At 37.3% G+C, this 72,089-nt stretch overlaps 2 protein-coding genes across 3 annotated transcripts; both read right to left on the bottom strand.

Annotated features, from left to right (window-relative positions):
• Positions 1 to 30,606: 30,606 nt before the first annotated feature.
• Positions 30,607 to 56,581, bottom strand: LOC149138631 (small ribosomal subunit protein eS7-like). 2 transcript variants are annotated; one of them, XM_089451438.1, is made up of 6 exons: positions 56,443 to 56,581; positions 31,988 to 32,078; positions 31,822 to 31,895; positions 31,582 to 31,705; positions 31,296 to 31,478; positions 30,607 to 31,101 (listed from the first exon to the last, which is right to left on the bottom strand). In XM_089451438.1, exons 2-6 carry the CDS (start codon positions 32,060 to 32,062, stop codon positions 30,979 to 30,981), a joined length of 579 nt encoding a protein of 192 aa, XP_089307564.1. In that variant the 5' UTR covers positions 32,063 to 32,078; positions 56,443 to 56,581; the 3' UTR covers positions 30,607 to 30,978. The 2 variants fall into 2 exon arrangements, with proteins under 2 accessions (XP_089307564.1, XP_089307563.1); XM_089451437.1 differs by lacking the exon at positions 56,443 to 56,581 and adding an exon at positions 44,005 to 44,160.
• A 679-nt stretch (positions 56,582 to 57,260) lies between these two features.
• LOC149138630 (uncharacterized) lies at positions 57,261 to 57,809 on the bottom strand. Its single transcript, XM_089450418.1, has one exon. It carries the CDS (start codon positions 57,807 to 57,809, stop codon positions 57,261 to 57,263), a length of 549 nt encoding a protein of 182 aa, XP_089306544.1.
• Positions 57,810 to 72,089: the final 14,280 nt, after the last annotated feature.

The following is a 72,089-nucleotide window of genomic DNA, read 5'->3' as shown; positions in this document are numbered from 1 at the left end:
GGAAAACTTGTAACAAGCATAACTTTCTCATTTTTTTGCCAAATGAGGTGCAAAAACAACCCAGATGGGGGTTTTTGACAGTTTTGGATCCATTAGAGATATTTATTTTTCATTTTGAGCATTGTAAAGCCATGAAAACTCAAATTTTAGCACTTAATGAAAGAGGCCCTACATTAGAAGCTAGACCAAGAGATGTAGCCTAGGCGAGGGGTGAAACCCTTTATCATGTTTGTTGTTATGTGTTTCTGATATGGTATTTTGTCTCTGTTTTGGATGTTAATTAAGTTTAAAAATCATTTGTTTGTGTTTTGTAACTTGATCGATTACCCAAAATACATTAAAAAAATTCATTTGCAATTTGTATATCAACTTCAAGTTTCATAAATAGATCAGGGAATGTCAGACACCTAACCCTCGGAGTTTGGGTAGAATATGTGAATATGTAAATAATAAAATAGGTTAATCTGAAGAGACCTTGGAATAAGAATCCCAAAGGTCACTCTCATGTATTTATATATTCACGTTTAGTTTAATAGAAATTAGATTGGCAGTCGAATATTTTTATTCATTGGCCTAATAATTAGGGCTAATGGAAAACCATAATCATCCCAAGAATTTTCCTCTTTGTGAAATCTTGAAATTTCATCGGGATTTCAGAAGACATGAGAGCATCTTATCTAATGATCAAACATTCATTTCTATAGCAACTTCAAGAATTCTCTCACATTATGAAGTTCACAATTATGATTTCGTAAGGATTTTGAAAATTGTGACTAGTAGAATTGTCAAATTGAGAACCTAGAGGCGAAATGAAAAATGTTATGTAAGATGGTAATAAGTTGGGCCAAAATTTCTCAAACAATAATTAATTTTCAGACTATCCATTGCTTGGTTGACTTTCAAATGAAGCCAAGGAAGAAGATTTAATGCAACAAGCTTTGGGAAAATGGATATGGAATGGATGAACTAGCAAGTCAAAACCCCTAGGGAGAATTAGGGTGAAGTTCACGATAGGTACTATTTTCCTTATTTCCAAGATTTATTATGCTTTGAAAAATCTTTTTTATATTAGGAACTTTTTATAGGGCATGTACTAGTCGAGTTTTTAGTATTCCTTAATAAAGGAAAGAACAATCTGTAAATTCAATAAAAAAAATTGTTATTTTTTGAATAATTGGATTTTGTTCAACTCTATTATTTGTATGACTGAGTTGTATAATAATAATACATCACCTCTTCAATAAAAATTATAATCTTTATAATGAAAGCAGAAAATTGGAACTTAAATCATTTTTTTCCAAGCCGGTTAGATCCACCCAAAGGGATCACTTCTCATTGGATTATTAGCAAAGCCTAACCCCAAGGGCACCGAGGAGAATTGACCCCATGACTTCCCATTATTGAGGTGCTTTTGGCAACGGGAACTCGACCAGTTGAGCTAACCCTCAAACATAGAACTTAAATCAATCTTATAATAAGTGTTTTAATTTTTTCTATTTCAATGCATCAACTTGTCACATTATAATTAAGATAACAATATTGTGACATAAAAAATGATTCCGTCCTCGAATTCAAAACCACAAAATGATATCCTGAACTATATTTATCAAAATCTCATGTATTATATAATCTTACAACATGCATTCTCGCTTATATATATAAACTTTGAAACAAGCAATATTAACATATGTTATATAAGGCAAACAACATTAACCTATATTGTAATGCATTTGCTATTTTTAAAAAGTGTTATATTGTAGAATGAATTTCGATACAATTTGTAAATGTTAATATAAAGCAACAAAAATGCATTCCAGAAATCAAACATAGCTCCAAAAAAAACATATCACCATTGAAATAGACACAAAATTGTACTATCATTGATAGTAATCATTGTTGACAATCTCTAGAAGAGAGGATTATAGGGGCCCAATAGACGTGTCCTGTGTGTTTTGGATAGGGAATTTGTTCAACATTTCTTCTTTGAATGCTCCTTTGCTCATGAACTATGAAGAGTGTCACTTCTTTCCTTAAAACTTCTCAGTTCCTTTTTTTACAGCGATCTTGAAGGTTGTTTATATTTGTGGGATTCTCATATGGGAGTCAACCATGGATTGCTAATTATACTGCGTGGGGGATATGGAAATCTAACAATTGTTTGATTTTCAAAGATAGTGATCTGAATTGGATCCATGAAGATTATCAAAGTTCCATGACTGTATTAAGATAGGATAGACTTTGAATTTATGAACACAGAGCGATCAGGAAGACCTTTGGATAGTGGCAGATTGCAGCCAGTAAGGAATGACGAGGACCTCGGTCAAAGCGCGCTAACCGAGGCCCATGGAGTCCACGCAGGAGGCAAAATTGGCACTTGGGAAGCCCAAATTGGGAAACAGAGGCCATTTTTGAAGCGTTAATCGCGCATTACTGGGCAAAACCCCTCAAGAAGGAAAGGCCCCGAGTGCTCAATCGCATGGGAAGCCGGGAAACCATGGGGAAAGTGCTAAGGCGAAAGGCAAGACCCGCGCTCCAAAACCGGCGGTATATCGGGGGCACCCTTGGGCGGTAAGCGAATTTGGCTAAAACCGAGCGATTCCATTCATCGCACGATGCATATCCGGCGGATGAGAGAGAAAACCGCTGCTCATCACATGCTAACGATCGAGCAAGTCAACCGCGCGAAATGAGCAAATATCGTAGGATCTAGGGGCTCCATATTTGATGGCGAAGTTTGCACCCAATGGAGGAACTGGATTTGACAGGGGAATTAAGTTGCGGCATAAAGAAGTTTGAAGTCCAATTTGACCGCTGAGTTGGAAAATGAGTCATTCCACACTGTAACTGAATTACCGAACCGTTGAGGAAGAGCTGGCGCAATTCGTGAGAGGACAAGTGACCACTTCCCTGTGGACGATGGCGATGACGCAGAGGCAGGGAACTCCAAACGAACAATAGTAGGCGAACCGAAGGGGCAGAAGAGGAATCGAACAGTCAAGGATAGGTTGACTTTACGCTATGAACAGACAGAGAACAGAACATGAAGAAGAAGAGAGAAGAAGAGAATGAAGACAAAAAGAGCGAGAGCAAAGAAGAGACAGTGAAGCAAAAAGTAGAAAACAGAGGGTCGAGCTGACCTAAGGCAACATCGAGCAGACAGAAAGCTTGAGTGGTTCAAGCAACCCCTGAGAGGATATGTCGAGAATTGAGCACCACATTGGACTTCTCCCATTAAAGACCAGAGAGGTCAAGATCTGGTAAGGAAAAGAGTCTGTGTACTCTAGTGGCTTGGGGGATCCAAGAACCACCCTACCAAATATTATCTATTTCAGGAGACTCAAATTGAGCTCCTCATTGTAAATCTCTGCTTTAAAGACACAATAAAAGAAGGCCACCACTGAAAGTTGGACCGGAGACGTAGCCCTGGAGGATAGGGTGAACTCCTTATTAATTTGTTGTGTTCTTGTACTTGCGTACTGTGTTTCTCTTACTATTTTCCATTCTTCCAGTGTCTGTGTATTTTTCAATTTGATCGATCCATTGCCTAAGATAACACAAACACACACCAGCACATGAGTCTGTAATACCTTCGTTTATTAATTAATTAACTGAGGTCACTCACAAGTGATTATTAGATCAAGTGGTATCAAAGATTTAGGCTATTAAGGTTAGACAAGCTTGTGTTGGTTTAGCTTTTGAATGCTAACTAGATCAAAGCTCAAATTAGGAGAAGGAGAGTTGGTTGAAACTAATCCTGAAATTGGGAGAGTCTATCCTGGGAAGACAATGTCAGAGGAAATTTATATGGGGCCTGACCCTCAATTCATAGATAGTTTGCTAGCCATAAAGTCCATGGTAGAAGAAATGTATAGGGACTTTGGAAAACACAAGGATGAAGATTCATCAGGCTCTAAGCAAGACAAAGGAGAAGATGAGTCACATTCCCATGACCACTCAAAAGGCAAAGGGAAAGAGGAAAGTTTTCTCACACCTCCTGATAGCCCTAAAAAGAAAACATCTTTCATCAACCTAGATGTTAAATTCAATTTATCTATATATGATGGAGAGTTGAATATAGAAAAACTAGACAATTGGATTAGACAAATTGATGTTTATTGCAGAGTGCAGAATATCGACTCAGACAAGAGCAAGATTCAGCTGGAAAGCCTATGCCTTGGAGGCACTGCCTTGGTTTGGTGGGAAGGTAGAACCCAAGCTAACATGAAAAGACATGGTAAGACCATCTCTGTCTGGAGTGAATTTGTTTCTGCAATCAAAAAGTAGTTCTATCCATTGGCCTACATGCAGCAAGCCATGATGAGTTGGCAAACTCTTCGACAATTGAAAGGGCAAAGTGTGCAAGGATACACTCAAGAATTTAGAAAGAGAGCATTGATTCTAGGAATCTCATTAGACTCACCTGAGACTCTGTTGAGGTACATTGGTGGTCTACACAGCTACATGAGGCACACCATCCTCATGTTTAATCCCACTAGTATAGATGAGGTATTTGTACAAGCTACTCATCTAGAAGCTAGAGGAAAGAATGGAATTCCAGAAGTTGGGGGATCATCCCAACCCACTGCAAGCAAGAATAAGGAGAAAAGAAAGCAGAAATGGAAAGCAAGGAAGGCTAACACTACACAGAAAATCAAATCTTCATGCACTCACTGTAAAAAGGATGGGCATGATGATGAGAATTGTTGGATCCTGCATGTAGAGCTGAGACCTAAGAATTTTGAGGGCAAGAAGAAGAAGACTGCTGCAGCTATTCACAAAGATTTGGGGTTAGACTCGGGAGATGAAACAACCATTGCAGCCACAGGTATAAGAGGTAAGAATTCTAAAGCATCTACTAGTAATTCTGTACAATCTACTATTAATGAAGAAAATGAGAGAAAAAGACATGAGCTTTTCCATATTCGAGTTATTTCCAAACATCAAAATATTGATACTTTGTTTGATAGTGGCTCACAAGTAAATTTGATTTCTGAAGCAATTATAAAGAAGTTGGAATTAGCAACTACACCTCACAAGAAACCATACCCATTAGGATGGTTGAATGATAAAGCACAACTCCAAGTGACTAGACAATGCAAACTCAAGTTTTCTTTTGGGTCAACATTTGTAGATGAGGTTGAGTTAGACATAATTCCTTTGGATATATGTGGAATTGTTTTAGGAAGTCCTTACCTGTATGATAGGAAATCTATTTTCTATAGAGCTGAGAACAAGTATCTACTTGTTAAAGATGGAATCGAATACTTTGTAAGAGCTCATAAGCTCAAGAATAATTATACTCTCATAAACTCAGGGCAGATGAAAAGAATGATAAGTTCATGCAAAAAATTATTACTGATGGTTGTAAAGGAAAAGAAAGTTGATAAAACCAATGTATTTGAGGGTTGTAGTGCTAAACAACAAGCTGATTTAGAAAAGGTTGTTTCAGAGTATGACATCTTGTTTCAAGAACCTAAAGGTCTGCCACCCAAAAAGGAAATAGTACATGATATTATTTGCAGCAAGATGCTCCCTTGCCTAACATTGGAATGTACAGGTTGTCCGGTTTAGAGAATGTTGAAATCAAGAAGCAGGTGCAGGAGTTTCTCGAGAAAGGGTTCATTAGACCTAGCACATCACCATGTGGGTCACCAATCATTTTGGTGAGAAAGAAAGATGGCTCATGGAGAATGTGCATCGATTACTGAGCACTGAATAAGATAACAATCAAAAATCATTATCCCCTTCCTCCCATAGATGATCTCTTAGATCAATTGAAGGAAGCTATTTATTTCTCCAAGCTAGACTTGCACAGTGCATACCATCAGGTCAGAGTTGCAGAACAAGATGCATGGAAGACTGCTTTCAAAACAAAGCAGGGATTGTATGAGTGGCTGGTTATGCCTTTTGGCTTAACTAATGCCCCTACTACTTTCACGAGATTAATGAATGATGTACTTAGACCTTTTCTTGATGATTTTGTTATTGTGTATCTGGATCACATTCTGATTTTTAGCAAAACATGGGAAGAACACTTAAAGCATGTTAAGCAGACACTAGATGTTTTGAAAAGAGAAAAACTTCATGTTGAACTCTTGAAATGTGAATTTGGCAAAACATCTCTGAATTATTTGGGTCATATAGTAGGGGGTGGTGAATTGAAGATAGATCCCTCTAAGGTGGCAGTCACTGTAAACTGGTCTAAACCAAAATCTGCTACAGAAGTTAGAAGCTTCTTAGGAGCAGCTCAATATTGGAGGAAGTTCATTTCTAACTTTTCCTTAATTGTAGCTCCCTTACATGCTTTAACAGGATTTAACAAGGTGTTTCAGTGGGGAGGCAAACAGCGGAAAGCCTTCGACACCTTGAAAGAATAGTTTAGTACAACACTTGTACTAGCACTTCTTATTTTCAAAGACCATTTTAGATCCAAACAAATGCTAGTGACTATGCCATGGGAGCAGTGTTAACATAGCATGGTAAACCCATATGCTATCATTCTGAGACTTTTAATCCTGCAGTAGTTAACTATCCTACATATGATAAATAATTGTATACATTAGTTCAGAGTGTGAAAAAGTGGAAACATTACTTAATGTGCAAAAAGACAGTAATACATATTGATCATCAAGCACTTCAATATCTACACTCCCAAACTAAGTTGCAGCAATCAAGGCACTATAGATGGATGGGTTTTCTACAACAGTTCCATTTAGTCATCAGATATAAAAAGGGCATACACAATAAAGTTGCAGACATGTTATCTAGACCTATTATAAATGCATCTATTATACTTAAGCATAATTCTGTGCTACATGAAAGCTACATTGAACAATATGCTCAAGATATAAACTTTAAAGATGTATATGCAACTTTAAGTCAAGGCAAACGAGTAGAAGAATTGGATTATCATATAAAGGACCGACTCTTATACCACTATGGGAAGTTATGAATTCCACAAACTGAGAGAGTAAAGATAATTAGAGAAGCACACACTTCTCTGATATCAGGTCACTTTGGGGTAAGTAAAACAGTTGCATAGCTGCAAAGATTTTGTTATTGGCCAAAAATGAACGAGACAATTTCTAGATATGTAAGAGGGTGTACTATGTGTGCTAAAAGCAAGCCCAACAATAGAAAACTAGGCTTGTACACTCCATTACCAGTTCATTCTCTCCCTTGGGATAGTGTTTCCATGGATTTTGTTGGAGGACTACCTAAATCTACGGAAGGTCATGATTATCTATATGTTGTTGTGGATAGGTTCAAAAAAATGTGTATTTTGATACCTTGTAATAAACAGATTACAGCTGAACAAACTGCAAAATTATTTTTTGAACATGTATGGGTTCATTTTGGATTACCCACTTCCATTGTATCTGATCGAGACACCTGATTTGTGGGGAAGTTTTGGTCAAGTTTGTGGTAACTGATGGACACCAAACTAAAGAAAAGCATAACTTTTCATCCACAAACTGATGGCCAGATAGAAGTAGTTAACATGACAGTGATCTAGTTACTCAGAGGATATTGCAGCAAACATCCTAAGCTTTGGGATGAACATTTGTGTTATGTGCAGCATGCTTACAACAAAGAAAAACATTCTTCTACACAGAGATCTCCTTTTGAGACATGTTTCGGTTTCACACCAAGGTCTCCTTTGGATTTTGTCTTTGGTAAAGATACCATAGTTGATGGACACAGTGATGTGGATAGGGCAACTAGGTTCATTGAATAGATCCAAGAGATCCACCAAGCAGTACAGGAACAGCCGGAAAAGAGCCAAGCCAAATACAAGGCAAGGCATGACAAGCATCGGATGAAGCATAGCTTCCAAGTTGGTGACCAAGTCTGGTTGTATATGAGCAAGGACAGGATGCAAGGTGAAGGTAAAAAGCTAAAGCCTATCAGGTATGGACCCTTCAAGATACTTGAGAAGATTGGTGAAAATGCTTTTCACCTTGATCTACCAGCTTACATGCACATCTACTCAGTTGTAAATGAAGATTACTTGAGATTGTTTGAATCCTCTCTAATTGAGGATCCCGAAGAGCAGAGTCAATTGCCTTCTATTGATGACCTGCTACCTGAATATCTTAATGAATTGCAGGAAGACACACTTCTGGACATGAAAGTGAGGACGACGCGCAGAGGATATGTTGAGTACCTCAGAGTAGGTTTCAAGGGTTCAAAGACGAGCAGTCAAAGTGGATAGAGATTGGACAAGTGAGACAATTGTACCCTCACTTAGTCGATGCTTGAAAACCAACTTTTGGTGGTCTAAAAGCTTTTTTAGTGGGACGGTCGTGATCCAAATTGGAACCATGAAGATTATCAAAGTGCCATGATTGTATTAAGATAGGACAGACTTCGAATTTATGAACACAAAGCGATCAGGAAAACCTCTAGACAGTGACAGATTGCAGCCAACAAGGAACTATGAGGACCTCGGTCAAAGCGCGTTGATCGAGGCCCATGGAGTCCGTGTAGGAGGCAAAAATGGCACTTGGGAAGCCCGGATCGGGAAACGAAGGCCATTTTTGAAGTGTGAATCGTGCATCACTGGGCAAAACCCCTCGAGAAGGAAAGGCCCTGAGTGCTCGGTCACATGGGAAGTCGGGAAAACGTGGGGAAAGCGCTAAGGTGAAAGGCAGGACCCGCGCTCCAAAACCGGCGGTATATCAGGAGCACCCTTGGGTGGTAAGCGGATTTGGCTGAAACCGAGCGATTCCATTCATCGCACGATGCGTGTCTGGTGGATGAGAGAGAAAACTGCCACTCATTGCACGCTAACGATCGAGCAAGTCAACTGTGCGAAATGAGCGAATATCGTAGGATCTGGGGGCTCCAGATCTGACGGTGGAGATTGCGCCCGATGGAGGAACTGAATTTGACAAGGGAATTAAGCTGTGGCATAAAGAATTTTGAAGTCTGATTTGATCGTTGAGTTGGCAGATGAGTCATTCCACACTGTAACTGAATTACCGAACCGTAAAGGAAGAGTTGGCGCAGTTCATGAGAGGACAAGTGGCCACTTCCCTGTGGAAAATGGCGATGACGCAGATGCAGGGAACTCCAAATGAACAATAGTAGGAGAATTGAAGGGGCGGAAGAGGAATCGAACAGTCAAGGATAGACCAGCTTTAAGCCATGAACAGACAAATAACAAAACACGAAGAAGAAAAGAGAAGAAGAGAACTAATCTGGATCTTGGGGGTAGGCCTCTAAGATCTAAGAGATTGAAATGGATCTTGGGGTAGAGAGACCCCCGAGATCTGAAAAATTGAAATGGATCTTGGGGGAAAGGCCCCAAGATCTGAAAACTTGAATTGCCAGAAGAAAAATAAGGAGAATGCCCAATAAACAAAACCACAAAGAAACTTTTATTTAAAATAGTAATGGAAATAAACTAGCTAGGGCGATGGTAGCTTATCTCTGAGAAGAGATGTGGTCGCTACATGCCTCTGAACTGTAAAGGCTACATTGCGGCGGACAATCTGTCCTTTTACAAAATGTGACCTGTTACTTATATTATTTTTCAGTTACAATACCACGGGTCAATTCCATGGGTGAATAAATACCATGGGTGGATTTTACAATACCACGGGCGGATGCCATTTACAATACCATGGGTAAATTCCATGGGTCGATGAATAATATGGGTGGATGAGTACCATGGGTTGATGCCATTTTCCATTTGGATCATTCCTCCCTCCTTAAGAAGCAATGGTCCCCATTGTGTAAAGTTCCCTCCCGCGAAGCCTTTGTGGAATATGAAGAGCCATTGAACATAAGGGTTTTATGTTGTTAACCCAAAACCCTAATAAACGAAGATCTGAGGATAGAGATACCTTGTAATGCTTGTGATCAACTGTGATTCTGACAGTGTGAGGCCTAGAAAATGGACTTCGATGACAAGGATTTTATGCGGTTGATCCATAACCATGATGTTGGTTATTGATGAAGTAGCAGGTGCCTACATAGCCTGGGGTGGGAGGGCACGTCTCCAAATAACCCAAGTCGAATGTTGCGATGTTGAAACTGATGAATGTGAAGCAGGTGCCTACTAAAGTGGGGTGGGAGGGCACGTCTCCAATGGGAACCCACTCCGAATGTTGCTCCAGAATTAAAATGGGCATAACTCAGTCAATATAACACAAAATATTTATTATAACCTGTTTTTGGAAGCAGAAGGATCATTTTTCATCTTCCCATGAGTTGGAAATTCTTATCTGGACACTCTAAGATCTTAGATTCACGCTACAACAGTTCTGCTGTCACAAAAATAATGATAAAATAGTTGATTTTAAATTAGCGATATCTCCCACATCCGAACTCCGATTCGACCAATTTGTTTTTTGAAATTGGGTGATTTTTCGAGAGGAATCTAGATCTGGTATTTGTTTTTGTAAATTTTGTACCAAATGTTTTAGATCTGATCTGAAAAGTCGCCACCAAAAAAAAATTCCTGCAAAAAAATGAGAAAAGAAAAATTCTTCCTGCTTGACCCAAGAAAGTGCTCTATGGAGGTTGTAGCTCATGCCAGAAGTTTGTTGAATATTGTTGCAAAATTTGAAACTGAAATATGCATCAAACCCTCATTCCCATGGAATCATAACCTTCTCTCATACCACTGATCCAGATCTTGGGGTAAAGAGACCCTCGAGATCTGAAAAATTGAAATGGATCTTGGGGGAAAGGCCCCAAGATATGAAAACTTGAATTGCTAGAAGAAAAATAAGGAGAATTCCCAATAAACAAAACCAAAAAGAAACTTTTATTTAAAATAGTAATGGAAATAAACTAGCTAGGGCGATGGTAGCTTATCTCTGAGAAGAGATGTGGTCGCTACATGCCTCTGAACTATAAAGGCTACATTGTGGCGGACAATCTGTCCTTTTACAAAATGTGACTTGTTACTTATAGTATTTTTCAGTTACAATACCACGGGTCAATTCCATGGGTGAATGAATACCATGGGTGGATTTTACAATACCACGAGCAGATGCCATTTACAATACCATGGGTAAATTCCATAGGTCGACGAATAATATGGGTGGATGAGTACCATGGGTAAATTCCATGGGTCGATGAATAATATGGGTGGATGAGTACCATGGGTGGATTTTACAATACCACGGGCGGATGCCATTTACAATACCATGGGTAAATTCCATGGGTTGATGAATAATATGGGTAAATGAGTACCATGGGTTGATGCCATTTTCCATTCGGATCAAGAATGAAGACAGAGAGAGCGAGAGTGAGAGCAAAGAAGAGAGAGTGAAGCAAAAAGCAGAAAACAGAGAGCTGAGCTAACCTAAGGCAGTATCGAGCAGATAGAAAGCTTGAGAGGTTCAAGCAATCCTTGAGAGGATCTGTCAGGAATTGAGCACCACATTGGGCTTCTCCCATTAAAGACTAGAGAGGTCAGGATATGGTAAGGAAAAGATTCTATGTACTCTAGTGGCTTGGGGGATCCAAGAACCACCCTACCAAACATTATCTGTTTCAGGAGACTCAAATTGAGCTCCTCATTGTAAATCTCTGCTTTAAAGACATAATAAAAGAAGGCCATCGCTGAAAGTTGGATCGGAGAGGTAGCCCTAGAGGATAGGGTGAACTCCTTATTAATTTGTTGTGTTCTTGTACTTGCTTACTGTGTTTCTCTTACTGTTTTCCATTCTTCCAGTGTCTGTGTATTTTGCAATTTGATCGATCTTTTGCCTAAGATAACATAGACACACACCAACACATGAGTCTGTAATACCTTCGTTTATTAATTAATTAACTGAGGTCACTCACGAGTGATTATTAGATCAGATAGAGTTCTGGATCTACATTATATCATACCCAAAATCCTTGGTTTCTTTTAGGAATATATAAAGCCCCTTAGGGTTTGTCAACTCAGGGGTCTACTTGGGCCTCCTGTTTCGGAGGTTGAAAATAAAAACTTTTTTGATGGGATGTCTACAAATGGTATCGGGGGCAGGTATATATATCTCTTTTAATGGTAGCAAGTTCATAAAGACTTGGATAAACACAAGCATATCATCAAACACGATTGCAGAATTGATTGCCGCATGAACATTACTTTTTATTTTCTCTTTATATGGTGTTAAGGTCCTTTATGTTTTCAGTGATTCTATGTGTGATCAACTGGCTCTCAGGGTGCTCTTCTCTTCAAGCACTTTTTATTCATAGTTGAAAGCAGGGATCCTTCTTCTAAAATCTACCTTTCATCCTTTGCTTTTTCATCACATTTATCGTGAATGGAATGCATAAGCAGATTATCTTTCAAAGAGGTCCCTAACAAAGGAGGAAGGATACATTGTTTTTTAGGAATTTCAATGCTTATCAAGAATTAGATCTGGCAGAACTGGTATTCTTATAGGTAATTAGTGGGAGGTCTTCCTTCAGGAGTAGGAATTTTTTGTTGATATTGGTCTCTGTCACATTTTTTGCTTTTCTAAGCTGATCTCAGGATCATCTATTTGTATCAAATAGGCGGTCCTTTCCCCTGGCATGATGTTCTGAATTTTGTATTGTCTATGCTCTTCTCGGTGAATTCCTTTACTTATGTTAATACTTATAAGTTCATCTTTCTCTTTTGGGTTTGTTTCTCATCATACATAAATGTCCCTCCTCTTTATGATCAATTTTGTAAAGTGCTTTAAAACAAGGATACAACATTACGAAAAAAAAAATTAATAAACATACAAACTTCAAAGAAAAATATTAATAAACATACAAAGTTCAAAGAAATGGTTAGCCACCTTCAATCTCAATTGACAATTATCATTAATAATATAAGTTTATAATATTTAAATTAAGCAAAAATTATCACAATATTCAAAGTCAAATAACCTTTTTACAAGAAATTTATATAAGTATGTGAAAAGAAAAACTTGATGAACACATGTTGGTGGTAACTAAAGACGTTATTATAAAAATGATACTTATCCACAACAAATTGTCACATGATTAACCTAGTTAACCTAGGGATTTCAAAAAACTTAGCAACATATCAGGAATTAATTGCAGAAAACACGAGGCATGAAAATTGAAAACAAGAAATTGGAAAATGATAGAAATTAATTCGATGTATATATTTTTAGGCAAGGTAATATTATAAAAATTAAAAGTATTTGTAATATTTACTCACCAATCTAATCTAAATAATCTCTATGGTGATAAAGGTTTTGGAAATTATATTAAGAATTTATTTAGGAATTTCAACAAATTTAAAGAAGAATATCCAATTAAATTTATCTTAATGGTTAGGAGGAATGATTTCCATCCTCTTAACCCAAGTTCAATTCCTATAGCTTTGTTTTTATATGGTCTTGAAACTTGAAGAGTATAATAACATTAAATGACTAGTTCCCCTTTATAAAAACTATATATTTCAATTTGATTGAAAAAATAATAATCTTTAAATTTTCTAAATAAAATTCATCATTGTGTTTCTGTATTTCATCATGCACAATAAAGAAAAAAAGAAATTGTTCGCAAAATTTTATTTGACATAACCCACAAATTTAAGTAAGTTTGACACACTATCCTCGATCGAAGTGGAGGACGAGGGCAAGCAAGTCATTGGTGGGCGAGCTCACCACCACACTACCTCATGTAACATTAAGAGGGGGTTGGTGTGGCCTGGCCCCCACATTCAAATGCATGTGAGATTTACTCCATGAAATTATGAATATGGCAAGTTCCTCTTTTGAACTGCATCTGCTATTAGATCGTTGTGGCAAGAGTTAAATGGTGTGACTCAATTCTCTCCTCAGTGCAAGTGGGATTTTGTTCGGAGTCTTACTGCGTCAAGGATCTATTTAAGGGAAACTCTCTTCCTTTTCTTGAGATTCTTCCTCAGACTTTTCCATCCCTAGAGTAGTTTGCTACATGCAACCATGTTGTGGGAGTGTTTCTTTGTGCATTACGTGTTCTCAAAATTGATAATCCCATGGTTGGGCATTTACAATGCTCGACTTGGAGTCGAGATTTCAAGAGCATTGTTGTACCTTTTCTTGTCAGTGGCAATGTTTGTACTCTACTTCTTCCTCTCGTTGTAGTAGTGGTGTCTTTAATTATCTGCCACCTCTCGAACCCTAAGCTTTTATGAGCTGCTTTTATGGTGGTACTCTTTGCGACCACTATCTTTGTTCCTTTTTCATTTGAAAGCATAATTGTTGGCATCAACTCTTATAGGTATTTTGTAGTTGTTGAATATTGATTCTAAGATGTGTGACATGTCGTATATAGTTTGAAAGCTATCTCGACTGGCCTTTTCCTACCTCCTAGTGTGACTCATTGCTTTTACTATATTTTCATACCTCCCACCAGTATTCTCCTTCACAACTTGCTACATAAACACCAATTTTGTTCCACTTCCCCTAGTATTCTAATTTTTGACCTAGACTCCCAGCATTATCTTACTATGAGTTCAATGCCTCAATAATGCATGTGCAGCTGTCGAGGAGGGCAAGGGTGGTTGGGGGCTGCAATTTAGAACCTGTGCTCAAGCACAGGCATAAGAGGTTGCAAACATTTATCACTCCATTGTCCCACCTAATTTTTCACTGAGATTTGTCACCTTGAGTCTCTACCTAATAATGATTGCCTAATCTTTACTGAATCAGACATCCTTGAAGATGCTTCCCACTAGATTCCTGACCCTGGACATATTAGGGAAGATGAAACAATAACGTAATTCAATTACCCTTCATTGACATCTAAAAAACCTCCTTGGTAGAGTTTTAAAGGAGAAGAAAGAGGAGTATTATGGCATATTTTCTACATTCAATGACATCATTCACGCTCATAGGTTCCAAATTTCATGCTTGGAGAGTATGGATGCCCAACTAGCCTATTTGGAGAGCCATCTCTAGTGCAAGCTTAAACCTCTATCTCCTCCAGGCTCCAGTGCTAATGATCCTTCTCTAGCGACTTCCTCGAACTCCTGATTTTCTACCATGTACACTAGTGATATTTTCTTTATAGTTCTTCAGTTGATAGGTTGGCTTGCTTTCAACAGTTCTTTTGTACTTATATGATTACACAAAAGGTGGTCAATATATTTTCCTTCCCTTGTGGCAAAATGAGGCCACCTTCAGTGAACTCATAAAAACATGGACAACTAAAAAATGTATTTTTGATGTTTTGAAATTATGAGGTAATACAAACTTAAATTCACAAAAAAAAAAATGTTTGGTACACTGCTTTTATGTCCCTCTTTATCTAGAAAATTGGGATACTAGTTATTTAATGTTTGTTTCACAAATTAATGGCAAAAACATTATTATAAGAAATGTCTAAATAAAACATTAGTTATAACAAATGTTATTGTTTCAAAAGCCTCGAGGGTTAGCTCAATTGGTCTAGGTCCCGTTGCTAAAGCACCTTTCCATTGGGGAGGTCACGGGTTCAATCTCCTCGACGCTCTCGGGGTTAGGCTTGGATTAATTTGGTAGAGTGGTGTGGTCCCTTCGAGAGGGCCTCGCCTAATTTTCCGCGAAAAAATAAATAAATAAATAAATAAAATAATATATATATATATATATATATATATATATATATATATATATATATATATATATATATATATATATATATATATATATATATATATATATATATATATATATATATATATATATATATATATATATATATATATATATATATATATCCAAGCACCTTTACATTGGGGAGGTCACAGGTTAAATTCTCCTCGACACTCTCGGGGTTAGGCTTGGATTAATTTGGCAGAGTGGTGTGGTCCCGTCGAGAGGGCCTCGCCTAATTTTCCGCGAAAAAAATAATAATAATAAATAAATAAATAAAATAAAATTATATTTATCTATATCTATCTATATATATATATATATATATATATATATATATATAATAGTTATTGTTATGGTTTCAATGTTACATGGACAACCTAGTTTTTAGCTTTATATGGTTAGATGATGACGTGGAAGTGACTAATTGAGCTAGTTGTTAACTCCAACTACAAACTCCTTTATTACAAAATTAAAATACATGGCATGGTGTGAAGCTATTTTCAACAACAATTGCATTTGAAAGTATGAGGGCCAATAGAAAATTGATATTCCAATAAAAGCGAAAATCATCAGGCTTTAACTGAATTTAAACAATAAGATCCTAACATGAGAAAATTTAATCTAAGGAGGATGGAATGGCCCCAAAAAATTCCCTCCCCACAAAGGTGAGACGTAATATATCCATCACTTTTTGTTTCACATAAATTCATTGGGCGAGTGTGATCTATCCTAAAGCTAAGATTTGTTATTTCTAATGCTTGGGAAGAACAATTTGGAGGCCATTGTTTGTTCCTACATGAGTGAGGTTTCTCTTTAGTGATATGGTTCTCTTCCTTTGTTTTTACTTTATTTTATTTGGTGGGTAGGGAATTTCCCAATTTTTCAAGACAAATTGGTTCCAACTGAGATTGTGCAAAACAAATCTTGAAGCTTATGAAGGAATATTGGTTGGATCCAAAGCAATCCAAGCTTCAAGTTTCAATCATGCTTCATCTAGAGTAAGGAGTCTTATGGGGCTTGTTCAATGGGGCCAATCAAACATCCTCCATATTGTGGTGTTGAGGAGGTCCTCAACCTATCGATGTCGCATTTTTTTTCAAATTAGATGTGCTCCTAGGCTTGGGTCCAATATGAAATTTGAATTGGCGAGTATGTGGATGCTCTTGTTTCATGATGTGAAAATTGGTCTTTCTAAGTTACAGGTGTTAGGCGATGCAAAACTAGTTCTTGATTGGGCAAACAATAGGGTTCAAATCTGTCCCAAGGGGCAACTCAATTGGTATTAATTGAAGTGATATGAAATCATGCAAACCAAGAGATTCAACGGTTCAATCCCTTGGTTGTGACCTGGTCTACGGAGAGGAAACGTCGTCAGCTCCAGAGATATAGTGGTAGTGGTTAGAATCGACCTCGTGTCATGCAAGTATGAGATTGACCCAATTATCGATTCCTCTAGGTTACAACAAATAACCCAATTTATAATAATAATAATAATAAGAAGCCCATCCTTAGTCGAACTAAGGATTTTATGTACATATTAGATTGGTCTTCTTTCTTTCATATTTACAAGGAACTAAATGCTTGTCTATTAAACTTTTTAAGGAAACTCTCTCCCTAGAGGTTGGAACATTTATCATCCATGAATTTTTGAGGATTAATAAACTTTCTAAGGAAACTCTCTCCCTATAAGTTGGAACATTTATCATCCATGAGCTTTTTAGGATTGATTGCCCTAAGATATGTCTTCTTTTTATAAGTTTGAAATATAATCTCGTATCTCATTATTCAAAATCATTATATAGTTTGGGTAGTGTTTATTCTATCAAGTTTTTGAAGTAATTCCTTATATTAAAAAAGCTTCAAAGTAAATTGTTCAAAATAGAAAAGTATTAAAATACAACCATTTTTATTTCATTTTTAGCTAATTTTATATATGAACAACCAACCTATAATCTCTTAAATATTTAAATGATAATCTCTTAAGGTACATTCTTTTGAATGGTCCATCCATTTACAAATGGATTTAAATATTTGAAGGATATTTTCTTAAAGTACATTCTTTTGGATGGTCCATCTCTTTACAAATGGTCTCACTTTTCCATAATGAAAATGGAATTAAATTGAATCAAGAAACAAGGATATCACAACTATGAGTTTAAAAGAATATTTGCTAAGTGAAGGTTAGAGAATTATCGGTAAAAGAATGGAAATATAGATAGCTCTAAGTTATTTTAAGTTATTTTGTAACCTAAAAGGATAGCAGTTCCCAAGAATATCTGCTAAGTGAAGATTAGAGACTTATCGGTAGAAGAATAGAAATATAGATAACCCTAAATTATTTCAAGCCTAAAAGGATAGCAATTCCTTTACTGGAAGGTCATTTTAAGTAACCTTCTACTAGCAATCAACTTTCATAACTATTGTACAAGATCCCAAAATATAAGAATTAAAAAGCTCCTTGGCATAAAGAAATTGCAAAGCACTAGAATGGAAGAGTTCTTGTTGATTCTAAAATTGTGAAATAGATAGGCAATGTGAACTTTGTAGCTACATTATTAATTATAACCATAAATTTATTAATATTTATATCTAGTAATTTAAGAACTCAATCTAATAAACATTAAATATATATTTCCTTTTCAAATATTATATTTGATGAAATTATGAAATATATCTTTCCAAGCGATGCCATTTCTTCAATTGCTAAAGTATTGCCTCTCAACTTGAGAAGTCTTAATGTTTTAGTGGGGTTTTTTGAAGTATGGTGATCACTTGAATTTCATAATTGTGGAGCCTTTCATTAAATAATTATATTTGATTATCTAGGAGTTCCGGAGGACCAACTTAATGTTTTTCATATCAAATGTATTACTTGTATAACTTTTTATCTTCCTTTCATTTCCAAAACTAGAAGAGGTGAAGTGTAAAGTATAGGAGATTTATTTGCGCTGGTTATTCCTGGCCCTTCGAGTTATAGGCACTATAGTATTTGAGTTTAACAAATTTGAACACATTAAACAAAAATTTTAATTTTTATGGAATAATAAAAAATTTCAATTTTTTATATATATATAAATTTTCATGATTTTAATCCAAGTTTGAGGTTGGCTCTTCCCAAATTTTTATGAATTTTCATGATTTTAATTAAAGTTTGAGGTGTTATTTGGCCTCTTCTTAAGGCATCCACCATATCAGCATATGTTAAAGCTAAGTTATACACTCGCGCTTTGATGAACAGACTTGGCACTTGTTATATGTCTCTGTATAAGCATCGATATATTTACATAAAGAGGGGCTTGGGAGAGGGGTCTCCACCCTAACCACCCAATTGTGTACCAAAATGCAATAAAAAGAGCTTACTTCACTTCACGACTACTCGTCCACCCTCATTACATGAAATTAAACCGATTCAAAGAGACCAAAGGACTCATCAATTCATTCTTCCAACCAGACTAGTTGGAAGGACAAGCATCCCTCCTCCACAACTTGGTTTGACTGCATCTCCTCGTCTCCTCCTTTAACCCGATGTTCTCCCTTCTTCATATCCACTTAGGTTCTTGGTTGTTTGTTCTTCATTGTGTCCCCTTTGTTCCACGAATTTGTTTATATATATGGGACATGGAGCACCCAAGGATCACATCCATTGGGTTTCCACCATACATCGTACCCCTTTGTATTCGAGCCGATTCAAGTGCAACCTACTCACTCATATTCACGACTCGTGCCAACCGCTTAGTGCATTTGATCGATTCCTCCCAGTGCATTCGATCGATTCGTCCTTTTAATCGAGCCGACCCCTTGGCCCTTCCACCCGCACCCTCTGTCATTCCATTTAGCTCCCATGTCATGTTGTGATCGCTCCAACTTGCTCAGTCCATATTCCCATCATGTAGTGAAATGGAGTGTGCACCCTGTCTCATGCGCATCTCATGTCATATGTTTTATTATTATTATTATTATTATCCAATTTTAAGGTCTCGTCCAAGCTAGACACCAAATTGATGTATGAGACCGCCTTGTTTGTGGGACAAGGGACCCACCTCCGCGCAATGATTTGACTACTAAGCTTACGAAGGCATACATACTCTAACCCCCTCTGGTTTTGAACCTGTGACCTCTTAGGAGGAAACACATGCTCTTAACCATTAGGGCCACTCAAGGAAACACATGTGCCTTCGCATTCGCATGGTGCTGGAAGTCCACTCATCTTGGGCATATGCACCCTACTTTCTAAGTCGTGTTGTCGAGGTCAAGCATGTGTGCCTATCGTTGTGCCCAATCATGCCACTCGATTTTCTTGTGTGCCCATATCACACGAAAACCCTAATTTGTTGCAATTATCATCACATTTTCTGCAATATCCATGTCATTGCATTCGCACGCCTTCGGTTAAGTGCACACTCAAATTAGAGGGTCTTCTAAACAAATGTAAAGAAGGTTGCACCCTCTTGGGTTTACAATAAGAGATCTAAAGATGACCAAAAACTAGTTATGGAAGCTAGTACTGCAACTAAAATTAAAGATAATTAAGGATGTAAGGATGACAAGACAAAGGCAAAACTAAAATCCCTAGAGTAGAAAAGGAAGACAATGGTAGACGAAAAATCCATGGGGGATTAAAGAGTATTAGAGATTCGAGCAATAATTAGCATTGGGTTATAAGATCACTAATTTTTTTTCATAAATTTGCTAATCATATGCACAACATTAATATGATCTAGTGAATGACAAGAGAAGGCAATGCAAAATCTCTCTTTTAAAGCTATTTAAAATATTTGAGTGGTCCATTTGGGGTGATATATAAGGAATGAAAGAGATTAAAAATAACAAATTGTGTTAGAATGACCTTCTTTCATGAGTTTATAGAAGATAATAAGAATTTATTTGACCCAATATATCAAAAGAAGAGCTACAAATAATCCTTCACAATGTTTGAGGATATGAGATCTAACCTTGATGGATGGACAACTGAATTTGTTATGGGGCTTTATGAAATAATAGCAGAGGATCTATTCAGGGTTGAAGAAGAATCCAATCCACATGTAAGATTCTAGGAACTTTCATCCCACCTTTTTGGCACTTACATCAGAAAAAGAGGAAATTGTTGGTACACAAAAAAATCCACTTGCAGATTGAAAATCTTACCAATAATTAGCACCAAGTGATAAGAACACTAAATTTTTTCATAAATCTGCTAATCACAAGCACAATATTAATGCAATCTAGTAAATGACAAGAGAACATAGTTCTAAAGCTACCTCTTTTATACGTATTTGAAATATCGGGGTAGCCCATTTTGGGGTTACATACAAGGAATGAAAAAGAGACACAAAAATTTGTTAGAATAACCTCCTACTTTCATGAGTTTATGCAGGAAGATAATTAGATGCAAATTGACCCAATATCAAAAGAAGGGCTATATATAACACTCCATAGTGTCTGAAAGGATAAGAGCTTTAACCTTGTTGGACGGATAATTGAATTCCTTATAGGGCTTTATAAAATAATAAAAGATATGTTGAGGGTTATATAATATCCAATCCACATGCATGACTCTAGGAGCATTAAAATGCCACCTTTTTTAGACTTAATCTAGAAAAATACAAGAGTGGATAATCTGATGACTTTAATCCTAAATCTATGTATAATGGGGTCTTAAAAATAATAGCTACAATCATAGTATTAAGGGTTTTATATGACGACTATTCTTATCCATGTGAGATTCAAGGTACAACTATTAAATTGGATCATGGGTTCAACTTCCCTTGTTATCCTTGTATCAATGGTGTGACATCTACTTTTGGACCATTTAGAGGTCTCACACAATGTTGCCTTTTAGCACCATTATGCTTTTGAGCTATAGATGGAGGGCTCACTATAACTATTTTTCACTCTTCTATGATAGATCTTTAAGAGATGCTTCTAAGCTTTAAAAAAAAAAACTAAAAAAAAAATAGAGCTATATTGTATGACTAAAGTTTGGCAATTAATACACAAGAGTCCTCGATGTGTTTCAATGTGCTAAAGGAGATTCAGATCGAGCACATTAGTGTTTTCTTTACCGTGTTTCTAGAATCCAAGATTTTAATACAAAAATTTCTTTTAAAACCAAATGATTATAGTATAAACCACTAGAGTGGTTGATAACAAAAAAAATAAGAACAAATACCTGGAGTAACAAATGGTTTTTTAGGGGTGGAAGGTTAGTACCTATCAAATCTAGGTTGGAAGCCATCTCTACATATCGGCAATCTCTAGCCTATATCCCAAAAGGAATTTTAGAGAAAATTATATAAGTTTAAGATTTTTTTACTTTTGAAACATGGAGTAAGAGGGAATTCCCTTGGTAAAATGACAAAAAATAACCGAAGGAAAAGAATCAAAAGGTCGCATTGGTAAATTCCTACGAATGAAGTGTGTATGGAAAGTTATAACAAAAGAAGAACTCTAGAATTAGATGATTATTTAAAAATATTTTGAGCCAAACAAATTAGAACATTTGATTAGAAACTCAATCAATCCCAGAGGGATGCATCCATTGCATGGAAACCAATGATAATAACTTGGACACTAATAGGGCACTAGTTAGCATGGAACATTAGTAATGGAAATGGGGTGAGGATTGGAATTGTCCCATGGGTAAGTAGTGGAACATAATAACACTACACACATAATGTATCTTCAACCTAGCCAATGCAACAACTCGAAAAACCTTCTCCATTTTGCAATGAGAATGGAGCTTGAAGAAGAAATCTCAAGAAATAAAGTTAAAAGGAGACAAGATTCACTAGGAACCATTCATAAATGTTGGAATAATGATCCATTTGAAATTATTAAATTTATTATTTTTTAGTGAGAATGATTGATGAGAGATTTATGGAATGATTGATAAGAGATTTATGGAGTGATTTTTGAGATATTATAGCAGATGGAAGACCTCTCCTCATATATAAATATATGTTATTGATAATGAAAGTGTGTCTGTGTGCATTATAGTTAAATAATTTTGCTTTGTTATTTGTTTTTTTTGTGCTTTTCATTTGGTATCAGAGCTTGGTGTGTGTCATTGTGTTGTAGAATTGATGTGCGTGAAAAACAAATCTACATGGAGCTAGCTATGAAGCCATAAAAGTAGTGAAGCATTCCTCCAAAAGATTAATTGCTTATCTGCAATTTTATTTATGCCAACCACCGCAATTTATTCATCTATCTGTAATTAATTTATTTTTCATTGTTACTATTTCAATAAAAAAATCCAAAATATTAATGCATATCAATCCTAGCCATATGGCATACATCATGGAGACACGTGGATTGTGTGAAATTCTGTGCAAATCTATGTTTGTTGAAGTTGAGTGTATCCTTCAATTTTTTTTAAATCAAGAACGTAGAACAAGGCTTGTTGTGAGACCTAAGCTTATAAACTAGCCTTCCAAACAAAAAATTATGGGTGATGTGTGTGAAATATGGTTGAGCTTTCATATTTAAAGGGTTAAGTCAAAATATATAAATTAATTTTTTCTTTGCAGAAACCTGCATTGAAAAGTGCAAAGCATGAAAAAATTAAAATATTAAAAGTTACTTTCACCATAAATCTTTTTCAGGTTGGACACGAAATTTACAAATTAGATGGCATGAAGCTTGAAGTTTTAAAAAAAATATGAAAAATTTACGGCTTTAGTTTAAAGTGAATAGTGGTGTAAGTGAAATTCTTGTGTTTGTATGTGAATAATTTTGTCTTCTTGATTTTAAAAATAAAAAAAGATGGAGTGAGAATTTTCCCTTTCAATATATTTTGCAAGATTCAAGAAGAGAAAATTGGTGGAAATTTTTTAATATAATTCGCAAGATTCAAGGAAGAGAGAGAATTTGTGGAAAGTTTTGAAAGCAAGATTTGAGGAGAGAGAATTGGTGGAAAGTTTTGAAGGGAAAATATTTTTATGAGAGAAATATTTTTAAATTAATCTTTTCTTGGTTGAATTATAAATGTGGGACTATATTTTTTATTGTAAAGGTATTTTATATATTTTCTCACAAGTAGTGTAAAAAAAGTTATATTACCTTCTCTCTCATTAAGAGATATTGTATTAATTGAGAAACAATAGTAAGAGAGGAAGTCTTGAAGGAGTCTTATTTAATATTTGAGCTTCTTAGCTCTTCATTGTATTCAAACATTAATAAAAAGGATATTTTGTTGTGGTGGTTGAGTCCCAATTTTTTTTGAGACATTGATTCTTGTCCGGAGTCAAAGTGGGACACATTGTGTTCTTTTGTGCATTTTATCTCTCTCTCTCATGGTGACAAACATTATTATGTTGCCTAAACTTGTTAACACAAATCATTTTTATTAAGGCAAACACATGCAACACATATTCATCACTAAATATTTATGGGAACCTGTAACTGATGGATATGCTATGCCTTCTCTTGCTGAATTCAAAGTATTAGATAATAATGAAAAGAAAATCCCTAAGAAACTTATTAAGAAGGATAATGAAACACTTTCACTTATAAAAAGTGTTGTTGAAGAACCTATATTTCCAAGAATCAGTGATGTAGTAACATCTGAAGAAGCATGAGATATCTTAAAAAACACATGAAAAGTAATGAATCCATTCATGATTACATCATAAAAATGCAAGATCTTGTTAATGATATGAAGTCATTAGGTGAAGACATTCCAAAAATAACGCTAATTGAGAAGATTTTAAGAAGTGTTCTTCCCAAGTTTCATATTGTCGCTACCAATATTAGTCTCCAAAGACTTAAATACAATGGAAATTGTTGATTTAAGTGGATTCATGTTAATTGTTAAGAAAATCTACCATCTGAAAGTGGAACATGTTTTTTCTGCAAAACATAGAGGAAGAAGATGAAGCAAGGGTCAATATTAAAATCAAAATCAAAATAGAAATCAACAAAGTTCACAAGGAAATGCATCTCCATCGAGAGGTAAATGAAGGAATCACAATGAATTTATAAGAAGAGGCAGAGATGGATCTCGTGGAAGATGACAAGGAAGAAAGGGAGGCATCAATGGAGGAAAAGATAAAGGGCCACAATATTATTATTGCCAAAAATTTGGCCATCTTGAAAGAAATTGTTATACAAAAATGTGAGATATGGATCATAAAGGAGACAATATAGTTGTTGAAGAGACTAGGAATGAGAAGTTATTTATCTCCGATTTGATGGCACATAGTGAAGAAAGTGAAGCATGGTATATTGATTTGAGATGTTCAACTCATATGACATCTCAAGAGGAGTTGTTTACCAAAATTAATGACAATTATTCTAATAAAGTCATATTTGGTGATGATAGTGTTTCTAAAGTGAAAGGGAAAGGCACGATTGCAATACCAACATTGCGTGGTAAGAAGTTAATTGAGGACACTTTGTTGACACTAGCGTTGAAGAAGAACCTACTTTTTGTAGGATGGATGATGGAGCAAAATTACAAGTTAGTATTTGATAATAAAGAGTGTTTTCTCATGGATAAGTTGAATCAAATTGTAGTTTAGTAAGAGACAATATCACTGCAGACAATTTTCAAGTTCTCCTTTGATTCAAGTAATTCACATAGTTTGAAAGCAATAGAAGAAGCAAATAGTAAGCTTTGGCTCTTAAAGATGGGACATCTAAATCTTCAAAATGTGGCATTGTTGAGAGAGCAAGAACATGGTGAATGGTCTTCCTTATATTAAGTTGGATGAAGAAGTATGTGAAGGGTGTATCTTTGAGAAACAACACAAAATAACAAAAAAAAATTCTCAAATAGAACATGGAAGGCTAAGAATCATCTAGCATTAGTGCATTCAAATTTGTGTGGTCCAATGGAGACTGTCTTTTAGAATGGCACACTATTTTCTCACTTTCATTGATGATTATTCTAGGACGACATGGGTGTTTTTTTGCAAAATAAATATTAACTATTCTCTCACTTTTTGAATTTAAAGTTTTAGCTTAAAAGCAAAGTGGTTTTAAAATTCTCACCGTAATAACAAACAATGGGGGGGAATAAAATTCAAATAAGTGTTTGAGTTATTGCAAGAAGAATGGGATAAAGAGAGAGTTTACCACTTTATACTCTCCTCAACAAAATGGAGTCACAGAAAGGAAAAATAAGACCGTAGTTGAAATGGCTAATATCATGTTAAAAACTACATCTGTTGGAAATGAGTTTTTCGCTGAGCCAGTACACAACAATATATACTCTTAATTGGTGTCCTACAAAGGTAGTGTTGAATTGAAAACCAGGGGAAGCATGGTGAAAATACAAGCCAAGTGTTGCACATGTGAAAGTTTTTTGTTGTACTACATATGCAAATGTTCCAAAGGAAAAGAGGAAGACATTAGATGATAAGAGCGTGAAGTCCATCTTTATTGGACACAGTACCAAAACAAGTTACAAATTGTTTAATCCTGAAGCAAAGGTGATAATCAGCAAAGATGTTGGGTTTAATGAGAAGAGAATCTATGAACCAAAACAAGTACGGTCTAAATTTAGGAAAAACACAGTGAACATTAGTGATGGATCAAATCCCACGTCAATAAAGATACACGAAGTCAAGAAGCTTAAGTGGCTTGAAAAGGGTCGTTCAAAAAGCAATATGTTGGATAAAAAAATTGAATGAAGAGTTACTAGATAACCACATGATTAGGAAGGTGATCGAAAAAAGAAAAATGGAATGAAGCTATGGAAGTTGAATTGAATGCCTCGATGAAAAATGATACATGGGTCTTGGTTAAATTACCAAAAGGAAAAGATGTAATTGGCACCAAATGAGTTTATAAAACCAAGTATAAATCAAATGGCACAATTGATAAGTACAAAGCTTGTTTAGTTGCAAAGGGATATGCACAAAATGAAGGCATTGATTACACTAAGACATTTGCCCCAATGTCAAAGTTGGATACCAATATGGTTCTTGCAATATTTGCATAGTACAAATGGCCAATTCTTCACATGGATGTTAAATCTACTTTTCTGAATGGTTATGTGAATGAAAAAATTTATGTGCAGTGGCTTGAGATTTTTGAAATCCCAAGAAAAAAATAAATAAATAAAAACAAAACAAAATGACTTATGTTTATAATTTAAGCAAGAAACAAGGGCATGGTATTCATGAACTGACAAGTAATTTCAAGATCATGGCTTAGTTAAAAAATTATTTGAACATCATCTTTATATATTCCAATCAAGACATTTTGATAGTTGTCTTATATGTTAATAATTTGATATGCACAGAGAACAGTGATGGAGCTATTTCAAAAGTTTAAGTCACATATAATTGTCGAGTTTGAGATGACAAATCTTGGTGAGTTGCATTATTTATTAGGTATTGAAATTTGGCATAACGAAGATGGTATTTTCATGTCACAAACCAAATATATTTGGGACATTTTGAAGTTCAAAATGTTGGGTTGCAAACTAGTGACAACTTTGAAAGTTGAGTTGAAGTTATATTGACAAGATGACTCCAATTCAATTGATGTTACCTTGTAACGTCAATTGGTTGGAAGTTTGATCTACTTAACTAGATCAAATATTTCCTTTGCAATCAATATGGTATCGAGATTTATGGTAGAACCCAAGGAATTGCATTAAAAAACAACAAAAACTCTTTTAAGATACTTGCACGAAAAAATTGGTTATGATTTGGCATACAAGTCTAAAGAAGATTTCTAATTGATTGGTTATACTAATTCAAATTGGGTTGGATGCCTATATGACAAGAAATCAAGTTCAAGTTATTCATTCAACATGGGTTCAACAACACTTGTTTGAAGTACTAACAAGCAACCTACAATTTCTCTCTCCACAGCAAAAGCAAAATATAAAGTACTAACAACATGTAAAGCAATTTGGTTGAAAAAATATCTAGAGGGTCTACAAGAGCAACCCATTTAGTTGATATGTTATAATCAAAGTGTTATTCAAATGAACAAGGATCCAATTTTTCATAAGAAAATCAAGCATACTTGATATTCAATATCATTTTATTCGAGATTTGGTTCAACAAGTAGCGATCAAGGACGTGTACTACAAATGAACAAGGAACTAATATATTCGCCAAAGCACTAAAGAAAAATTCTACACATTCAAAGATGATCTAGGAATATTTCCAAATGAGCATTATGGGGAAGAAATGTTGTTATAATGATCAATTTGAAATTATTTAAGTAGTTATTTTTAGTGAGAATGATTGATAAGAGATTTGAAGAGAGAAATAGGAAACGATTGATGAGATATATGTGGAAAAAATTATGAAGTGATTTTTGAGAAATTATACTAAATGGCAAATTATCTAAAGTATAAATATGCCATTGATAATGAAATTGTGCTAACCGGAGTGCGCACTATAATTAGATAATTTTGCTATGTTATTTGTCTTTATTTGTCCTTTTTAGATAATTTTCCTATGTTATTTGTCCTTTTTAGATAATTTTGTTTTGTTATTTGTACTTTTTAGCTCGTGCTTTTTCAATAAAAAGCAAATAAAAGCCAATTCACATTCGCATCAAAGAGACTCGTGTTTAACTTGTTTAATCAAAGAAACCACCAATAAGGATTCACACTCCAAAAGTTTATGTTTAACTTGTCTAATCAAAGAAACCGCCAATAAGAATTCACACTTCAAAAGTTTATGTTTAACTTGTCTAATCAAAGAAACCACCAATAAGGATTCACACTAAAGAGTCACTTTGGTGGCAAGTCATTATTAGGACTTTTCACAAAGGATAGATATAGAAGCTTAGTAGATATGTACTACTATGTAAATAGGAACAAGGCAATATTCGCCACTTACTAAATGTCTTGACAAGGATTGTTTACCAGGAACCCCTATTGCGGATCGTTGAGAAGGAAACTCTATTTAAGAGTGATTTCAAAAGTAACATCAAAATGTAGCACTAAAGACTAACAATATCATGTGCAATGTAGCTGGCTATAAACACTATACAATATATCCCTATTTGAGTGTGCATTCCAAGCCATTCCAATTTACTTATAAACACTTGAATATTCAATACATATATATATATCCCTATTTGAGTGTGCATTCAAAGCAAATCCATTTTACTCAATACTTCAAATCACATCAACCTATCCCGCAAGACAACAAATTCATACTCCTGTTAACAAATTTGGTGGATAAAGTTACTTTTTTGAAGATAGTCACCGCACCCCCTCAAAGAGGTATTATTTTATCTCACACATTGAAGTTAGAGGTGTCTTTTACCTAAATAAATCAACTTCAAAGTAGGGACAGGGGAGGGCACAAAACTAAACTTCATGCATCGAAATTACTATCACAACATTTCGAGGTTGAGGTATTATTTTATCTAACACGCACCGAAGTGGGAGGTGTCTTTGACACCAACATAAACTTTAAAGTAGGACCACCAGAGTTGGATGTGTCTAACCGTATACAACCCCAACATCAACTTGAAAGTAGGACCAGGGGAGGGCACAAACAACTGAACTTCATGCATTGAAATTACTATTACAACTATCAAAGCAAGTTTTAAAATTCAACGTAATTGGATTCTTTGTTAGTAACCATTTGGATAAATGGCTAGACCAGAATGATAAATTTGTTCTTCAATTGAGTTATTAAAATTTGATATTAAATTTGATCTGGTATTTTCAGGTACACTACAAAGAATTTAATGTAGTTTAATGGAGAAACAAATTCCCTGTGAAAAAAAAGGCGTACAACTTGATGAGGGTACAAAGTTATAAAAGGAAATCAAAGATAGTAATCGATTACAAGAACTCGTCAAGCTTTATTTGCTAACCATTGAAGACTCTCAAATACAAGTCTCATAGCAAAATGAGCAAATAAAGACTCATCGCAGCCAAACCATTGTATCTTAAGAGAAGAATTCAGCATATAGCAAAGATTTTCCGAGATCTCTACTTTTCCTTTTCACCAAATTTCAGCCTATAGAGCAAAAATACAACAGTTTTCAAGCATTGACTTTCATCAGAATAGGCTTTGCTAATCTGTGAACAGATATATACCATGGAGCAAAAGATGCTTGTGAATTTGTAACACTGATACAGGAATAGTTTTTAACATCCTTTTGGGCTTTGTGAAGAGGAAAATTTGATGATGACCATTTCAAATACTCTAAAACATTTTAAAAAAAGTACAATCTTTCAACTCAAATAGAAAGTATGATGTCATGTAAAAAAGTGATTGGCCAACATCAATGAAAAGTTAAGGGTTAGCATAGAAAAAAACCCTCTAAAATTAAAAATTTATTGATTCATAACATACAACTCCAGCATCCCTACATTTAAAAACGTTAAGCTTAACAAGAAAACTGGGATCATGGATTGCCATTCATCCAAAGGGAACCCACTGTTGCCCTTGATGTACACTATGTAGAAGGTGCATTCTCGTGTATGAAAACTTTTACATTATCAGTTTTGGCTACATAAGAACTGGAATGTAGAGTTAAAAAAACTATAAATAAAGTAAGAAATTTTAAGCTTGTGACAGGAATAAAGCAACCATGTGGCTCGTCAGAGGAAAATAATATATTGCATTCATTTGATTAACATCCAGGAGAGTCACAAGGAATAAATCCCTACACTTAAATTCTATTCATGGCTAGCATACAGAAAACATTGAGATGTTTACAATTACTGTACAGATACAAAATGTAAAACTGCAAAGCAGTTTAAAATTTGCTGAAATAAACACAGTAACAGATAAACCGATACATTTAAGGGAAATTAATTTTCCTATCTTCAAAAATATTATCCCACCACACCTAAAAGAATAGATGAGGCTGACAAATTACTAACGACATGACTAAATACACCAATGTTTAAAAATAAGAGGGGTAACCTTAATTTTGAATATAAAATCGTGATAACCTGGAAGCTTTCCCGACACAACAGCCTAAAGAAGGACGAGGCTGACAAATTACTGACATCATAATTATATAATGTAGATTTTAAAATTTATGAAAGTGGAACTGCAATGGAGAAACGTCAATTTAGCAACAGGTAAACCTCAAGTGTCAAAAATGTTGTTCTATAATAAGATGCAAGTCTTTATGAGCAAGAAAAAGGAATAAAGTCTACCTTTATTCCTGTTCATCTCTTCTCAAATATTTAAAGATATAATCATCTGAACAAAATAATAAAAATTCAAATAACTCAGATCACTTTCACCAGATATAGACCAGAAAACAAAACTGATCCGTTCATATATTCTAAAGACATTCAAAAATGAAGACATTAAAAATAACCATCTATCCCTAAATGGCCGCAGAAGTCTACTCAAGACCAAAACTAAGGAGACAATATTCTTGACATGCAACTTCAAACCAACTAGTCCAACCTTGGTAAGCCCCAATTTGGGATAAGAAAAAAATTCAAGAACATAATTTAACTAGCCTCAGCTAGAGGGTACTCAAAAACGACATCCTTTCCACATAGTTTTCTGTAAACTCCCCCAAAGGTCTCCAACTTGTACTCTGTGTTATTGCGCTCCTTAGGATCCAGGTAGATCTGTAATGTACCAACATTTCGCCAAAATAAAATACATAACACAGAAAACCTTAATACTAAACGTTAAAATTAAAAAATTAGATTTGCATTTTCCCAATCAACTTACCTTCATTATCTTGGAACCAGAAAACCTTAATACTAAAAGTTAAAATAAATAAATAAAAAATAGTTTTGCATTTTCCCAATCAACTTACCTTCATTATCTTGGAACCATCAACGCGATATCTAACTCGCTTCCCAACAATTTCTGCAGGATAGACAAGGTCTTCCAAAATTGCCTCATGAACTGCTGTCAATGTACGACTGCGAGGTCTAACAGCAGCTGAACCTTTCTTTGGTGGCCTCATTATTCTCCTTGTTGCAATCAAAACTACATCCTGTTTCTCAGGGAAATGACCCAAAATTAATGCTGTTGTATATCCAGGGCATGCATTAACTGAAACACAAGCATAAAAGTACCATAAGGATAAAGATATTAACCTTTCCACTGAACTTCTTTTCCAGCTCCCGCACAAGCCTAACATGGATCTTGCGAAAAGCCTTTCTCAAGCGGTATGGAACATGAACAACAACTGCCTTACGGTTTCCAGAGACGTCATATTGACTGAAGAGACATTGGAAATGAGCATTAGCACACACTCGAAAAATTTACTTCTAGAAATATAATAACAACAAGCAAATACAGATGTACAATAAGTTTTACACAGTTAACTTGAATACCTGGCAGAGTTGATAAACAAATCTTTCAATTCACTTTTAAGCTCCTGATTGGTGCTCTCCAGATCAAATAGAGCCTGTCATGGAATATAAAAATCATGAGAAAAGAATACAAATATACAGAAATATGGGGACAATTATAAGAATTGCAGAAATGATTAAAGCTAACCTGAGCCACAGACTCCTCAAATTCATTGGGCTCAGCATTCTTTTCCTTCTGGATTTTCCTTCTTGCAGTGTACATGATTGCAAATGCTTGCCTGTAAATCAGGATATTAATCAATAATAACTTTGACCCTTCTAAACTATGTACAAGAGTGTACAACAATATTGCCTGGAATTTGGATTATTTGCCAGACAGACAATGAAACAACAAATCACTTGCTCATCAAATGTGGCTATGCAAAATAATATGAACAGAAGCTTGAATCATTGATAGGTGATTCAGTTGAAGATTGTTTTAAAACCTGTGTAAATAAAATAAGGTCCAAAGAAATATAGAACTTTGCCTACATGGTCATCTGGGGAATATGGTTAGCAAAACATTCACACCCAGTTTTTGATGTCTTACTCAAAAAAGATCCGTAGCATTCAAGTGCAAGTTGAGAGTTAAGAAAAGAAGGCTAAGACAAAACTGAAGAATTGACCATTGACAAATGAGAGGACTGAGATTCTGTTGATAAGGACAGGTCAGGTCCACCAGAACTAATTGGTGCAGGAGGCATTTCATGGCAAGAGCTAACCAGCCTGCCATAGGGCATTTAATGCCCCTATGGAGGCTGGTTCACCCTAAATGGCCATGGGCAGCCATAGGAAGATTTGACCGCTGCCGTGCAATTCTCCGATATTTTGGTGCCCCACCATTGCCTTGCTGGCACTCGCCATGCTGGCACATATTCAAAATGAATTAGTCACCCGCTCGCGCCAATATGCCCAGCGTTCAACCATCCTGGCCCTTTTCTCTCGCCCACGCGAATCCTCTTTGCTCCCGGACCTCACCTGCGATGCTACACTTGTGCGCTCATCTGGAAGCCTCACAGGACCTGCTCGTCTCCTCACCTGCAACGCTACCTGCAACTAGCACAGTGTTCAAATCCCCTGGCTCAGCCTACGGTCATGTAGGTTTTGGTGAGTTGCCATCCGGCTCCTTGCGCGCCTTGCTCTGCAGGAGTAAACACATATCTAACGCTTTCGTTTTAATCAATGGAAGAGAATTGATGTTCACAGAAACTGGCAAATGTATTCTTTAACCTATTTTAATCTGTTTAAATGGCAATTCGAACAATGTATATTTTAGAATCTGCAATTTTATGAATAACCGGATTCTGACCCAGTGGGGACGATTTTATTAGCCCTTAGATCACGCCCTCACAAGCCACAGCTCAACGTGTACTATATAGCACGACCTCTGATCTTAATCTCATATATTTATACCTCTCGCCCTGCATAAATCCACCGGTATGGGAAATAGGGGATTGTGGCTCCTAACTGAGGCACTCTCGTGGGTATCTAATGAAAGTTTGAATTCCCTCCGATTCCATTCTCTTCCACGAAGTAAACCTTCAAGGCAACATCTCCCTTGATGTGCGAGAAAATGCCCCTCTTTTCCAGTGGTAAATGTTGCACAACTGCTTCTTCCTCTCTGACAACGCTACTTCCATAAATCCTGACTCTTCCCATGAAATTATTGGTGTGAGCTGATTTATTATCATGATATACATGTACATCTATTGTCTCAAAGGAAAAATTAGAAGGATCAGGGAGAGTGAATAAGAAATTTTCATTCCATACTGGAGTTGGATCTTTGTCTTTAGGAACAATGCGAAACCTCTGGTGGGCAAATTCAACCTCAATATAAGCACTTGATTAACCGTGCCTATCCTTGGGCATCAAATTGTGGGCACTAATAACCTCCACCACTAACCTGAGCTTACTCATTTTTCTCTTTTTTTACCTCTGAAAAACACAGCAGCATGGTGAACCCCCTTCCTCTTGGGTGAAACTCTAAAGTAATAAGCCTCGCTCAAAGCAAAATTGAAATAAATTTGTCTCTACAGGCCAAGTTGATAAGTTTGACTTAATAAAACAAAATATCAAAGTGCTCCTCTCTGATAGATATATTTATAAAACTTATATGCCTCGATAATCCAAGATTCCAAAGTGATATGGTTTACTTCATACCCAAATGCAATAATTAGCAGCAACACTCTCCTTAACGGACTCAAAGCTCCACTAACCTTGTAAACCCACAAACCTGTAAATTATGGGGAAAATTTGGGATGTCAGCAAGGAAATCAAGACTTACTTGAGAAACAAAACTCAATTATTATACTGCACTAAAACAAAATAGCATCTGTTTGCTTAAGAAAGAAAAAATCAACCTTTATAGACATTATTGAACTCGACCAACCCCCTTTAATCATTTTTCCAAAGACCATAGCAGAGGAAAATAGTTTAACACAATGTTTAAAACCCAACGGAAGGACACCATAGAAGGATAAGATACCAACACCTTATAATACAGGACATATTTAGATTGCATATACCCAGTGTTTTATGCCATAACAATAATAGTTTTCTGATTTATAGGAAAGCAAATAACCATTACTGGTCAAATCACATGTTGGTCATATTCAAATCCATAGTAGAGGCATATGGAGTAGTTGGAACAATTCCAAGGCCTTTAGGCTGAAGCTAACAACAATAAGTGATTGCATAGTCACTTGCTACATCTAGTTCTGTGAAATAAAGATGAGATTATCTCAATGCACATCAATTGTTTTGGATCATATAATTTATCCAACATCACAAACAAGCTGAGAAAACTACTGGTAAGAAATACAAACAAAAGAATAGGAAACATAACCTCTCCCTTTAACATATCTCTGTTATTACATAAGAAACAACAAGCATTGCACTGGCCAAAAACTCAATTTTAGAGACAAATTATTAAACTGGTTTCCATCAACAGATCTATGCATTCTCTTCCTTTCTCAGATGATGTAATCTCAACAACTATTAATCTTCCTTGATTCTCCCAGACAATCGAAAGTCTATGAAAGGCAGACCAACAGTTATACGACACTTCCAATTCATAAAAAATACGCAGACCACCAGTACTTGCTACTAATCTCTCTAATGTGACAGGGACATAAATGTGTTAGTATAGGAATTTTTCAAGAATCCAAATTATTCAACAGATGAGACAATCCAATTAATGTTATCTGTTATATACGAGTACTTGAACCAATTGATTTTTAATCTGGAAACTATAAGTGAAAAAAGCTTCTCTATTTAAAGGCAGAATACTAAATAGTTTGTGGTCATGAGAAATAATCGAGAATTAGGGGTGCTAGGATTACAAACTACAATTACCCTGACTTCTCCATTCTCCAATTGTTGTTCCATAATAAAAGCCTTCACCTTGTTGGTCTTTTACTTGAGACACACTTCAACAAAATGACCACAGCTCTCTGAATAGTATGTAGTCAAAAGCACTTCACTATTGAAGGCAGAACACTCCATTGTCATGAGAACAAATTGAGATTTAGAGGTGGTAGGATTTACAAACTAAAATCACTCCCACTTCCATGTTTTCTAATTGTTATTCCATGATGGAAGTCTTCATACAAGAGGATCAGTTGTCCAAGCTTCTCTATTTGAAGGCAGAATACTAAATTAAGATTTAAGAACAGCATATCCAAGCTTCTCTATTTGAAGGCAGAATACTAAATTAAGATTTAAGAACAACATATCCAAGCTTCTCTATTTGAAGGCAGAATACTAAATAGTCTGTGGTCATGAGAAATAATTGAGAATTAGCAGTGCTAGGATTACGAACAACAATTACCCTGACCTCTCCATTCTCCAATTGTTGTTCCATAATAAAAGCCTTCACCCTGTTGGTCTTTTACTTGAGACACACTTCAACAAAATGACCACAACTCTCTGAATAGTATTTAGTCAAAAGCACTTTTGAGATTGAAGGCAGAACAATCCAATGTTCTGAGAACAAATTGAGATTCAGGTTAGTTATTTGTTGCCCAGACCAGTGTTTTTAAAACCGGAACCGGTGACCGAACTGGTCCACCTAATGAACCGGTTTACCGACCGGAACCGGTCTAACCGGGGCTGGTTTGGTCTAAACGAACCGGTTTTAAAAAAATACATTAAATAATTAATTTTTAATGAAACAAAACTATTTTTAAGATGTAAAACCATGATTCCAAGCCAATAGAGACAAAATATGCAAAGTTTGCTCATTTATATACCATGCAAAGGTGATTATATCAAAATGGCACCGAGTGCAATACATATCATCGACAAAATAGCAAAATACATAAGAAATGAGGCTCTAAATGGCCTATAAAGTCCAAAAACAATGCTGCAAGCTATGAGGCCATTGGCCTACTACAAGTCTATAGTGTACACCAATGTTTTACAACTCGGACTCGGACTCGGACTCGGCCGAGGATCGACTCCGACTCCGACTCCGACTCGGTAATGACTCGGCCGGCTCGATTTCAATGACTCGGTCGTTGTAAAAAATACATTAAATATTTATTTTTTTTATAAAAAAACATAATTTTAAATATTGATGGGGATGGACAATTATTCTGGTGCTGGGCAAGCAGCAAGCAGGAAGGGGATGAGTCATTAGGAAATTAATATAATTGTATATATGAATTGTCGATGAAGTTAAGAGGAAGAGGACTGATACTTTTAGTCTTCATTAATATCTTGATAGTGTAATCAGGCCTTGGTCTCCAATAAATGGGTGTGAACTATAAAGATAAACTTCAGTTCTTTATCAGTGTCTCCCTGAACCTTGGAATTCTAATCCAAATTGCATCAATATCATTTGTTGCAGAGTGCATGGAAAGATGCATCAAGGCAGTATTTGAGTGCAGCATGTAATTGAAATGGTTCCTTCGATATTTACCAAAATTTATTGAACGATAAAAGAATTCCAATCTCTTGAGGTGACATATAGATAAAAGTTTCAAACAGACTTTTCCTAGTGCTCACTATTGAAATATGAGTCAAATAGGCAAGAAATACACTTCACTGTCATCATGCTGAGCCAAGCAGTGAACAGAGTCACAGGCATTGATAGTATCCACTCATTTCTTAAAGGGAGGCAATTAGAAAACGAGTAATCAAATCACCTTAAGGAATAATGAGGATCTGAATTTCAATATGTAATTGTAGTGGTTCTTATTGCCCTCAATATAATATTGGTGGTAATACAAACATTTTATGTACAGACTTTAAGCTTCTTTCAAATCTGAGGTGTAATTTATCAAGATCTTATGTCTCAACTCTCATAATCCTGAAATATTGTCTCAAAAAGAACTTGTAGTTCTTTAACTTTACCAAAAATCACAAAAAAATGAATAAATTTCATGTTTTACGCTGCCCAGCTGTAGTTTCATTGACTCGGCCGAGTCAATACATGACCCGGCCGGGTTGACCGAGTCAACTATGACTCGGCCGAGTCATTGGATGACTCGGCCGAGTCATAGTTGACTCGGTCAACCGAGCCGGGTTGCTGGCCGGGTCAAAGATTTTGGTAATGGCTCGGTTCGAAACGGCCGTTTCGGAGTTGACTCGGCCGGGTTGTAAAACAATGGTGTACACATGATCAATCATCAAGTCCATCACCACTACTAGACACAGGATCATCATCAAGAGCTACATAGACATCATCTGGTTCAGAGTCTGAGGATGCCTCAGCCTGATCTGCAACCTCAGTATCAATGCCACCAATGACATCAAGGAGAGTACACAAGAATTTGCTCAACAATAAGCTCAGTTATGTATGATGTACATCCAACATTTAGCAGGTAAACCTGGAAGGTAGTACAAGACTCCCCAAGTCTAAAGATATGTAGACTAAGTCTGCAGGGGTCTTCAGTTTCCTTTACAATCAATCAATTCACACATTCATTGCTGCTCTATGACTGCTGCCTACTGCTATTCTCACTGCATCTTCCTTTTGCACTTCCTGCTCCCTCTATGCAACTTTTCACTGCTCCCACTGATCCAACTATCCACTAACACTGTTGTCACTTGCTTACTCGTAATACTAGGTTACTGCCATCAAGAGGATTACTGTGTCATTGCCACTTTCACTGTCCATAGATCATAGCCATACCTCTCTGTCATGCTGCAGTCATCACTGTTGCACTGTTTGTGAAGTCACTGTCATGAGTCAAGCCATACAATCCTGTCATGACTCACTTGTGCTCATCACATTTTGTAATATTATAATATTTCTTTGTGACTTTGTCTTGTTGTGACATTGTAAGTTGTAACTTCTAGTACAATTTGTCGTCTAGTATAGTGTTTATCATTTAGATTCTCCAGCTGTATGCATGACTCCTATTTATATATTAAATTATTATGTTGGGGAGTTACATAAGGTGTCAAATTTATGATAGGGTTCCTTTTCTATCTAAGGACCCTCGCTTCACTTTTAATGGATAAGCTATGTTCTCCAAGTTAATAAAATTGAAGTGCTTTTGCTTCCCATCTTGCTCCCACCTTTAGCTTATACCTATTTTGGCATCAGAGCCTAAAGATTAGGTCTCTTTCACTCCAGTTGGTCTATGTTTAGATAAGTGCTACAGTTTACTATATCCACATTTCTCATCCTGTCACTTGTTTTGTAGAACTTGGGTATTTGTTGGTGCCACATATCTGTGTATTTATCTACCATATTTGTAAATTTTCATCATGGGCATGAGCACACTGAATGTAGTACCGACTCTGATCACAGGTCACAAGTTGTGCCTAAAACCGGCCGGTTTTTACCGGTTAGGTCAAAAAATCGGGCAAGTGATGGGTTAAACCGGGTTTTTAGGCCGGTTCCGACCGGCCAGCTAGCTAACCGGCCGGTTTGACCGGTTACCGGTTTTTCAAAACGGTTTTTAAAACTATGGCCCAGACATAATACTCTTCTGAGGGTGAAATTTTAACCCTGATTTGCTTTAGTTTGAGGGCAATTAGTACTCTTTCTTAATCTGATTTGTTTTAATTTGCAGTATAAAATTTTAATTATATAATAATAGAAAATTACAAAGAAGTTGGTTGGGGAGGCAAATTATATTCCTTGAAACATACCCTTCGACCTGTAAACATGGGTTCAGTTAGCTCGCCAAATCTTTAGATATTCTGAATAATATGAAACAGAGGGTCTTCTAGCACAAACATGGTTGGCTTCCATCATTTAACGAGAATCTAGGTCCCAAACACTGCAGCATACCGTTTGTCAAGAGTCTGTCTTTAAACATATCCACAAACCCCCTTCTTGGATTTTCATGAAGCAGTTTCTCTCTTCAGCATTCATGTTCCCAGGCACGCATTGAAGGAGCCAACTCAGGGTTTCATTTCAGTTGCTTCTGCATGACCCTCCACCTTTGATTTCTATCAAAGAATACAGCTAATTTCCCATTGCCAGTTGGAAATCATTTGCAAAAATTGCCTGGCAGATTTTGAAAAACTGGTTGTTAGGAATGCACTGCATACATTTTTTAATATCCTGCACTTCACTTTTCTGTAGTTCCTTCTTTCCTTGGTGCAGATGAAACAACATTTAACCGTCAAAATCATGCCCGTTTAAATCCCCTACACTTCCACTCTCTGTAAGGTAAGTTATTGTATGAGACAGATTCTTCTCAAAACTGAAAGAGGGTCAACAGCTTATGTCTTTTGTACTCAACAAGCAACATCCTTATCCTTCTCTACCTATTCTTTGATGAATATATCCTAAAATAATGATATAGTGAAATGATGAAGGCCCAACTGCTGATATCCTTATTATTGTTATGTCCATTGTCTTTTCACTCAGAATCAACATTGCCTATCAAGTATACATATAACCCTACTGTTGTAAGATAATGATAAGACTTTGTCTGGCGAACAATGTGTTACTAAATTTCTTCTTTGCTAGAAGACTGAATTAATGCTTCTGGATGATTGGTTACTTTCCCACTCACTGATGCTTCAGGCTTTTATATGACAATCCCTAGCTATAGCTATCGTCTTGATTATGCCGGTCCGTGATGAACTGCATCAGGATGTTAGCTTAATGCAATTCACACATTCAACACTGCCTTTTCACTTACCGACACATTGGACTACACAGACATGCCACTAATGATTATTTGAAGCTTCAGTGATTTGTACATGAGAACTTGACATTTCTTAACATACTTGTGCCATATTATTTGTTCAAATTGAACTCACTTTCAAGGACCGAATTCCCAAACCAGAAATACTGATCTTATCATTGTCATAAGTATATGCCAGATTCGAATCTAGTTCATTACACAGGGATCCATTCTTGATTGAAATGATTGTTGTAGAAGTTATTGTAATTAGACCACTGATAAATGTGCAAACTTCCATGTCCAGTCTTCAACAAAATTAGGACAAAGACTCCGAGCCAAACTGAAGAATGAGATTGAAACATTCAATTATAGTTGTTTCACTCTTGAACTTGCACAGGTCGACTTAATTCTCCTTGACACTCATATACGTATAGTTAGTGAATTCTAGACATCATGGCAAAGGAGAGTGTTGCAATCACAATTTGACTACTGCAATTAGACTCAAAATCTTCGTTGTCATGCAATTAGGCTTAGGCACTACAATTTGGATCATATTAAAATCATGGACAGAATGGCAATAGCAATCATCATTCCTTGTCGTTGTCAAAATTATTGGCATACAACTTCTAAAGAAACCCAAGGCTGATAATGGGTCTTAATACCACAATCTGTGTTCTTAAATTCAAAACTATGAGGACATACCTTAATTGCAAGGCTGCAATACTTACTAACTTCTTCGCAGGGATAAGACAATACTTAGTCCATTTTAAGAGAGGGAGAAGATGAATTCACATAGGGACTTTCAATTGTCTAGGAGGCTCAAGGAAGATTAATAGTTGTTGAGATTATATCATCTTAGAAAGGAAGAGAATGCATATATCTGTTGATGGCAACCAGTTTTAATAATTTGTCTCTAAAATTGAGTGTTTGGCTAGTTAAATACTTGTTGTTTCTTCTGTAATAACATAAATCTGTTAAAGGGAGAGGTTATGTTTCTTATTTCTTTTTGTTTGTATTTCTTACCAGTAGTTTTCTCAGTTTGTTTGTGATGTTGGACAAATTATATGATCCAAAACAATTGATTTGCACTGAGATAATCTCAGCTTTATTTCACATAACTAGATGTAGCAAGTAACTATGCAGTCACTTATTGTTGTTAGCTTCAGCCTAAAGGCCCTGGAATTGTTCCAACTGCTCCATATGCCTCTACCATGGATTTGAATATGACCAACATGTGATTTGACCAGTAATGGTTACTTGCTTTCCTACAAATCAGAAAACTATTATTGTTATGGCATAAAACACTGGGTATATGCAATCTAAATATGTCCTGTATCATAAGGTGTTGGTATCTTATCCTTCTATGGTGTCCTTCTGTTGGGTTTTAAACATTGTGCTAAACTATTTTCCTCTGCTCTGCTCTTTGTGAAAATGATTAAAGGGGGTTGGTCGAGTTCAATAATGTCTATAAAGGTTGATTTTTTCTTTCTTAAGCAAACATATGCTATTTTGTTTTAGTGTAGTATAGTAATTGAGTTTTGTTTCTCATGTAAGTCTTGATTTCCTTGCTCACATCACAAAACTGCCTCATAATTTACAGGTTTGTGAGTTTACAAGGCTAGTGGAGCTTTGAGTCCGTTAAGGAGGGTGCTGCTGCAAATTATTGCATTTGGGTATGAAGTAAACCATATCACTTTGGAATCTTGGATTATCAAGGCGGATAGGTTTTATAAATAGATCTATTAGAGAGGAGCACTTTGATATTTTGGTTTATTAAGTCAAACTTATCAATTTGGCCTGTAGAGGCAAATTTATTTCAATTTGGCTTTGAGCAAGGCTTATCACTTTAGAGTTTCACCCAACAGAAAAGGGGTTCACCATACTGTTGTGTTTTTCAGAGGTAAAAAAAGCGCAAAATGAGTAAGCTCAAGTTAGTAGTAGAGGTTATTAGTGCCCACAATTTGATGCCGAAGGATAAGCAGGGTTCATCAAGTGCTTATATTGAGGTTGAATTTGCCCACCAGAGGTTTCGCACTGTTACAAAAGACAACGATCTAAGTCCGGTCTGGAATGAAAAGTTCTCATTCACTGTCCCAAATCCTAATTTTTCCTTTGAGACAATAGATGTACATGTATATCATGAGAATAAGTCAACTCACACCAGAACTTCATGGGAAGAGCCTGTATTTATGGAAGTAGCGTTGTCAGAGAGGAAGTAACAGTTGTGCAACATTTCCCACTGGAAAAGAGGGGCATTTTCTCGCACATCAAGGGAGATGTTGCCTTGAGGTTTACTTCGTGGAAGAGAATGGACTTGGAGGGAATTCAAACTGTCATTTAAACAGATTAAAATAGGTTAAAGAATACATTTTCTAGTTTATGTAACATCAATTCTCTTCCATTGATTAAAATGAAAGCGTTAGATATGTGTTTAGTCCTGCAGAGCAAGGCGCGCAAGGAGCTAGATGGCAACTCACCAAAGCCTACGTGACAGCAGGCTGAGCCAAGGGATTTGAACGCTGCACTAGTTGCAGGTGAGGAGACGAGCGGGTCCTGTGAGGGTTCCAGATGAGCACACAGGCATTGTGTTGCAGGTGAGGTCCGGGAGCAAAGAGGATTCGCGCGGGCGAGAGAAAAGGGCCAAAATGGTTGAACGATGGGCATATTGGCGCGAGCGGGTGACAAATTCGTTTTGAATATGTGCCAGCATGGCGGACGCCAGCAGGGCAACGGTGGGGCACCAAAATCTCAGAGAATTGCACGGCAGCGGTCAAATCTTCCTATGGCTGCCCATGGCCATGTATGGAGAACCAGCCTCCATAGGGGCATTAAATGCCCTATGGCAGGCTGGTTAGCTCTTGCCGCATTTCATACCCTTCAGAAACACACAATGTTATGATGGCCCCAGTTGAATTGCCCATTTATTGTAAATTAAATTTACAAAAAAACAAAAAAAAAAATCAGCCGATTTAGGGACATGGATTCCAGAGCTGAGGGGAAAAGGTTGCTTGCGCTGCTGATTGTTGGATGGCAGCCATGGAGGCTGACATGTTTGCACAAGGGACAGGTTGCAAAAGTATCAGGGACAGAGGATTAAGTGGTCCATGATGATTGGCCTGCAAGATGACAAAGCAAAACCAACAGAAATCAGAGAGACAGGGGGCAGCTGGCATGATTTCACAGGCTGAAGAAATCCTGGCCAGGCAAGCCAAAACAGAGAGAGTAAACAGAATGCAGGGGAGCTGCGTACAGGTTGGTAGAGTTTGGTAGAGGTTATCAGTGAATTAATTGGTCAGGGGTTTCAGCCTATGATCTGGGCGGGAACATTGTTTTCTTAAAACCATGTCTGTTGTCTACATCCATTGCTGCTAATAATGAAACACCCACACGGAACCCACAACCAGAAATTTCAGAATATTACTCCAAGATTGTGGGCTGTGTCACATGTTTGCAACAGGCTTAGGATAGATCATCCACTGATAATAATAACATACCAATCAGGCCAAGTTATCTATGTTTGGCCAAGATCTTCAATATAGAACAGTACATCTAGAGAAAACCAATAACATATCTATCTACTTCCGAAGGCAGATAATAAGAGACCAACAACAGCGGAGCCAAGATTTAAAACAGAAACGCTAACAAAGATATGTGCAGGTTTTAGCACCGCCAAAACCCTAATCTGAATATAAACCAAGAGAAAGGTAGAAAAGTAGCGGAGGATATTTCAAGCAGGTAGAAAGACACCGCGAACGTTTGGATAAAACCCTAATGGATCTAACAAACAGATCAGGGATAAACCCTCAAGAGACCTGTTTATTAGAACTCTAAACCCCAAGAGAAACGCCGGAAATACGCTAACCCAGAACTCAACAAGCAGAGATGCAACTGAACTTTCTAGCAATATTCAAAACCCTGACAAACAATCATTAAATGCGATCCAAAACAGACCAGGGCAGACAAAACACCAAGAGCTCTATACACCCAAGCAATACAAAGCAGCTGAAATCCACACCATAAAAGCCCTTCATAAACTAAAAGCTGCCATAGCAAACATCAGAAATCAACTAACCTCTTACAAAAACGGCTGCCTGAGTCTGGAGAATCAGAAGCACCACAGAACAGCTTCCGAGCAGCGTAGAGAGCAGAGAGACTCGCACAAGATGAAAAGGACTACTTCCTCTCCCACCAAGCACGTTGCAATGCGTTTTAGGGTTCCTTCTTTGCCGTCCGATGCTGCATCCGACGGCCGACGCTTGCAGTTTCGGATCGCCGTCCGATCTCGAATCCGACGGTTCATAAAAAAAATAACTCTTGTGAAGGGAAAAAAATAGTAAAAAAATCAGTCCGGAATCTCAATTTGGAATAATTTGGAATCTCAATTTAAAATATTTATTCTCGTTGTTTTTGGGGTTTGGGTAGCCTACAGTATATCGATTTTCAATTTAAAATATTATTTAGTTTTTCTTTTATTAAATTGAATGTGAATTTATTTTTAGTAATTAAAGCGTTTTAATGGTTTGAGATTTATAAGCATCTAGAAGGACGAGGTGCAGTAGTAGTTTGGTGGAATACATGGCCCTTAGATCTGCCATGATCAACCTTTTTTCCATGGAATAGTTTACTTAGGCGGAGGAATGGCCCGGTTTCCGTCACCGCCTGGAAAATCGTCCAGCTTCGGCCGCCGCCAATCCCTCCGCCCTCCGCCCTAGCTCCGCCACCCTCCCCTGGCAATCCTGACATTCCCTGACAGAAAATCTGATCGGAGCTGGCAATCCTGACATCCAGCTGACAGATCGGATCGGAGCTGGAATTGCAGCCGCGGAGAGTTATTGCCATTTCCAATTCGAAATGAGGAATTGCGATCCCGCGGGCTGCTCACTCACCTTCCTCCTCGACTCGGCACCTCCCTTCTCCAAACCTCGCCGACCTCCTTGCGCACAACTTGAATGGTAAGTATGCAACAGAATTGACCATGTCAGACTACTCCAACAGACCAAGCTCTGCACTTTCCGCGTTCTTCAAATTTGGGGTTTTCAGTTTCTGTATCAGTAATGTTGTAGAATATGGTTGCTGTGAAAGAAGGGGCTTTGAATCTTTCATCAGTGGTGGTTGAGGGTTAGAAATAAATTGCGTGTTGCGGGGCTTGCAGCTTTGATTTATTTGGTGGGAGAAATTGGCTTTTGGGGTTCTTCGATCCCAATACCAGATTGCGTACAACATGTCTAATTGTTCAGCTTATGAAATGCCTGCCTCTCATACGAGAGCTTCGTTGCAGACAAACCTGGAGTGATTTTTGGAACGCACTACACCAATCATGCCAGTTCAGTATTTGTCCAAGGTAAGGCTCATCATGCTTTTGAGCATACTCTCTTATCTGATGCAGATAAATGATTAAAGTAAGGGTTTATCTATGCAACCAAGAGCCTTTTATCTGCAATCTAATTTTTTGAAAAGTAATCGGCATTATTTGCGATGTAATTTTTGTCTTAACCTTTAGTTTGCAGAGCCTTTTATCTGCAATCTAATTTTGAGAAAATCAATCACTTTTATTTACCATTTTAAGAGTCATTTATCAAAATTTAGCCCATATAATCAATGGGATTGTGATGTTTACCCATCAAGGTTCGATTCTGGTTTTTGGGGTTGGGGTTGGGGTTAGGGGATTTTGAGGGAAAAGTGCGTAATAATCAGTAATGTCACATGTTTCGGTTGTATGATGTTGTGAAACGCTTGGCATGCATAGCATCTTAGTCCCTCGCAGTTAATACTAGATTCTTTTTTTTGCCTTTAATTTCTTTTAGAGGTTTGATTGTTTGATTTTATAACGACACTTAGATATATATATATAATAAAAAATAAAAAATAAAAAAACATCTCTTTGAGATTCTGCATTGAACAAATGGTGGCAGCCCTCCGATGCAGAGTCTGCAGAGTATTTCAGCCTCGGAGATCTCTGGAGGATTCGAGCAGTGATTCTGAAAGTGGACATGGTGCTAAAAGATCTTTAAGCTTCAGAAGTGAATCCTGCAATTCCAGTGAAAGAGTAGGAGCATGGGATGTTGTCTTCGAAGATTTTGGGGCCGATCCTGATCATTTATGGCATCTACAAGATCGACTTGGGCACCTGTGTTTCCAGTATTTTGATCGAGCGTTGCCTTATGGAAGAGTCCTTCTAATGGAAAAGGTAGATGCTCTGTTACCTGAAGAGCAAATCCTTAACTTATTTCTACGATTCCTTTGTTTATCTATTGTAAAGCCTTCTGAAAACATTTCAGTGAATTTTCGAGGCAAGACAAGTGTGAAGAAAGATATTCAATTTTTTGCTTAAGATCTTAAAAGTTAATGTTCGAGTAGATCTCTTAGTTGGCTTCTTCTTCTGTTCCTTTCGGCATAAAATTCTTTTTATTCTCATTTAGTTGTACTTTGCTCCTGTAGGTCAATCAGTTAGCACGTGGATTTCCAGAATTGGTTTTTTTAAGAAGCTTTGATCTTTCTCCAGCAAGTTGGATGTTAGTTGCATGGTAAATTTTCTGCATCTTATTGTGAAATCATTTGACGGTTACTTATATCGTAGATTGCATCACATATGCTAAAAGCTTTCAATTTTCAACATTAGTATTATGGTGAAATATAGCCCTCTAAGAAATTGGGATTTATGTTCTAGATTGTAGGTATCCTATTTATCACATTCCAACAAGGCGTATTGTTAGGGATCTCTCGGCCTGCTTCTTAACTTATCATACATCGTCTCTTTCCTTTCAAGGTCTATGATAGATATTGTATTTTGAAATAGTCCTTTGTTGATTTAAATTGTTCAAGTAATTCCATTCGGCTTAATATGATATCAGAAGCAAGTGAAAATCAATTTTTGAAAATAGGAAGCTTGATGTGGACTCTTGGATCTCAAATTTGTTGCAGAGAATGAGATTGGACAAGGTGATACTGAGTCTAGATCTGGGACTGAGTTTTCTGAAAAGAAATCTGAGGATTCCCAATGCATAAGCCTTCCTCCATTTGGACTTGCCACATACAAAATGCAAGGAAGTCTTTGGACTTCTACTGGGAGTGCTAATCAACAACGGATTTTCGCTCTGTTAAGCTCTGTCGATTCCTGGCTGAAGCAGCTAAGAGTTAAGCATCCAGATTTTGAATATAATCATAGCATGTGTATCACAGATGCTATCCTTATTTCATATGATATCTCCATTGCTTTTGTTATTCCTGATCATAAACCCAGCAATGGCAGGTTTTGAAATGATTAGTTGTTTTATTGAAAAAAAATTGTTGTATAACCTCATGAATTCTGTCCTTGATTTATGTTAGATATTTTTACAAAATTTATGGCTTTATAACTTATTTGGGATGGTTTTGGCCTATTGTAAAATATGTTTGATCATTTGTTTTAAATAATTTTGGGTGTTATGCATTATGGATCTTCTCTATTTGATATCCATAATAATTACAAATTTTGCTACTAATTACATATCTCTAATTGGTATTTAATCTAGATATATATTCTTGCTTTCTTCCACTTTCCTTGTGTGTTTTACTGGATTTTTAGTTTGAACCATATTGAATTCTGAAGGTGTTAAACCTAAAACCGAACCATATCGAATTCTGATGGTGATAAACCTAAAAAACATTGCAAACTCTTACAGTACAAATGAACATTCCATATCATTAAATGATTATCTTTTATATATTTGTTCTTTCAGAGTTTTGATGTAGGTTTTAGTTGTTCTTTAGCCGAAAATATTATTTACAATGCACTCTCAAATGGTCATCTTTTATATGTCTGTAGACCATTCTCTTAACAATTATCACTTGCAATATTTGTCCCTCAAAGTATATAGGTGTAGCATTTAGTTATAGAAATAGATGATTTACAATATCTTCTTTTACACATTTGTCCATTGTTCACCTAATAATCATCAATCATGTTAAATGATAAAATATGATAGAGCTCTTACACTTAGGGAATTTCAATTGAGCACTTTTTAGAACCAACCTTTAATGTACTAAAGTTGAGTTTAGAAATCAAGAATTTCCACCATTTGAACTTAAAAGTAATTTAATTATAGATTTGAAGATATAGTCCATTATCACAACTTGAGATGGCTAAGCTTTTCTCTACTCTACTTGAGCTTATACATTTCAAATTTGGGAATTATTGATTGCAAATGAGTTTATTTGATATAGCAAGGCCTATATGGATGCAAATTTCATTGAAGAAGTCTACACTAAAGACCTTAATTGATTTTGTTGCATATCTTCTTGAAGAAATCCTTGAAACCCTCTCATATATCTCCTCCTTATTTCATTTTTATGTCTTTAAATTTTAATTTTAAATTCAAACATACAATAGAGCATGAACAATGTTTGGCTATTTTTTTATCATTGTAAATTATAACCAACCTCATAGGCTAACATGAGGCTCTTAGGATTTATTAAGTCAACTTCATGACTTCACCAAACATGTAGATATTTTGTTGTCCAAATTTAACTACCAAGAATTTTATATTTGTTAAGTTCATGAATGCACAATATGATGTGGTTTGCAACTTATTTTTATATATTTTTGAAAGTAAGCCTACTAGGTATTTTAAGTTTTTAGTTCGGTTTATTACTAGTTAGAATAATTTCGAAACAACATTTAAAATTAAATTTGGTTATAAATGAATTATCTTAACAATCTAAGTATTAGAGTCATCTAAAATGAAAATGGAAAACAGGTAGGGTTTGAATCAATATAAATTGCATAAGTACAATTCAACATCACAATTTTATCATTTTTCATTGTCATATTCATGAAACTACCTTGGATGAAACATTTGAGATTCAAAAGGTGAAAAAGGATATAGTGAACATACAAGTAAATATTGGTATTGAAGATAATAATAATTCATTTATAATGAACTTAGGGAGGATAATATGGGGGTGCTTAGAAAAGTAATGAGCCTAGTGCAAAGACTTATTAGACAACTTATCTCTTGTAACAATAAATAGATTAACCACCACTGTCGTCTCAATGATGTCTCTCTTTCTATTTTGTGATTGTATGTTATCCTCACAGGGGAGGTTTCCTTGGCAAAGCTTAGAGGTTAGATGACTACGGCTTTAAGCTAAATGGCTCTCAAAGGATCTTGTAGATAAATCATCTAGAAAATTCTTCAATAAAAGAGGGCTCAAGGGTGATTGGAGTCTAATGGTTATGGGAGAAGGTAATGACAAAGCTTTGGATAATAAGATGAGAGTTACAAAGGTTCAAGCACACTTTCCAACAACAATTTTTTTCCAATAAAACAACTAATAATTCCAAAACCTGCCATTACTAGGTTTATGATTAGGAATCAATAAAAGCAGTGGAGAGATCATATGCAATAAGGATGGCATCTGTGATTACAGGCAAAAATAGTGTCTCCTCCAAATATGATGGTATCCAATATTTTCCAAATAGTAGTGGTTCTGCCTCTAACAGAAATCCATCCAATGGTGGTCAAACTATTTACAGAGGTGCTCTCTTTAAAACTCTATTGAAGATAGAAACTAAAAATGAAACCTAAACATCATTTCCTAATATCCCGAAGCTCTATATCAAAGAGAAGGCAAAATGACACCTTAGAAGTGCCAAAATGTATAACTTTTGTATATTACCATATCCATCTCAAACTCAAATGTGACAATCAAACTGATAATTATAAGAGCACATTAAATCTACTTCAACAATAAAAGTAAATAAGATGCAACTAAAGTCTGATTCTTAAATAATTTCCAATTTGATATTCACGTAATAGAGCACATCATCTGTATTTCCCAAAATTAGGATAGGCACCTTAATTTATGATGCCCCAAGTACAAAAATCATAACTCTTTAAACCATAGGATTGTGTTGCTTCTAGAACCTCCCATAAGAGGTAAGCCAAAAACATCAAGCATTGAAACCCTGAATTGATTCCCAAAAATAGGGTAGGCACCTTAATCTCTGATGCCCCATGTACAAAAATCATAACTCTTTAAACCATAGGATTGTGTTGCTTCTAGAACCTCCCATAAGAGGTAAGCCAAAAACATCAAGCATTGAAACCCTGAATTGATTCCCAAAAATAGGGTAGGCACCTTAATCTTTGATGCCCCATGTACAAAAATCATAACTCTTTAAACCATAGGATTGTGTTGCTTCCAGAACCTCCCATAAGAGGTAAGCCAAAAGCATCAAGCATCGAAACCTTAAATTGACTTATTCAATTGTGACAACCTGATTGCTAAGCTTGAACCTCATAACCTGCTCAAAGAATGTCTGTAGTTTCTTGGTAGTTCTTCATTTCGAAAATTCGTATAATCAATTCTTTTAGTTTTGGGTTGTATTTGACCAAGGACATTAATGTCATCATTCTATGTTCAACATTCAAAGGAGACCTCATTGTAATCAAATTCTTTTCCAGACAAGGTATCTTGAACAAGGAGTCCAACTACAAGATAAAAAATACAATTATTTTAGAAGAAAAAATTAATATAAATATTTCATTAAGCTTTCTATTTTTCCAACAAAAACACTAACCAAAATATAAAATGCAAAGATAGCAACCAACATTCCAAACAATATGTTATAATTTAGAGATGAACAAGCTTACTTGTGCCAAGTTGTTTCTTTGTGACAGCCCAACAAACGTGGTACCATGTACTTCAAAATTGGTTAATCTTGAATGGCTATTGAAAAAATAAAAAAAGTCCATCTCATTTACTTTGCCTGGAAAATAAAACAATTTGAAATATTACAAAAGCAAAATAAGTGAGAAATCAAAATAAAAACACGCATTTAAAAGAAAACGAAATGAAACAAAAGAACCAAAAGAAAATATGTAAGAGCATCTAAAAACATAATCTATAAACCTGCATTGTTTGCTATTGAAAGTCACATTAAGGAGTGAATTCCCTTTATACAAATCCAAGCAGCTCTTTGTACTTCAAAGGATTGAAGTTTGGGAGCAGTTATGTTGACAAAGCAATCACCTATACCATAAAAATCCAATCTGCACTGCACTAGAAGCTGTAAATCAATGATCACAACTTTGACACCATCACAGCCTAGCAAAGCCAAACACTTTAGCATTGAACATGCATGAATGATACTGGATTAAAAAAAATCATGTGTACAAATACCAACAACTTCCATTGTATGAAGGCTCGTGAAAGGGCTCCAATTTGGTGCTTGTGATAGATGAACACCCCGTAACCTGAGGCTTTCAAGATGAGGCAAGGAATAAATGTAATCAACCTTAGTGGGAAAATTAGGGAAAATTAGGTACAAGACCTTTTACTACAAGATTATCTAGTGGAAGTTCCAAGTGATTCAATGAATTGCATGTGTGACAACCAAGCTCGTACGCTATTCCCAGAAAAATGGCAATAAACAAATAGCCCTTCCAAAGCAGATGTTGAAAATACAATGCGGCTTACAACAACATCTGACACAATCAATCTCTCGTCACAAACACTTCTCGAAAAATAAAGGCTGCGAATGTTTCTCATTGCCTTTCTCCATTTTTTACTAACACAGCAACACATGGCCACATCTCTAGCATTCTTGACAAATGAGAGCATATGCTGCGCTACTGCATCAGGGCAACACATACATAATCCCCCTCAAAGAATCATCATCGATATCCATGTTGTCAGTCATTGCAAAGGTTGTTTTTTTCTCACAGACACCTCTCAGGAATTTGATAATAACCCAACAATGTCAACCTCCTAAAAACCAGTCCTTGGATTTGTACTATGGAAAATTTTCTCTTCAGGCCTTTTTATGAAATACTATTGAATTTCAAAGCTGCTATTAATGAAGACTCTTTTTTCATGTATATAGAGAAAGGAAAATGTTGGCAGATCCCCTCTCTAAATATGGTCTACCCATGGCTCTAGGAGTCTCCTTTTCCATGTATATAAAGAAAGGAACATGTTGGCAAACCCCCTCTCTAAAGATGGTCCACAGACTCCAGGAACTTGGCATTGGTGGGACCATCAGAAAGGTTTCCTTGCTGAAGCCTTTTTTTCTGATCTTCAAGTCTGAGCTGGTGTTGTGTCTAAAGATGGCTCCATGACCTTGCCATTGGTGGGACCATCAAGAAGGTTTCCTTGCTGAACATGATCCTGGGATTTTTTCCTGATCATCAAGTTTGAGCTGGTGCCATGATTACTTGTTGTCGTTTGCTTGTAGATATGAAATGGTTTATGGATGATTTGGTTACTAATTTGGTTAAATGACAATTGCTTTACCCAAAACGCAAAATTCACAAAAGGAACAAAACAATTTGTAGGTACAACTTTATAATAATAATTTTGCTAAAAAAAGACTCGAGATGTGAACCTCAACTAAAGTTTGAAGACGATAAATAGGATACCTAGAATCTAGAACATAAATCCCAATTTCTTAGAGGGCTATATTTCACCATAGCACTAATGTTGAAAATTCAAAGCTTTCAGCATATGTGATGCAATCTGCGATACAAGTAACCGTTAAATGATTTCACAATAAGATGCAGAAAATTTACCATGCCACTGACATCCAACTTGTTGGAGAAAGATCAACGCTTCTTAAAGAAACCAATTCTGGAAATCCACGTGTTAATTGATTGACCTGCAGGAGCAAAGTACAACTAAATGAGAATAAAAAGAATTTTATGCCGAAAGGAACCGAAGAAGAATCCAACTAAGAGATCTACTCGAACATTAACTTCTAAGATCTTAAGCAATAAATTCAATATCTTTCTTCACACTTGTCTTGCCTCGAAAATTCACTGAAATGTTTTCAGAAGGCTTTACAATAGATAAACAAAGGAATCATAGAAATCAGTGAAGGATTTTCTCCTCAGGTAACAGAGCATCTACCTTTTCCATTAGAGGGACTCTTCCATAAGGCAACGCTCGCTCAAAATACTGGAAACACAGGTGCCCAAGTCGATCTTGTAGATTCCATAAATGATCAGGATAGGCCCCAGAATCTTCGGAGACAGCATCCCATGCTCCTACTCTTTCACTGGAATTGCAGGATTCACTTTTGAAGCTTAAATATCTTTCAGTACCATGTCCACTTTCACTATCACTGCTCGAATCCTCCAGAGATCTCCGAGGCTAAAATACTCTGCAGTCTCTGCTTCAGAGGGCTGCCACCACTTGTTCAATGCAGAATCTAGAAGAGATGCTTTTTTATCAAAGTGTCGTTAAAAAATCAAACAATCAAACCACTAAAAGAAATTAAAGGTAGAAAAAAAGAATCTAGTATTACCTGCGAGGGACTAAGATGCTATTTCACAACATGGTACAACCGAAACATGTGACATTACTGATTATTACGCACTTTTCCCTCAAAATCCCCTAACCCCAACCCCAACCCCAAAAAGCGGAATCGAACCTTGATGGGTAAACATCACGATCCCATTGATTATATGGGCTAAATTTTGATAAATGACTCTTAAAATGGTAAATAAAAGTGATTGATTTTCTCAAAATTAGATTGCAGATAAAAGGCTCTGCAAACTAAAGGTTAAGACAAAAATTACATGGCAAATAATGCCGATTAATTTTCACAAAATTAGATTGTAGATAAAAGGCTCTTGGTTGCATAGATAAACCCTTACTTTAATCATTTATCTGCATCAGATAAGAGAGTATGCTCAAAAGCATGATGAGCCTTACCTTGGACAAATACTAAACTGGCATGATTGGTGTAGTGCATTCCAAAAATCACTCCAGGTTTGTCTGCAACGAAGCTCTCGTATGAGAGGCATGCATTTCATAAGCTGAACAATTAGACATGTTGTACCCAATCTGGTATTGGGATTGAAGAACCCCAAAAGCCAATTTCTCCCACCAAATAAAACAAAGCCGCAAGCCCTGCAACACGCAATTTATTTCTAACCCTCAACCACCACTGATGAAAGATTCAAAGCCCCTTCTTTCACAGCAACCGTATGTTACAGCATTACTGATACAGAAACTGAAAATCCCAAATTTGAAGAACACGGAAAGTGCAGAGCTCGATCTGTTGGAGTAGTCTGACGTGGTCAATTCTATTGCATACTTACCATTCAAGCTGTGCGTAAGGAGGTCGGCAAGGTTTGGAGAAGGGAGGCGCCGAGTCGAGGAGGAAGGTGAGTGAAATGCCCGCGAGATCGCAATTCCTCATTTCGAATTGGAAATGGCAATAACTCTCCGCGGCTGCAAGTCTAGCTCCGATACGATCTGTCCGCTGGATGTCAGGATTTCCAGCTCCGATCAGATTTTCTTTCAGGGAATGTCAGGATTGCGAGGGGAGGGTAGCGGAGAAGGAGGATGGCGGAGCTAGGGGAGGGTGGTGGAGGGCGGAGGGATTGGCGGCGGCCGGAGCCGGACGATTTTCCGAGCGGTGACGGAAACCGGGCCATTCCTCCGCCTAGGTAGACTACTCCTTTTTCCATAGGTGTTTTTTATGCCACTACACTCCATTGACAAGGTGCTTCTGGTTATAGAGTTTCTAGAAGTTTTATGTAAAGGATCCTAACTTATAGTCATGTATTTATCAAGACACAACTATTGTGACGAATGTTACAGGTAAGTACAGAAAGCAAAGCAATACCCAACTAGTTATATTTGTAAGGTCATCTCTGCCTCAAATAAACTTGAGCCCACTTATGGGTTTGTCCATTATCTATCTTTGTACTTCGATTCAATAAGTTTTCTTTGACACGAGAGTTTGCATGCTCTGTTCTTGAAGTGAACTCGCTGCTTTTCTACATGAGAAATCCTATTGAATCCAGGATTAGATAAGAGTATGAATCCTCTGCAATATAGTAATTGAGCTCACACAATAGAACTTGGCGTATAGATATAAAAATTGTAGGTGAAAATAAGAGAAAGCCACATACTGATGCTATACACTTCCTCCCTCGCTCTCACGCCGAAGCCCTTCCAAACACACCTCAAAACAGAAAAAGAAGGGAAAAGACTTTGAATGCCAACCCAAAACCCTAATATTAGGATTTTAGCGGATTCCAAAATTTTATCTAGAAGAATTAAGGATGACAGCCCATGCCTGCTCGATTTAAAAGTTATTTAGACCCTTAAACATATATATTTTTTTAAAACTGTTCACAATAATTTTGTGAATTATTATTAGAATTTTATATTATTTTTTAAACAAATGGGCAATATGATAATGATTTGTTGCATTACTATTATTTACCATTTCTTTACAAGAGGAAAAGGGGAAATCCACGAAGCCCTAGCTTGAAAGTACGAGTATCCTTATTTGAAATAATCATCTGTAATTCTTTAAAAATTTCAACTCTAAATTCTTTACCAAAATCAAAGATATTGAAGTTTTTTCATTACACGTATAAACGTTTCATTTATGACTATCACCCTTTAGCTAGAAAACCCATATTTATCTCTTTTCTTTATTTTACCAATCAAACAATGTTATTTATCTTTGAAAATGTTAATTAAGGATAGAATAATTATCATTTTCTGTAATTGAGCTCACATGATCTGCAAAGATTTATATTTGAGAGCAGAAAATGCCATTAAATAAGCGAGTGAGTAATTTACCACACTAGTAATGCTGGAGTAAAAACATGAGCAAAAACCCAGGTCAAAACTAGATAGCAAGAGTCAGAGTTTGAGTCGCCGCCCAAGCTAGAACTAAACCGGCCCCAAGTTAAATCCCTTGAAGATGAAGATGAAAAGAGTTGTTCGATTCCATCAACCTTGAGGAGGAAAGCCTGATCTGTAATTAAAATGTAATTAAAATATAGTAAGGGCGATCAGAAATAAACCCTCGCCCCGTCGCATGAAGAAATTACACACTGTATCTACTTATATTCTGTGGGGAGAAAAGGGGCACCGAGATGTCTATGTCCATTTGGATACATTTGGATACTTAGGAGCAGATTTCATTTGTCAGGTAGGATTCTGTGTTGAATTTGCTCTGCTACGCGATTGCAAATAGAATTCCAAATTTGTGTTTATTCTCCTCTATTACGACTCAATGGAAGGAGAAAGCTCCATCTTTTGGCAGGGTTTTCCCTCTTTTAACAAAGGTTTTTTAAAGGGTAAGTTATGGTGTCTACAATGGTAGATGTTTATGTTTCTTCTGACCAACATCAACCATGAACCAACCAATAATAACATAGACAACATTCACAAAATTGCATAGAACGTCACAACACTGCAGAGTATCGAATAACAAACCATAAATTGTATTGCATCCATCTAGCAAACAAAACTCTATAAGCACATGCCCATTACTTTTGCAAAGATCTAAACCCAAAACCAAACAAAAAGACTACATTGCGAAATGAGGTCATTCGCCAATCAGAACTAGAACCAGTAACACTTTTAAGTGAGCCACAAAACTAGACCTTACAAAAATCAACAAACTCTACACTGCGGAATGAGGGCGAAAACCACTTGACAATGGAACCTGGCGTATAGATATAAAAATTGTTGGTGAAAATAAGAGAAAGCCACATACCTGATGCTATACACTTCCTACCTCGCTCTCGCGCCGAAGCCCTTCCGAACACACCTCAAAACAGAAAAGGAAGGGAAAAGACTTTGAATGCCAACCCAAAACCCTAATATTAGGGTTTCAGCGGATTCCAAAAATTTATCTAGAAGAATTAAGGATGACAGCCCATGCGTGCTCGATTAAAAAGTTATTTAGACCCTTAAACATATATATATATATGTTTAAAACCTGTTCACAATAATTTTGTGAATTATTATTAGAATTTTATATTATTTATTAAAAAAAATGGCAATCTGATAATGATTTGTTGCATTACTATTATTTACCATTTCTTTACAAGAGGAAAAGGGGAAATCCACGAAGCCCTAGCTTGAAAGTACGAGTATCCTTATTTGAAATAATCATCTGTAAATTCTTTAAAAATTTCAACTCTAAATTCTTTACCAAAATCAAAGATATTGAAGTTTTTTCATTACATGTATAAACGTTTCATTTATGACTATCACCCTTTAGGTAGAAAACCCATATTTATCTCTTTTTTTTATTTGACCAATCAAACAATGTTATTCATCTTTGAAAACGTTAATTTTTTTTTACAAGAACAGGTATGGGTTTATATTAGAATTTAGCCAAAATGCCTTTCACCGGTTACATTTGATCAGGCAATGCCCTTAAAATTTCTTCCACTAACTGATCAAAGGCCCCAAAACTTGGGAACCCGCAAGATTTACTCGAGCCTATCGAGTCTATCTCCGTTATTTTCCCTATCTTAAAAAGACAAACAAACTGATTCAGCAAAATGCAGAAAAACATGACAATCTTTAAGGAATGGAGTCCCAGCTCTCAATTCCGTCTGCCAAGAGACAGCCAGCGGGAAGAGGAACTGCCCTGTTGGCTTCCAAATCAACAGCTTTATTATTTTCCCTCAAAACGTGGAGGAAGGTTGTAGTCCGGAAAGATTTCACCAAGGTTCTGATTCTTGAAATCACTCTTGCCAGTCTAATGTCTACAAGAGAGGAATCCTCTACTAAAACTTTGATAATGGCTTGAGAATCTCCTATAATGCTGACTTCTGAGAGACCAATAGCCTTTGCTTGCTTAAGACCTTGCAGAAGTGCCAAGGCTTCTGCTTGCATGCTGGTGGACTGCCCTAATCCCCAAGCGAACTTTGCCACAGTTATGCCCTCTTTTTTTTTTATAATTCCTCCTGCCCCAACCAATCCAGAATTGCCTTTCGCTGCTCCGTCAAAGAACAAAGAGAATCTGGAGTGCTTGAGGAGCAAATCTGATAGATCATTCTCCTTCCCTCTGAATTGCCACTCTTTTATGACCTTGTGATGCCTTGTTTCGCCAGAGAAACAGAGGTACATTGAGGCACCCCATTCTAAGTCTTGCTCGCTTAGATTCAAATCCGGTAGGTATTCCCCTAAACTTTCTTTCTAGAGGCATCTTGTTTTGGTGGTAATGAACTGAGAATTTAGACTCTCATCTCTGAAAACTCTTCTATTATGCTTGAGCCAGATTTGCCAGCAAGCGAATTTCAGCAAGGAGAGCCATGCAGCTGTGAAAATTTCATTTTTTGGGAGCGTTCCTGGGGTAGTAAGTCCACCAGCTTGCAAAAAGATCTGGTATAGATATGGGTAAGGTGAATTCAGTTTTCTAATAACTCAAAAGGCCATGCCAGATTTCTCTTGAAAATTTGCAGTCCAGAATGATTTGCTGAGCGTTCTCCTCACTGTCGTAGCATAAGTGGCATCGAGAGGGACCATGAAATCCTTTCTTCTGCAATCTGTCTGTTGTTAAAATCCCTCTGTGACATAACAGCCAACAAAAAGAATCGACCTTAGGCATGGATTTGAAATTCCAGATCCCGTTCCAAACAGCAGGATTAGGGGGGACGTAAGGACGTTCATGAAGGCATTTGTAACCTTGCGCAACTGTGTAAAGCCCTGGGGCGGCTCCCCAACCACGGGCATCCTTCTTACCCACGCGCAGAGGCGCCATACCGTTTAACAAGGAAATAAGAAGATCACGAGCTTGAGACAGCTCAGGAGGGACGGGAGGGAGTCTCCAACGCAGCCAATTTCTGCCTTCCCATTGCGAAATGTCCCAAAGAGTAATGTAACCTGCGTTGTCCAACCACAAACGCAGCGCATGAAGAGAGCAGTGGGACGATAAAGGGGGGTGCATCATAATGCTGTCTTCCCATATCTTGCATTCTTTGCCGTTTCCTGGAATCCAATACGCTCTGTCTCTGATTAAAGGGGCTGCTTTGTGACAGAGTTTGATCAGCTGCGAGCCTGTGGTGGGTAGAAGGGCGTCCAAACATCTCTTCCTCTTTCCCGTGAAATATTTCCTCCAAAGAGCTCTTTGCGCCCAACCTGGATGTGGTCCAATGATTCTCCAGAAGATCTTGGCTCCCATGGCTATGTTTTGGAGGCTGAGATCTTTAAAGTTAAGGCCTCCTTCGCTCTGGGGCTTGCAGATTTTCTCCCAACTTACCAAAGGGATTTTCCTGTCACTGTGATTGCCCCCTTTCCAGAAGAACTTGCGAATGAAGGTTTCCATTTTTTTTATGATGCCTGAAGGGGCTAGACTTACAGAGAATTGGAAAATGGGGAGGCTACTAAGGACGGTTTTGATGAGGACAGTTTTGCCTGCAAGGTTTAGCCAAGAAAATCCCCAAGCTTGGATTTTGGCCTTGAATTTGTCCAATGGAGGAACCCAATCTCTACTGTAAGCCAATTTGCGGAAGATGGGCAGGCCCAAATAAGTAAAGGAGGACCAGTTCAGGGAAGTAGTAAAGCCCAGAATTCTTGAAATGGCAGAAAGAGTGGAAGCCGAGATATTCCAACAAAAGACTTTGCATTTACCATTGTTTAAACTGCTGCCTGTAGCTTCACTGTAGTCGTCCAGGACCTCCTTGAATCTTGAAGCAGATCTGGTGGAGGCAGCCCCTAAAAAGAGGGTATCATCCACGAACAAGGTGTGGTTAACATTTTTAATCCCTCTGGCTATATTGAGTCCCAAGATCTCTTGATCAACCAGTTTTTGATCCAGGTAGAAACTCAGGACAGAAACATGAAGATCGAAGAGGAGCAGAGAGAGGGGACAACCCTGCCTAAGCCCTCTTGAAGCTTTAAAAAAACTAGCTGCTCTCCCATTCACCAGGGGGGCGATCCAAGGATCAACAATACAAGCACGGATCCATTTTAAAAAGCCCATTCCAAAGCCAAATTTTTTCAAGACTTCCCAAAGAAAGCTAAGTCTGACCCGATCAAAAGCATTGGCTAAATCTAATTTAATTACCATACCTTTCTCTTTGCAAAGCTGGCTTGGGTGAATCGCCTCTTGTACGAGGATGAAGTTGTCAGCAAGCTGTCTCCCCTGAACAAATCCGCCTTGGTTCTCCGTGATGATGGCTGGAAGAATACCTTTTAGTCTATTGGCAATAACCTTTGTGATTAATTTGTATCCAATATTAAAAAGAGAGATGGGCCAGAACCGATTGAATTCTTTAGCCCCCTTTCCTTGGGGATGAGGGCAAGGAAAGATGAATTGGTGCTGCCCCCAATTTTCTGGTAGGTTTGAGATTTCAGAATCATTTTGTAGAGGTATTTCTCCACAATCTGCCAGCAGGTTTGAAGAAATCTTGTAGTGAAGCCATCCGAACCCAGGGCTTTGTCAGGCTCCATGTCGGAGAGAGCATCTTTTATTTCTTGTATAGAGATCTTCGCTTCAAGATGTTGATTCATTGAAGGTGAGATCCTAGGGGGAACCGCCTCCAAAAATTTGGAGTTTGGGTCCGTCACGCCCTCTTCTCTATACAGGTTTTGAAAGTGATTGAAAGCTGCTCTTTTTATGCTATCAAAGTCTTTGTGTGTCGAGTTGCCATCTTTGATTTCTGCGATAGAATTGAAGCTCTTTCTGGCTTGAGCTTGTTTGTGGAAGAAGGCAGAATTTCTGTCTCCTGCTTTAAGCCATAAACTCCTAGACTTCTGTCTCCAATTCTCTTCCTCCGAAAGGCAAGCTTTATGGAAGATTTGTTGGAGCTCAGCTTCCTTGTCTAGAACTTCTTTAGTGATTTCTGCATCTTCACTTTGGGCATGGTGCTTGGCGAGATTGTCTTGGGCTTGCTTTCTCTCTTTTGCTGGGGAGGGAAGGGATTTGGCCCAAGTTTTAAGAACCGCTTTCAGTCTTCTAAGTTTTTCTTCCCAAATGAAGAAAGCAGAACCTTTCACTGGCAAATTCCAACAGTCTTGAACCAAATTCAGAAACTCTGGTTCCTTGACCCAAAGAGGGTTGAATCTGAAGGGGATGGGTCCAAGATCTTTGTGGCCCAACATCTCAAGCAAAATGGGCTTATGATCTGAAACACTGCATGGGAGGATATGCAATCTGGATTCTAAGCCCAACAAAAGGAAGGAACTCTGCACCAAACATCTATCAAGTCTAGCAGCAATGTGACCAGGACCTATTCTTTTGTTAGACTAGGTGTACTTATCGTTTTCTTGGGGGATGTCAAGCAGATCCTAGTCCTGCATGAGGTCTTCCACCCATTCCCTTGCAGGGTCCCTTATGATTGTGCCTCCTCTCTTTTCCTCCATGCGCAAGGTAAGGTTTAGATCCCCTGCCACAATGATGTTTCTAACTCCGATAGTTGTCTAATGGAGTCCCAGCACTCCCTTTTCTCCCCTATATTTGTTGGAACATAGACATTGTAAAGGTTGATTGCCTCACTTGAGTCCAAAGGCTGGAGCTTCAAAAACAGCCAGTGGGTGTTGTGCAATTCGGTGACCAGCCTATACTTGAGAGGATTCCAGAGGGAGGCCAGACCCCCAGAGGCTCCCCATGCTGAAATTGCATGTTCGCTACTTCCTTTCCAATTTTTTTTTACTGATTTGGAGAAACTCCTTGTCCTCCATTTTGGTCTCCTGAATCAGAAGAATGTCTGGGGCTTCTCTTCTTATAAGGCTTCTCGTTGCTTCTTCTTTCACTTTGCTCCCCATTCCTCTGCAGTTCCAGGAGACAATCTTCATCATTTATTTTTATGATGATGGGCTCCCTTGGAGCCCTGCACTTGGTTTTTGGTCATCTTCGGATTTTTGCCAAGGAGTTTCTCCAGAGTGGGCTGACTACCCTGAAGCTTGTCTTTGTAAGTTTCCTGATCTCTCTTTTCTCTAGCAGATTTGCGGCCTCTTGCAGATCTTCTGACCGATGTCTGCATGTCTCCTATTTCTCCATCCTCCTCAGACTCCTTCGAGTCATGTTCCTCCTCGGATGCTTCTATTTGCTTATCCTTGTTTCTTACCGTGGCGCTTTCTTCAGGTCTTGCATCTGCTGAAGTCGTTTTTTCTAGAGGTTTATCTTGCCTATCTTCTTCCTAAGGAGTCTCTTTAGCAGAGCTTAAGACCTCATACCTATTTTCTTGGCTTTTTGGCGGGGGAGCATTCTGGGCGGAGGCAGGTTGGGAGCCATGAACCCTAGATTTCTTGTGAGATGTCTTTGACTGCTTGACCTAGTTCCAGCCCTCTTCCTTACCTTTCTCTGCTTCCCCTTTGTTTGGACACCCTCTTGCAAAATGGCCATAGATGTGGCATTTACGACATTTGAAAGGGAGTTGCTCATAGTCCAGCACTTGCACATGCGTCCAACTGCCAACCTTTAATTTGATGGCCTCCGGAAGCCCCACCTCTAAGTCCACCTCGACACAGATTCAGGCGCAATCATACTGATCATTGTTGTTTGCTCTGTCAATGAATTTTCCCAAAGTATTTCCTATGTGCTTGAGAGACTCCCAGTTCCAACAATGCATTGGAAGATTAGGAAGTTGCACCCAGACAGGGACCACCGTTGGGACATCCATGGCCGAATCAAAGTCAGGGGTCCATTTGTTGAGGTAGAGACCCTGAGGTCCCATGAAATAGGGCCCATTCCTGAAGATCAGATCTTTGTCCTCCTTAGTGTTGAACTCGAACAGGAAGAAGCCTCTACCCTGAAAATAAGAGGTGACGTTGTTTTTGATCAGCGGAACCCAGTTCTCGATGACCCAGTTTTCCGTTGATTTTGGCAAGGGCCAAAGGCCAGTGAATTGACCCACCAGGGCATGATCTGTCAGGGACAAAGCGACCTGGATCGGGCCCTCAGGAGGGAGGTTTACCTCCGGAACATCGTCGAGCCTTTTGACGAACTTAGCGACTTTGGATTTCTTCTTTTTAGGCAGCGAAGCAAGAAGAGAGGAGAAGGCTGCTTCAGCTTCCGGGGATGGAGCTTGCGAGGGACCGATAGGCAAGCCTTAGGCCTCCATGGCAAAGCACAAATCAGCAAAACCGATCTGCACCAAGCAAATGTCGGGAGCGTAGCATCTCAAGGCCGGAATGAAGGAAAAAGGATCCGATCAGACCCTGCAGGAACCGAGGGCGCCGATCCAAGCAGATCTGACAAGAGCAGGAGGCTCAGCGAGATCTTGAAGACGAGCAGGAGGGAGGGACCAAGCAGAGCCGAGCGACCCAGAGGTCAGGAGGACCAGGGTCAGGGCGGAGTCGGCCGAGAGGGCAGAGCCCAGTCTCAGTCTGCGCAGTGCAGGTTGCAGCAGGGGGCAGCAGCGCTCGAAAAACTTGAAAATGTTAATTAAGGATAGAATAATTATCATATTTTGTATTCAGGCTTCTGTGATCCATAATGAATTAAGCAAAGTCTTCGGTAGAAATCACATGAGAGAAATTTTTGGCGCCTCTTCATCTGGTCCTGATGATGAACTACACTTATTGGTTCAAAACGCGTCGGTCAAAAAATTCTCTTATGTGATTTCTACTGAAAGACATTGTTTAATTATCATTTTTTTTGCATGTGGATATTTACATGTATGAAAGTTAAACCAACATTTGCACCAAAAAGGTGCAAAGACATGTTGATAGAAGTGTAGATGAATGTAGAGTGATGCAGAGGTAGCACTGTAGGAAACAAGGATGTGGATGTGGAAGGCATGAGGAATCAGGAGGCTAAAGTATTGGTAAAGTAGAGTTTTCCAAGTGGGTAAAAGTGCATTATAGAATCTGCAATATATCATATTTCTATCACCGAACTCATAACTAAACTAGAAGCAATCTTTGAGGAGACATCATTGTGATATTCTACCATCTTCTTTGAACAACATCCTGGAGATTATGATGAGAAGTTGTTTGGATGGGGTAGAAAAAGAATAAGTGAGAGACCCACATTTCATGGGGTGCTCAAAAGCCTACACGAATTGAAATGGTGTCATATGCCGCAATTTAAGGAATCCCTAAGTATTTTTATCATGTTGTGATTTTGGATGGGCAACAAGTGGATTACGTGCTCCCATTCTTGTTTCAAAGTTTAGAAAATGAAGCTTGGAGGACTAGACAGGTTGAAAAGGACAACAATTTGTTATCAAACAAAACATGGAAATTTTGAAAACTTTATGCCTATTCGAATTTGGGAGGATGTGGAATAAATATTTCCTTAAGGATGGATTTGTAGATTATGTACTTCCTATTACATGTATCAAGGATTTCATACCTACTTTTCCAACAATTTTTGTTTCAGGAGTTTGTGGAACTATAATGTACAAGAAAGTAGCAGTGAGCATAGTTCTCTTCACTTTGGAACCCTTTGGAAGAGGACATCAATTCCACTATAACATAAAGGGATACACAAATTAGTTGTAACCACCTCCTCCCACATCTACCCAAGTAGCTGGCCAATCGGGGTAAACATGTGACGAGAAGTTACTATGAAATTTTTCGACTCCTTGTGTGTCAATTAAGGAAGTGGAATCGACGAAACCCACAACATAGACCTGTTGTAGCTGCTACAAGACTCCTAGAATGCATCCCAGTCATTCCCTTGACCAGACCCTGGGTCCCATTGAGTTTTAGACCACTAAACCCTTGGACGCTCCCTTGATATGGACAAGGGTGCATCTAAAAATCTCCAGACGCACGCACAACATGGTTATGCATGCATCTGGGGACTTTTCTCCTTAGACTTATGCCTGCGACTTCGAGATTTGTGCCACTTTTCAAACCCAGAATTCAGGTCATTGCGCATAAACCCTTATAGCTTTTAGAATCCATAAATTACATGACCACAAGACTTACAAGTCAAAATTGACTCCAGGACTAGACCTGACCATCCCCAACCGAGACTGACATTCTGTCAAACACTTGGCATCAATGCAATATACAGGAAATGAATACAAGTCAAAGCATAAATCACTGATAACTCATATGAGACTTGACAAGAAGGATCACCACCCTCTTCCCTTAACTGTTTTGACATTAATTAGGTCTTGCCTCCATTATCCTTTCAGTTACAAGTAAATACATGAAATAACTGTGACTATAACCAGTAGCATAACCATGCTTATAACCAGCATTAAACCATGTAAATAACAATGAAATAACAGCCATTAAAGTCACGTAATAACAAGTACAGAAGCAAGAGAACTTAGCTTTCATTAAACATAGGCAAAGTCGACCCAGGTTCGGGACTACCACATACCACCTGACCGTAGACATGGCTGAACCAAATCTTTCTTTCAGCCAATCAAACTCGTGCTATATTCCAAGTATGAATGTGGGATCTCATTGATAAACCAATCCAAAAACAACCAAGGGAATCCATAGGTTAAACCACGTCCACCCTCACCAACTGCGATCTCACCAAAACAGACATTGATATCACAAAACCAAATTGAGCTTGGAATGCCTCCAAACTCCATTACTATCCTTGAGGAATTTTTCGTCTCCTTGTCTCTAAGGCTTTACCACAATCCACACTAGATCATTAGGCCGTAAACCAGGACTCCACCCTTAGGCTTTACTATGTGTCCCGCCAAAACCGGTCAAAGGATTCCTAGGCCTTTGGGAATTTTCCTAAGACCACCACTGCCCCGGATTCTAAAACCATTCGGCAATTCCTGTTGGGTGTGGAGCCTGATTATCTTCTGTATTCAAAGGTTTCAGCCAGATGTATAGCTGGTTGCGGGGGTCCGGGGGGGCTAATCCCCCCCGGTTGGGGGGTCCGAGGGCAACGCCCCCGAAGCTAAAAATAAATGTAAAATTGCCTTGCAAAAGTCTAGTAATTTCTAGTCAATCTGGGCCGTTCATTAGGCGGATGATCTGATGGTAGAAGTTATGTTTAATTTAGGGTTTTTTGCCCTAAAAGGCAACCCCTCACTATATATGAGGGAATTGTATTGCGTCTATGCAGATCTGTATTCTGAGTGAGGAAGAGAGAGGAGATTGAGAGCGAAGAGGGTGTTACAACGGATCTGTTGTAGGTTGTATCTCTTCAGTTTGCTGGATAATATAATAAAAGAAGGACTGGCTGTTTCTCCGTGGACGTAGCCCAAACTGGGTGAACCACGTATATCTGTGTCTCTCTTGTTTTATGTGTTTTCTATGTTTATATTTCTGCAATATTTTATGTGTTCCATTTCTCTGTAATATATAATTTTCTAACAATTCCAAAGCTCAAAACCGAGAAAACAATCCCATCACACCATGGTTATTCGGAAAAGGCAAGGCAAGGTTGAAAACCACTGTCATAACCCGGTAAAACCATGCCACCAACAGCAAGAGAACCATATACCAACATGCAAAGTCATGCATGTCAAAACCAATTAGGAAATCACACATGAAAAATGTTACCTAAAAGTATTCATGTTGAAGTTGCTTGAAGTTGCTTGATCATGTTCCTCCTTGCTTGATCTTTGCTTTCCTTTCTTTTCCTTGTCCTTCCTTTGCTTGTTTTTCCTTTCCTTGCTCCAAAGCTAGAATGCTCCAAGAAAGCTCTAAGTGTCCAAGAGTGTGAGAGAGATCCAAAATTGAACTGGCAAAAGGTTACACTGACAAAAGGTTACAAATTGATCTTCAGAAGCCTCTTTATCAATTAGGCCACTATTTTCTTCATTTTCCATTATTTTCCTTGAATTTACTCCTCACATGCAACCTGTAACCTTTCACGTTCATTTTCTCCTATTTTCCTATCTTTTCGTAAATAAATGTGTCAAAATACCTTCTTTCCATTTTAATTCCTTAGTCATTTCCTCTGCCAATTTCCCTTAGCCATAAACACATCTAGTGATGCACACTATGGTATATTTGCCCAACACTCAACTTGGAATAAGTGTCTCTTAACCGTAGTCTTATTTTGACTATATTAACTTTTATTACATGAACTTTTAACCAGGGGTTGTTATAGACGGCTCCCCCTTGGGGAACACCACCCTCGGTTTTAAACCACACCAAGACCTCAGCAAAACCACTTAAAATCAAACATATTATCCATGGATCTCTATAACTTAGCTCGTTGCAGTATTTACAATGAATGACCTGCTCCAAAGAAAAACATCATGACAACATGACAAGATAACAACCATACCGCTTATTGGATCTTTATAACTTAGCTCATGGTAGTATTTACATCCATATACATATGTACATATACCAAAAAATTAGCAAAACATATGCCAAACATCATACCAAAACTACTTTTCCTTCGCCGGCAAACAAAGAAGGATACATGGCCCGCATTTGATCCGCCATCTCCCATGTAGCTTCTTCGGGCCCAAAGTGATTCCACTGCACTTTAACGTTTTATATGGCTCTGTTCTTGAGCATGAGTTGCTTCCGTTGCAATATGCATTAAGGCTCTGGCTGTAATTCTCCTTCTTGCTCCACCTACAATATAGACCAATCAATAACATTATCAACATCATTTATCTACCTTTTGAGCAATGAAACATGGAAAACATCGTGGAATTTCACTGTTGGAGGTAGTGTAATTCGATAGGCCACTGGTCCAATCCTCTCAAGGATCTGAAAAGGCCTGCAATACCTTTGTTCCAACTTGGCACGTGATCCAATACTCAAAGAGCTCTTCTTCGTCTTAATGTGTAAATACACATGCTCCCCAACTTGAAACTCCTTGAATGCCCTATGTTGGTTCGCATAACTCTTCTATCTATCATGTGCTACCTTCATATTCTTCTTTATAACCTGCATTAATGGAGAAGGGAATCATGTTTCAGAAGCTAAGGAAAATGTGGAATTGAATCATGAGAGTTTTGGGAATGAAGGTTGGGTGGATGAGAGTTTTGGGGATGAATATTTTAGGGGTGATGGTTGGTGGAAGTGTCAGGAAGTAGCATTGGGACAACCTAATACTTTGTGGTTGATTGTGGTGGCTACTGCTTTGTTGAGAATTGTGTTTTTGTGGCAACGGTGGCAACACGAATGTTGGAACAACGGGCAGCTAAGGCTATAGCTCTGTGCGAAGGACGAGAAAATAAGTGAGCTCTTGTACCAAGTTAATAGATTGAAGGAAGTAGTTTATGGTCGATGAAAAGTGACAATAGTGAAGAATGGATTTGTAGAACAACTCTATCAGTCATTATTAGGGATGCAATTTTCCTTCCACAAAATTACTAGGAAAATTTATATTTGGAAGTTGCAGACTTTGATTTTAGCATGGTTGATCATTCACCTATTTTTACATGTAGGATTTTGTCTGATCAAGTTAATACTTAGTTCAAGTTGAAGACATGACCTCTACAGGTGCAGCAACACCCCCTTGGAAAGTAGTCAATGTTGAATGGATTGGTGGTTGCTCCTACAATGGTGGCCATGTTGATGATCATGCCATCCACGTCCACGTCTTTGTTTGGTGCACAGGAGCTTCACTCAATGAACCTATGACCTATCACGTGCGTTCTTGGCATATTAAACAATAACCTTAATTTGAATACATATTGGAAAATACCCCTAAAAATCACATTATTTAACCCCCTACCAATACAAACCCAATACACCTTACAAATTTAAAAACCCCTACTTCCACTAGATATTGTATGTATCCATTTTTTCATTAACATTTTTTATACCCCTTTATATTTTTTCATTAACTTTGAACTCCATTTTTATATTTGTCAATATAAAAACCCTTTACCCCCTATATATCCCCTAATATATTATGCCATTTTTTCCTCAATATATATCCCCCAATATGAACCCACGTGGTATGGTATTGCTCCCCTAGTGAAGCCTCCGTGGTTTGGTGCCACCAGGGGAGGAGTCTGGGGTCCATACATCGGCTGATGAAATGGCCAGGCGCACTATCTAGGGCACTGATTCGTAGAATTCCCAACCCACGTGTATGGAATTGGAAGTTGCTCCTCCTTCACCTACATCATTCGACTTCTTGTACTTTACACTACATTGAGATTGAGATTGGCATGAAATTTGCAAGAGCTCATGCAAAAACCCTCCATGGTGACATCCTCGGAGGTGAGTGCCAAGTACATAGCATTGGAATTTCTAGGTGATTTCCTTGGAGGCAGAGCCCCCGACTTGAGGGAAACTTCAACTAGAGCAACAATCGTCCTCTTGAGTGACTTGTCGAGGGAGTATTATTGTTCACCTTATGCTTTCCAAGCATTACAACACTGGATGTATTATTAGGCCTTTGCATTGCTAGTTAGTGTTATTGGTAATCGATGCCCAAGGTAGGTTTTGGGAAACAACTAAAGAATCTTTGGTTGGGATAAGCTAAAGGGAATTGTTGTGTTAGCTTGCAATGAACTAAGGTATTGTTCTTTATCTTCATTTATGTAGTGTATTAAGTATACTATTATTTTCATAAATTTATATGTTGCATATTTGAAAATTAAACTTTGGTTTCTCATTCTTATGAATAGTTTGATGGTTGCTTTAATGAAATGGTTTGTTGGGACTATAGTGAAATGTTATGTGTTTTAACATGTCCATGCGAAGTTAAGAAACAAATTTAGGACTACTCTAAATTTGTTGCTATAGAAATAATTATCAAATTTGTGTGTTGGTTAATATTGTGCCCTAAGTGTTGTGATATTCAGCTCTCCTTTAAGTACATTTTTTTATCTATATCCTTGAGCATGCCCAGTGAAAAGGTTGAACATAATTGAAGTATTCGCTATTGTAACAAATATTTTAGATTCAACCCTAAGTCCAAAAGTCATATGAAAGAGATCTAGAGAATCTCAAGTAAATGAGGTGAAAATGCAAAAGTTTTTTGAAGTGCGTATTTCCAAAATTTCCATGAGGGCTAGGTATCATCCTTGGTATTGTGGTTTTCTCCAAACACCCCATATGCACGGGGTCAATACCAAATATGTGCCCCTTTGAGCAATTGGTCATTGGTAACAACCCTATTGAGGGGGTGCACCATAGCTATCAAGTTAACAATAAAGACCCCTCATATCAAGGGATGATATTAAGTATCATCCCTTATATTGTGGTCATTACCAAAATCCCAACATGGAAACTGTTGATATTGGGAATTGATCCCCACAAGGTTGATACCTAGGATTAACCCAATACCATGTATTGACCCTTGGGGTGGTAAAAGATTGAAAGGATCTTCACCAAACCCCTTGCACAAGTTGTACATACCTTTAATACAGAGATCAAAATATAGTATCAACCACAAGGGGGAGATACCTTGTGGTACAAGGTATCAACCTCACCATAGGGTTGATGCTTGGTTACAAATGTGAAATAAACACGAAAAGTGTTGAAAAGTGTGCAACAAGAAATGTTAAATTTAGAACGTGCTAAAAATAGCATGTCTAAAAATAGCAGTTTGGCCAGTGAGGTCATTGGCCACATTGGGTGAGAGGTGAAACTGCTAAAAATAGAAAGTTCTAAAAATAGCATTCTTGGGTCCCTTCCTATTTATAGCAGTCCCTAGTCTATCTATATGAATTAAAATTAATCTTGGTCTTAACAGCAGTTGGAAATATTAATTAATTAATTTAGTTGAGTTAATTAATTTAGGAAATTCGAATTTGAAGTCTTTGTGAGCATGCACATGAGTTGTCCCACTGATTGAGGAATTTATCCTTAATTTCCTCCACTGATTGAGGGAATAAGTATGAGCTCTATAATGAGAGAATTAGTTGACTTAGTTCTTACTAGTCAAGTCCAGTTAGATTATTTTAACAAGTTGTTAAAATAATAAAATATAGTTTGTTAATACTTGCATGCATGTGACAACTATTATTTTAGATAATTGAGGATTCACTCATGGATAATTGTTGCATGTGTTATCACTCAGGTTTTCCCAAAAGTTGTAAGAAAGGGAAAGGAGGCCGAGGTAACCACAGACCAATCTTTTAGATACAAAATCTAGCCAATCTGTATCCAGAGAGGGCTCTCTCTTTATGATTTAGCTTTGTTTTTAAAGGTGTTAGGCTAGTTATGCCGTTCAAGGGTTTTGTTTGAGTTTGGGTGGTGAGATTGAATATAACAGAGAGGTAAAATAGAGTAATTCAGTCCATTGGGCTAATGGAGTCAAAGAAGATGGCTTTCTGGATTTGGTTTCTTAACAGAGGATGGTTTCACAGAGCAAGGTAGTCAAACAAAGAACAAATAAAGACTTGAAACAGATGGAATGGACTCAAATTGCGTGAAGGGCAGTTGAGAATCCTTCAACCTATTTCAAGAGGGAAATTGGATGATTACCGATAAGGAGCAGTTAAGTATTCTTTAGCAAATAATCAACATGAAAGAATTAGGAAACAGGAGCAATTAAGATTTCACTGCTTATCCTAATTCTGAAGAAAACACAGAGAACAATAAAGATTGAAAACAGAGTGCAATCAAGCATATTTTGAAATTAATCTTTTCTTTATCATTCAGATTATGAAACACAGATGATATAATAAACTAAGAAAACTTTAAAACACAAGATATAGAGGACTTATTGATCCAGTGGTTGATTCAAGAAATCTGTGACAAGTCCTCTGCTTCAATTCTTCATCCAGTAGGCCATGCAACAGTTGATTCCAACAGCTCTTTATTCCAAAAATCAATATTACAGCACAATCTTGGAATCCACCCTCAATACTCCAATGGAGGGGGTATTTATGCAAAAATTATACAACAAACTATCTCATAACAGCTGTGAGATAATATCTAGGATGACTAATAATAGTTTACAAGTAAAATAGAAACAGCTAGAAAAATATAATTGATGTTGTGCTGGAGGCAGGCTCTGTAATTCTGCTGACAGCTGTTTTCTTCAATAACTCTGCGCTGGCTGCCTGTCTTAACTAATACTCTTTAATTTTGATCTGCTACACTTTAATTCTGATCTGCTACACTTTAATGTTGATCTGAAGACTTTTTTACTGTGATCTGATACACTTTGACTTGTTTTGAACCCTGTTCATCGCTGTCTGGTAAAACAAAACTGCTAACGTGTCTTCTGATCATCTTTCCTCTAGGCCTTTCTATGGCTGGTATGCTAATTTCCTGCGGAGATTGCTGAGAAGTCTTGGCAATTGATGCACCAATAACTGATTGTTTGAGATAGCTCGAAAGGTTCCCGTGTTTACAAAGGAAAACATTGAGAACAATAAAGACTGAAAACAGAGTGCAATCAAGCATATTATGAAATTAATCTTTTCTTTATCATTTAGATTATGAAACACAGATGATATAATAAACTAAGAAAACTTTAAAACACAAGATATAAAGAACTTATTGATCCAATGATTGATTCAAGAAATCTGTGACAAGTCCTCTACTTCAATTCTTCATCCAGTAGGCCATGCAACAGTTGATTTCAACAGCTCTTTATTC

The sequence above is a fragment of the Pinus tabuliformis genome, chromosome X, assembly GCF_031772625.1.
Source record: "Pinus tabuliformis cultivar Carrire ecotype Pingquan chromosome X, CPIR1, whole genome shotgun sequence".
NCBI lineage: Eukaryota > Viridiplantae > Streptophyta > Pinopsida > Pinales > Pinaceae > Pinus > Pinus tabuliformis.
Note: the sequence above shows the minus strand (reverse complement) of the source record. Positions and strands in the feature narration are given on the sequence as shown.

What these genes read in the sequence shown, in the direction of transcription:
- LOC149138631 (XM_089451438.1), bottom strand. Translation starts at nt 32,062, where the DNA reads ATGTACACTGCAAGAAGGAAAATCCAGAAGGAAAAGAATGCTGAGCCC. An exon ending in TTGTTTATCAACTCTGCCAG is followed by an intron (nt 31,706 to 31,821) that starts GTATTCAAGTTA and finishes ATGTCTCTTCAG; the next exon opens with TCAATATGACGTCTCTGGAA. An exon ending in ATGGTTCCAAGATAATGAAG is followed by an intron (nt 31,102 to 31,295) that starts GTAAGTTGATTG and finishes GGTACATTACAG; the next exon opens with ATCTACCTGGATCCTAAGGA.
- LOC149138630 (XM_089450418.1), bottom strand. Translation starts at nt 57,809, where the DNA reads ATGTACCTCTGTTTCTCTGGCGAAACAAGGCATCACAAGGTCATAAAA.